General features: G+C 51.9%; 7 protein-coding genes across 26 annotated transcripts in view; 3 read left to right on the top strand and 4 right to left on the bottom strand.

Moving 5' to 3' along the window:
• Positions 1–741, bottom strand: part of Klc4 (kinesin light chain 4) — a 13922-nt gene extending 13181 nt beyond the window's left edge. The window contains exon 1 of one of the 4 annotated variants that reach the window (XM_005072347.4): positions 616–741. The gene's annotated coding sequence lies outside the window, so the exon portion shown is untranslated. Of the gene's footprint in view, positions 576–615 lie in introns of those variants that run through there. The other 3 variants (XM_040729597.1, XM_013115055.3, XM_013115056.3) reach the window with 3 other exon arrangements.
• Positions 742–842: 101 nt separating this feature from the next.
• Mrpl2 (mitochondrial ribosomal protein L2) lies at positions 843–4488 on the top strand. 2 transcript variants are annotated; one of them, XM_005072459.4, is made up of 7 exons: positions 843–1010; positions 2023–2188; positions 2761–2902; positions 3003–3118; positions 3190–3300; positions 3566–3639; positions 4236–4488. In XM_005072459.4, exons 1-7 carry the CDS (start codon positions 921–923, stop codon positions 4446–4448), a joined length of 912 nt encoding a protein of 303 aa, XP_005072516.1. In that variant the 5' UTR covers positions 843–920; the 3' UTR covers positions 4449–4488. The 2 variants fall into 2 exon arrangements, with proteins under 2 accessions (XP_005072516.1, XP_040585532.1); XM_040729598.1 differs by lacking the exon at positions 843–1010 and adding an exon at positions 1169–1307.
• A 443-nt stretch (positions 4489–4931) lies between these two features.
• Positions 4932–19103, top strand: Cul7 (cullin 7). 5 transcript variants are annotated; one of them, XR_005870177.1, is made up of 26 exons: positions 4932–5060; positions 5807–6391; positions 6873–7024; positions 7127–7624; positions 8332–8461; positions 8548–8744; positions 8980–9238; positions 10160–10397; positions 10491–10596; positions 11839–12066; positions 12294–12384; positions 12474–12645; positions 12714–12849; positions 13115–13210; positions 13661–13836; positions 14131–14273; positions 14508–14690; positions 14895–15001; positions 15082–15264; positions 16107–16267; positions 16428–16644; positions 16728–17001; positions 17866–18008; positions 18106–18228; positions 18318–18523; positions 18712–18849. XR_005870177.1 is itself a non-coding variant. In XM_040729596.1 (26 exons), the coding sequence occupies exons 2-26, from the start codon at positions 5815–5817 to the stop codon at positions 19033–19035; spliced, it is 5085 nt and encodes a 1694-aa protein (XP_040585530.1). In that variant the 5' UTR covers positions 4932–5060; positions 5807–5814; the 3' UTR covers positions 19036–19103. The 5 variants fall into 5 exon arrangements, 4 of the variants coding, with proteins under 4 accessions (XP_040585530.1, XP_040585528.1, XP_040585527.1 ...); XM_040729596.1 differs by having other exon boundaries at positions 12744–12849; positions 14131–14264; positions 18102–18228; positions 18712–19103; XM_040729594.1 differs by having other exon boundaries at positions 12744–12849; positions 18102–18228; positions 18712–19103.
• A 9142-nt stretch (positions 19104–28245) lies between these two features.
• Rrp36 (ribosomal RNA processing 36) lies at positions 28246–34336 on the bottom strand. Of its 2 annotated transcripts, none has more exons than XM_005072460.4 (7): positions 34059–34336; positions 32696–32834; positions 32527–32593; positions 32341–32445; positions 30091–30165; positions 29888–30005; positions 28246–28643 (listed from the first exon to the last, which is right to left on the bottom strand). In XM_005072460.4, exons 1-7 carry the CDS (start codon positions 34144–34146, stop codon positions 28507–28509), a joined length of 729 nt encoding a protein of 242 aa, XP_005072517.1. In that variant the 5' UTR covers positions 34147–34336; the 3' UTR covers positions 28246–28506. The 2 variants fall into 2 exon arrangements, with proteins under 2 accessions (XP_005072517.1, XP_012970585.1); XM_013115131.3 differs by having other exon boundaries at positions 32696–32831.
• A 51-nt stretch (positions 34337–34387) lies between these two features.
• Positions 34388–40229, bottom strand: Klhdc3 (kelch domain containing 3). Of its 2 annotated transcripts, none has more exons than XM_005072356.4 (11): positions 40024–40229; positions 37741–37951; positions 37391–37567; positions 37146–37261; positions 36981–37052; positions 36663–36876; positions 36503–36589; positions 36248–36356; positions 36081–36154; positions 35904–35982; positions 34388–35001 (listed from the first exon to the last, which is right to left on the bottom strand). In XM_005072356.4, exons 2-11 carry the CDS (start codon positions 37892–37894, stop codon positions 34935–34937), a joined length of 1149 nt encoding a protein of 382 aa, XP_005072413.1. In that variant the 5' UTR covers positions 37895–37951; positions 40024–40229; the 3' UTR covers positions 34388–34934. The 2 variants fall into 2 exon arrangements, with proteins under 2 accessions (XP_005072413.1, XP_021084241.1); XM_021228582.2 differs by lacking the exon at positions 40024–40229 and adding an exon at positions 38454–38591.
• Mea1 (male-enhanced antigen 1) lies at positions 37185–42240 on the top strand. Of its 9 annotated transcripts, XM_040729437.1 has the most exons (5): positions 38313–38330; positions 38542–38618; positions 40955–41235; positions 41314–41416; positions 41824–42240. In XM_040729437.1, exons 3-5 carry the CDS (start codon positions 40966–40968, stop codon positions 41973–41975), a joined length of 525 nt encoding a protein of 174 aa, XP_040585371.1. In that variant the 5' UTR covers positions 38313–38330; positions 38542–38618; positions 40955–40965; the 3' UTR covers positions 41976–42240. The 9 variants fall into 9 exon arrangements, with proteins under 9 accessions (XP_040585372.1, XP_040585373.1, XP_040585371.1 ...); XM_040729438.1 differs by lacking the exons at positions 38313–38330; positions 38542–38618 and adding an exon at positions 37185–37273; XM_040729439.1 differs by lacking the exon at positions 38542–38618 and having other exon boundaries at positions 38214–38330.
• On the bottom strand, positions 42098–65702 carry Ppp2r5d (protein phosphatase 2 regulatory subunit B'delta). Of its 2 annotated transcripts, none has more exons than XM_005072358.4 (16): positions 65545–65702; positions 60732–60809; positions 48208–48400; positions 47795–47994; positions 47600–47710; positions 47386–47478; positions 46901–47031; positions 46724–46783; positions 46512–46620; positions 45940–45993; positions 45033–45203; positions 44816–44943; positions 44209–44310; positions 44059–44131; positions 43469–43585; positions 42098–43266 (listed from the first exon to the last, which is right to left on the bottom strand). In XM_005072358.4, exons 1-16 carry the CDS (start codon positions 65569–65571, stop codon positions 43129–43131), a joined length of 1785 nt encoding a protein of 594 aa, XP_005072415.1. In that variant the 5' UTR covers positions 65572–65702; the 3' UTR covers positions 42098–43128. The 2 variants fall into 2 exon arrangements, with proteins under 2 accessions (XP_005072415.1, XP_005072416.1); XM_005072359.4 differs by having other exon boundaries at positions 60732–60812; positions 65545–65701.
• Between the last annotated feature and the right edge of the window lie 378 nt (positions 65703–66080).

Here is a 66080-nt window from a genome sequence, read left to right as displayed (position 1 = left end):
AGGAGTTACTTTCTCCCAATAAGGGAACGAAAGACTGATTTAATCTGAGACCTGCGGCCAGGGGTGTGCCTGTGACAAGCTGAGCAGGGAGGCCCGGTGAGGATTCCCACCTGATTACCGCAATTGCCTCTTTCATGGCTTTGTCTGTCGTGATCACCTAACCGGTACCTTAGGGTGCCTCTCAAGTGCCTGAAGGTTCAGGCAAGCATAGCAGGTCTGAAAGCACTGTGGGGGTCACAGGGAAGGGCGCTGGGCGCTGGCTACTCTGGCCTGGGCTGCAATTCACGGGTGTCTACGGCGGCTAACTCGCGCGGGGGAGGACAGAGTGACGCAGGCAGGGACTGAGGGGAGGAAGGTGCGAGTGAGGGCAGAGTCGCCGATCAGGACGAGCTCGAGGTCACAGGAGTCAGGCGATCCCGCAGGGGGCGGGGCAGCCGTCCTACTGTCTGTCTGGGCGCCGAGGGGCGGGGAAGCATCGCGGGGGGCGGAGTTTTGTAGTCAGTCTGGAGTTTTGTGAGGTCGGTCGGAAGAGGTCTATTCATTTGTCCCGGAGTGTGGGTGTAGGAGTTGGTGCAACCTTAACCCTCAGCCCCAGGGTCACACCCAAAGACTCACCTGCACTCAGCTGGTCCGGCTGCCGCCTTCGCGGGTACTGCCCCTTTAAATTCATCATGGCTGCCGCTCAAGGCAATTGTTTTGACGGCTCTGAGGGGCGGGGCCTGTCTCCAGTCACGAGACCTCAGCGGCCGCCGGTAATTGGCTGAGAGCTCGTTTTCCAAGGGAGGAGAGGAAGCGTGCCTCCCGTAGAGCCCCGGTGAGGGGCCCGCCTCCTACGTCATCTGCGAGCGACAGGGCCGGGAGTGAAACGTCATCCTAGAGCACCAAGCTCTGAAAAAGGAGAAGGCGTGCAGAGTCCCGAGATGTACGCACTCGCTAGTGCGCTGCGCTCTCTGAGCCTGGCACCCCCGACCATTACCGCCCGGGTTCCGACTCTGCTCCCTGCTGCCCAGGTAATCCACTTACCTGGGAGCTTGACTGTTTCTGCCTGGGCTGTCAGTGATCCGGCGAGGCTAGCCACGATCACGTGACCTGGGTAAACCCAGCCTTCACCCTCTGCTCTTTATAAATGTTGCTCTCTCTCAGAGGGCCGGATTCGTCAGAGGACTTACTGGCCTGTCAGTGCTTTTGCAGATCTCTGCTGAACAGGTCACAGTAGTCACACTATGTGCCTGCTGCAACGAAGAAACTCCTGTCAACCAAATTATTACGCACATTTTGCAGATGAGAAAGCTGGTCAGAAGTCTAAGGTCATACACTTTTGGGGGCTAGACTGGGTTCAGAGCTTGCTTTTGTTTTTGTTATGGTGCTGGGAATTAAACCTAGGTCCTTGCTCATGCTACGCACTCCTAAACTACACTCTCCGCCCCAAAGCCAGTGCTCCTAACCATTTTAATGTAAGGATGGCTTGTGGCTGAGATTAGAGAATGCAGAATTTGGAATAGCAGTGAGCAATGGTGAATCACAGAAAAGAGAAATTGCCAGTCTTGCTTCTCAGAAGTTCTCAGGCTGAGTACAGCAGAATCTAGCAGATGCATATTTGATATTCCAAACTACTCTGAAGACCCGGGACTACCGCAGGTGGAAAAGCAGTCATTTCCATTCGTATGTGGAAATTCCGGGAAGCATGCAGAGGGCAGAAGGCATTGGTCCTGAGAGTGGTGTGTGTGTCTGTGGGATTTACCAGCTCTGGAGAAGGGAACTCTGTGGGGAGATAAGCTTTCCTGACAAGAGCTTGAAACAAATTGGAAGATGATGAAAGGAAGTAATTTTTCAGACGCAAGAGGGCCAAACGATTACCACACATACACCTGGATAAACACATTGCACTGGTGTTTGTGAAAGTCGGTTGGAGGTTTGGGGGCAGTGGTCTGAGATGCTTCTGCAAGGAAGTGCCCTACATGCTAAAGTTGGTCTATGCATTCCCTCCCTTGATTGTCTGAAGAGAATGTGTCTTATCCCTAGGTACTGAGCAATGTGCTTCAACAGCCCTCTGCCATGGCGATGCCTTCTCACCGCCCAGTGCATATGTCCGTGGACCTTAATGCCAAGTTTGTGTCCTGGAAGAGTCATACCAAGTACACAGTTAAACCACTGAAGATGAGGAAGTCTGGGGGTCGAGACCACACAGGTGGGAGAAAGGATCTGAGGCATCAAGAGGAACGTGCATTAGGGTCCTAGATGTCTGTGGTAGTGCCCTGTATCTTGTAAGATGTCAGATGTACACTTACAAAGTACTCTCTGAGGTGCTTCTTAGTGAGTGGTCAACTGTTGAAACTGAAGAATAGAGCACACAGAAACAGTTACCCGGCTCTCAACACAGCAAGTGCCATGGTGTTTTTAACCTTCCCAAAATTTGTAACCATTGAAATTGACTCCAATTTACATCCCTCTCAGTAAACTTACTGAATTCAGTAATTTGAAAAGACTTTACCTGTTTCATACAGTTTTAGTAATTATATTTTATTGAGTCACGTGTTACCCCATCCCTTTCGCCAAGGATGTCATGGCCCGTGTATGCCCACACCTGGGGCCTCAGTGCTTACAAGGCAAACTCTCCCACTGAGCTACACCCCAGCCCTTTGTCATTTTTCTGCTTGTAGCATAATAGTGAGGAACACTACTGTCTAGTCTAGGCAGGGCCTGTTGATGCTGAAAGCTATTCTAACCTGAATTGTATCCCTGAACTGTGTTTGACCCTAGGCCGTATCCGAGTACATGGTATTGGTGGGGGCCACAAGCAAAAGTATAGAATGATTGACTTTCTACGGTTCCGGCCAGAGGAGGAAACCAAGCCAGAACCCTTTGAGGAGAAGGTTGTCGTAGTCCGCTATGACCCATGCAGGCAAGTTTGGGATGTGAGGGGGTGATGGTGTGGCCTGAATTGTCACTGTGTAGCTTCTCAGAAAGCGTGGGTCTTCCTGATGGCCCATCGTCCTGAGCAGGTCTGCAGACATAGCTCTGGTTGCCGGGGGCAGCCGGAAACGCTGGATCATTGCCACAGAGAACATGAAGGCGGGAGACACAATCCTGAACTCTAACCATATAGGCAGAATGGCAGGTGAGAGACGGCTGCTATATGAGGGATGGAGGTCGCGAAGGGTCTGGTGCTGATGGCGTCCTGTCTTGTAGTGGCTGCTCATGAAGGGAATGCACACCCTCTTGGGGCACTGCCTGTGGGGACCCTCATCAACAATGTGGAAAGTGAGCCTGGCCGAGGAGCCCAGTACATCCGAGCTGCAGGTATGGGAAAAGGATCCACCCGCACCCCACAACCACCCAAGGCTACCTGATATCACTGTCCTCCGAACCCTTAGGACCACACCTGTTCCACAGACAGGAAAAAACAAGGAACGAGAGGATGAATATGTTTTTAACCTAAGTCATAGTGTGTAGTCTTCTATGTTTCGTGTGCCCCTGAAGGGCTAAGGGTAGCATACGACCTCGATCCCCATGGAAACCTCCCTCTCATTTGTGGAGGGTGGCAACGCTGCTTCTCGTTCCCTAGGGACATGTGGCGTGCTGCTTCGGAAGGTGAATGGAACAGCCATTATCCAGCTGCCCTCTAAGAGGCAAATGCAGGTATATGTGGGCACAAGTGGGAGGGGTCAGCAAAGAAGGAATTTTTGGAATGTACCTGGCCAGCTCCCAAGTGTTTATGATGCCAGGGACTGCCTACAGCTTATCTGTTCCTCTCTCTGCCACCTGACTAAGCATGCCTTGTCACGTTGGCACCTTAATGGAATAAGTCAAATGCCTTCTCAGCTGGGCATGGTGGTACATGCCTGTAATCCCAGCATTCCAGACTTCGCAAAAAACGAAGCCATCTGGGCTACACGAGACCCTTTTCCGGGATCAAGGAGAAGACAGGTGTGGGTTGGACAGTCAGGTTGGAACTGGCTTATAATCTCATCCCTCAAGAGGCAAAGAGTTTTTGTTGAGTTCCAGGTCAGCCTGGTCTACATAGCAAGTGCCAGAACAGCCGGACTCCATAAAAGCCACAGAAACAAAGAAGGGTGCTCTTTTCTTTATGTATTCAGTTCATCCTGTCTACTATTTTGTGTTCTCTCTCTCCCTTCCCTCACTGAGTTTAAGAGGCCACACGAGACACAGTGCCCTCCGCAGCACTGCCATGCTGCCCCTTGTCCCCACGGTGCGCTCTCTGCTTCTCCTGTCAGGTGCTGGAAACGTGCATTGCAACTGTAGGCCGAGTTTCCAACGTTGATCATAACCAGCGAGTCATCGGCAAGGCGGGACGGAACCGCTGGCTGGGCAAGAGGCCTAACAGTGGGCTGTGGCAGCGCAAGGGAGGCTGGGCTGGCCGAAAGATCAGGCCACTGCCCCCCATGAAGAGTTACGTGAAGCTGCCCTCTGTTGCTGCCCAAAGCTGATACCCCTGTCTCTAATAAACAGACCCGTTTTTATCTGTTACTACCTGTTCTCCTTTGAAGGGCGGGGTACAGACTGGACGAGGAGTAAACAAGGATAGAGGGAAGAGAAGGAAAAGACAGGATGGGGAGGGGGTGGACATGACCTCCAAGGTCTTTTCCCGTTCTGGCTTTGGGAAACGGGAAGGCACTTCCGGCAGCAGGAAGGAGGACTAAAAGGAAGAGGAAAGGGCGGTCCGGGGCTGGAGGGCCGCGTCGTCGAGGTGGCATCCGCGGCTCCGCCCGCCGCAAGCCCCTGGCCCCCGGCTTTCCTCCGAGTCTGGCGGAAACGAGCGGTGGCGAGGTTCAGGCAGCGAAACTCCGAGCGCCCCAGCTGGGACCAAGCTCCGCCCTGCAGCAGCCGGCGAGCAGAGCGCCGGCGCCAAGGCCAAGTCCCCGCAGGCCCCGCCCTCTGTCTCCTGCAGAGGCACGCCCCCTCCTCTGCACCTCGACCCCTTCGGGGGGCCCAGGCGGGGCCCAAACATTCGCCAGCGCCGCAGCCGCCGCCATCGTGTGCCTCGCGTCCCTAGCTCTGCAAAGGACAGGCCTCGGCCAGGATCCCGGCGGACTTCTGAGGTGGCCAGAGCCCCACCGCGGCCCCTGTCCCTATTCTGGCTTCCGATCGCCCGCGGAGCCTCGCGTCCCTTTCCCCACCACGCTTTAGGACTCTCCTTCATTGGGCCTACCCCCTCCCCCAATCCTATCCTGCCGCGACCGCTCCTGACCTTATCAGGTCTTAGGTCCCGTCCACCAAGCCTCGCGCCCCTTACCCATCGGACCCCTGGTGCAGCTTTCCCCGGGCCTCGCGCCTTTCCCCAGCCCCTGTTCTGCAGCTGCTGTGGCCGTGGATGTCTCCTCTCGTACCCCTTCTCCCAGTTCATCATGCTTTGCTGATGGCCATTTCGCCGTCAGCGCTCTTGCCTTTGGGACTTAAAACACAGTGCTTCAATTTAGAGATTTCATGCCTCTCTGACACAATCCTGTGCCTTCACACACCCCTTTCCCTGGGGCACCTTTATCTGCCCCAGGGTCTTGGGCTTCATTTGTAAATCCCAAACTGCCCTATACCGCTGCCCCTCCGGTGGTCCCACTCAGGGCTGCATGCTTTGGAGACCTTTTAGCTCCGAGGCTTGTGCTTGAAGAACAATCTCCTCTGCGTTCTGCCCAGTCCCGGCCTCACCCAGCCCGAAGCAGGCCCAGCTTTACCCCACCCAGGCCGACAGCTGTTGCTGCATTTGCTCCTCCAACTCCTGGATGCCCTTGATTTTCTGACCTCCCCCCTCTCTCTAGCCTGCCTTTTCTCTCTTCCTTGTGTGTCTCAGGTGCCAGCATGGTGGGGGAACTCCGCTACAGGGAGTTCAGGGTGCCCCTGGGGCCTGGCTTGCATGCGTATCCCGACGAACTGATCCGACAGCGAGTAGGCCCCGACGGGCACCCCGAGTATCAGATCCGCTGGCTCATCCTCAGGCGTGGAGATGATGGGGAAGGGGACTCTGCCCCAGTGGACTGCAAGGCCGAGCATATCCTCCTATGGATGTCTGACGATGAGATCTATGCTAACTGCCACAAGATGCTGGGCGAGGACGGCCAAGTCATCGGACCTTCCCAGGAGCCTGCAGAGGCCGGGGCCCTCGACAAATCCGTGCTGGGGGAGATGGAAACAGACGTCAAATCCTTGATTCAGAGGGCCCTTCGTCAGCTGCAGGAGTGTGTGGGCACCGCTCCCCCCGCCCCTCTCCTTCACACTGCCCACGTACTCAGTGCCTACGCCAGCATCGAACCCCTCACCGGAGTCTTCAAAGACCCCAGAGTCCTGGACTTGCTCATGCACATGCTGAGTAGCCCTGACTATCAGATCCGATGGAGTGCAGGCCGGATGATACAAGCTCTGTCCTCCCATGATGCTGGTGAGGGCCGGTGTGGGGAGGGGCTGGGTCGGCTCGGGGATTCACAGGACACGGTGATGGGGGGCTTCTGACGTCATCAGTACCTAATGGCTCTGTTGTCACTCACTTTAAGTTGGAAGAAAAAAGTGGGGGGAGGGACTGGGCGATGTTTGTGGGGGGGAAGAGACTGAATAAGCAAGAGCTTATTAATTCATTAGCTTTTATACAAAAGAAGAGCTTAGACTGTTGCAGTGTGTGTTGTGTGTGTGTGAGAGAGAGAGAGAGAGAGAGAGAGAGAGAGAGAGAGAGAGAGAGAGAGAGAGAGAAAACTTTGGCTCTAAGAGAGAGAGAGAGAGAGAGAGAGAGAGAGAGAGAGAAAACTTTGGCTCTAAAAGCAAATCGACAAAATGTGTCATTCCCAATCTGTGCTGGCAAAGGATTGCTATTAAGTAGGAAACGGCGAGCTTAGGGGGATGTTTCTGATTGGAGGTGTGGATTCCAGGCACCCGGACCCAGATTCTTCTGTCACTGAGCCAGCAAGAGGCCATCGAGAAACACCTGGATTTTGACAGCCGCTGTGCGTTGCTGGCACTCTTTGCTCAGGCCACTCTCGCCGAACACCCCATGTCTTTTGAGGGCGTTCAGCTGCCGCAGGTATCTTGTGAGGGCATGGGGTGGGGGGAGCTGCGAACCTGTCACGGAGGAGGCGGAAAGGGGTGAGGACCCGATGGTGAGACTCAAGGGTGTGTCCCGCAGGTCCCAGGACGGCTGCTCTTCTCCCTGGTGAAACGGTACCTGCATGTCACCTTCCTCCTGGACCAGATGAGTGGCAGTGCAGGGGAGCAGGGACCCCAGAGCAGCTTTGTTCCTGAGGAGTTGAACGTAGGGAGGGACCGGCTGGAACTGGAATTCAGCATGGCCATGGGCGCTCTGATCTCCGAACTGGTGCAGGCCATGCGCTGGGACTGGGCCTCGAGCAGACCAGGGAGGCGGGCACGGGCCTCCTCTTCCATTTTCCAGCCTCAGCCAGCAGATGCCGGCTTGGCGTTCCCCCGCCCCCACGCCCAGCTCATCAGGAGGTCAAGGCGGTTTCGATCCCGCACTGAGTTTGCAAGTGGCAATTCCTATGCCTTGTATGTGCGGGACATGCTGCGGCCTGGGATGTGGGTACGGATGCTGGATAATTACGAGGAGATCACTGCTGGGGACGAGGGCCGGTTCCGACAGAGCAACGATGGTGTGCCCCCTGCACAGGTGAGGGTTGTACAGTGGTGTGACACTGAAAGATTTATTCAATGCAGGGCGTAACTTCTGTACAGGGGCTCTTATAAGCCAGTTCAGTTAAGATAAAAGAAAAGGCAAAGCCGGGCGGTGGTGGCACACGCCTTTAATCCCAGCACTCTGGAGGCAGAGGCAGGCGGATCACTGTGAGTTCGACACCAGCCTGGTCTACCGAGCGAGTTCCAGGACAGCCTCCAAAGCCACAGAGAAACCCTGTCTCGAAAAAAAAAAAAAAAAAAAAGAAAAGGCAAAGGGGTCAGCATTTGAAAGGAGGGCTATTTCGAGAGCTCGGAATATGCAGGCATAGGAGACCCCAAACAGTGGTCAGAATCAAGAAGATGTTTGGGGGCAGAGGGAAGTCGTGTGGTATGAAAGACAGAAAGGATCAGGCAGGGGAAGTACCTGCTTGTAAACCCAGTACTGGGGAAGTAGGACAGGAGGATCAGGAGTTCAAGGCCAGTCTTGGCTACTTAGCAATGTTGAGGCCAGTCTGAGCTACATGGAGACACTGTCTGAAATAAAGTCAGAATAGATGGAGAACAAAGGTAGTCTGTTGCAGAAGAGGAAGCTGAGGCTGTCTGTGTTCATATACCAGTGTTGGCTGTTTGGAGGTACTGACGTGGACAGTGAGCCCTCTTTGTGGGGCTGTAGCCCGTCAGCAGCTCCCCCCAAATCTCCAGGTGTTGTGGGAGTCAACAGGCCGCACCTATTGGGTACACTGGCACATGCTGGAGATCCTGGGCTTTGAGGAAGACATTGAGAATGTGGTTGAGTACCAGGAACCAGTGGTCAGCGGAGCACTGGGCGTAGGTGAGCTCGGGGGCGGGCCACCTCTGAGCAGGGAAGCAGTGGTTTACCTGGGTGGGCAGTGACACGGCCACGCCCCGTCTTCACAGCCCCACCCTCCAGGCGCTGGAAGCCCATAACTGAGCTCTTTGCTGTGCCTTATGTGGTGCCTGAGGAGGGAGACGCAGAAGAGAGTGAGCACCTGACCCAGGCTGAATGGTGGGAGCTCCTGTTTTTCATCAAGAAGCTAAGTGCCGCAGAGCAGCAGCAAGTTGTGCAGCTCCTTCAGGACAACCTGGACGGGGAGGTAGGCGTGGCCCGCAGGGCTCAACCACAACACTTGGAAGGCTTGGGGAGGGAATGGGGAGGTCAGACAGCACCAGGGGCCCACAGGGGAGGAGTCTGGAGTCTCAGAGATGCAAGTGGGTGGGCGGCCAGTTCTAAGAGGTTCAGAGTGGCAGATGTGTGTGGAGATCCCCTCCCTACGAAGGGCCTATCGGGGATGCTCATTCAGCTGCCTGCAGGTGACTTTCTCCCCATAGCATGTTCTGGACAATGAGATCCTTCCTGAGCTGACCGTACCCATTGAGTTGGCCCAGGACCTGCTGCTCTCTCTGCCTCAGCAACTTGATGACAGTGCTCTAAGGGACCTGTTCAACTGCTATGTCTACAGGAAGTATGGGTCTGAAGCCCTAGCAGGGCAGCTAGGCTACCCCTATCCGCTAGATGCTCAGCAAGCTGCATTCGTGCTCAAAGCTGAGGCCCGGCCTCAGGAATCAGAAGGTGTGGCGAGTGCAGAAGGTGGGTGCCCTGCGGATAGCCGCTGAGAGACCTGCCTTTGAGAAGGTGTCCTCACAGGGTGTCTCTGCCAACCGTTGTGCCATCTTGTCTGAAAGACACATCCTACCCAGAGTACCGTGTGTGTGTGTGTGTATGTGTGTGTGTGTGTGTACGCACGCGCTACAGATGTCATTCCTCAGCTACCGTTTATCCTTTTATTTACTTAAATTAACTTTATTTTAACCAGGGGGTGGTGGCCCATGCCTTTAATCCCAGCACTCAGGAGACAGAGGCAAGAAGATCTCTGAGTTTGAGGTCAGCCTGGTCTACAGAGTGAGCTACAGGGCAGCCAGGGCTACACAGAAACCCTGTCTCAAAAAATACCAAGCGAAAAACAAAACAAAAAACTTTTGTAATAAGCATATGGGTGTTTTGCCTGATGTGTACTATATACACACAGTGCGTACCACAGTGGCCAGAAGACAACATTGGATCCCCTGGGGTTGAAGTTCAACAGATGGTTGGGAGCTGCCATGTGGGTGCTGGGAACCTGGATCCTCTGGAAGAGCACCAGTGCTCTTAACCATTGGCTCATTTCCAGCACCACCGCCGCCTCATACTTCTCTTGCTGCTCTGGTTCTTACCAAATAGGCTAGCTGGCCAGCAAACCCTAAGGGTCCACCCATCTCCACCTATTCAGTCCTGGGGTCACAAGCATGAGCTGCCGTGTCCAGTTTTTGTCTCTATAAGGTTTTCCTTTAAAAAATACGTATATATGGGGTTGTATGTGTGAGTGCAGGCAACCTAGAAAAGCCAATGAGGGAGTGGGGTACTTGGAACTGGAGTCCCAGGAGGTCATGAGCTGGAGTCCCAGGAGGTCATGAGCTGCCTGCCACAGGTACTGGGAACCGGCCAATTCTTACCACACCCCTGTTCTTGTAGCCAAAGAGCCCCCACTTCAGAGTGCCAGCCCTGCCCTGCAGCGCCTGGTGGAGGGCTTGGGCCCATCTGGGAAGCTCCTTGTGGATCTAGAGCGAGCCCTCAGCTCCGAGGTTCCCCAGGAAAGTGAGGTCAAACCATGCCTGCTGCAGCTCCGGCGGCAGCCCCAGCCCTTCCTCACGCTGATGCAGAGCCTGGACACTCCAGCCACCAACAAGGCCCTGCACCTGACTGTGCTGAGGTGAGGGAGTTGTGAGGGGCAGGTTGTGCACAGAAGACTCTCAGGCCAAGTCTGTATCTCTCTCTGTCTTCCCTTTCCTGTCTCTCTGCATAGAATCCTGTCACAACTGGTGAACTTCCCTGAGGCACTGCTGCTCCCCTGGCATGAGGCCATGGACGCCTGCATGGCCTGCCTTCGGTCTCCCAATACTGACCGAGAGGTAACCCTGTCCCACTCCGGGAGATGCTGGGAGGGGGATGACAGCGGCGAGGCGGAGTGCCTGGGCAAGGCCTGGGGACAGCAGAACCTCTGTGCTCTTGGGCTAAGTTGCTTTTAGAATGAAATTTTTTTTTTTGTTTTTCGAGACAGGGTTTCTCTGTGGCTTTGGAGGCTGTCCTGGAACTCACTTTGTAGACCAGGCTGGCCTCGAACTCACAGAGATCCGCCTGCCTCTGCCTCCCGAGTGCTGGGATTAAAGGCGTGCGCCACCAATGCCCGGCTAGAATGAAATTTTATCTTTCTAAATAGATAATACATTCACAAAGCTCACAGTGACGCAAGGTATTTGTTGAGAATTCTGGCTCCTACCTAATTTCTGTTTCCTCAGTGTCCCAACCACACTCCTTAGTGGTAACCCACCCATATTAATTTATATTAATTTATATGTCTGGGGCATGCCTTTAATCCCAGCACTCAGGAGGCAGAGGCAGGTGGATCTCTGTGAGGTTTTAGCCAGGCCTTTTAGAGGAAGGGGAGGGACTTGGAGACATGACTCTGAGATTAAGAGCACTTGTTGCTCTTGCAGAGGACCCAGGTTCAGTTCCCAGCACCCACAGGGCATTTCCCACTCATCTGTAACTCTAATTCCATGGGATCAGATGCCCTCTTCTGGTCTCCATAGGTACCACACACACACAGTGTAATACACACATTCAGGCAAACACATATATATAATAAACAAACTTTAGAGAGAGGAAGGGGAATGAGGGAGGCAGAACTTCCTACAGGAGGTTCTGGGTACAGAAGGCTTAAGAACGGTCAAAGGTCATGGTGTTAGTGAGTGTCCCAAGTCACTGCCTTCAATTTCCAAGCTAGAATCACTGAGGGTCCACAACGAATTCAAGCCTTCTCCATTCCCTCCAGCCCTCTTAAGTGGCTGGGCTGGGGGCCTAGACATCTCAAATCCAATCCTGTCACTGGTTCTTGGGAACCACACCTGAATCAGAAAACCCAGGATTCTCTGTACATGTTGCACTCATACTTAGTGGGCAAGAAGTCCTGACTGGGGGTGGGAGAGGCTCTTCCCACCGGTTTGTAACTTAATTCCCTAACTCCACCTGGCGTTGGCGTTCGTGTCTCTCCTGTCACAGCTTCCTGCACAGAGTGGGCATGTGTCACCACCTCTATCCCTTTGGTCCTTGCTGGCCCCCTTAGTCACAGCCTCCCTGACATCCCCTCCCAGGTACTCCAGGAACTAATCTTCTTCCTACACCGTCTGACCTCCACGAGCCGGGACTACGCAGTGATACTGAACCAGCTGGGAGCCCGCGAGGCCATCTCCAAGGCCCTGGAAAAGCACCGGGGGAAATTGGAGCTGGGTCAGGAGCTGCGGGATGCGGTGTTCAAGTGTGAGAAGCACGCTCACCTCTACCGGAAACTCACCACCAACATCCTGGGCGGCTGCATCCAGGTCAGGAGGAAGGCCAGAGTGAAGTCGGGGTCTGATCTGCACAGGAATGTGGATCCTGAGCGATGATGGGGGGCGGGGGCGCGGTGCATACCGGAAACCTGGAATAGCAAAACGGCCTGAGTGAGCCTGCGCATGTCTGCTCCCTTACTGTTTCGTCTTTCCTCCGTCTGTGTTTGCACGAGTCTGGTGACCCTCGCACCCACTTTTCTCTGATGTTCCGGCTCCAGATGGTGCTGGGCCAGATTGAAGAGCACAGGCGAACCCACCGGCCCATCAACATCCCTTTCTTTGACGTGGTCCTCAGATATCTGTGCCAGGGTTAGTGTCTGTCCTTGAATTGTTGAACATCACCCATTCCCCCTCTAGACCTACCTGGCAGTGACCGTCACTTCTCCCCACTCCCCCAGGCTCCAGTGAGGACATGAAGAAAGACAGGTACTGGGAGAAAGTGGAGGTGTCCTCCAACCCGCACCGGATCGGCAAGCTGACGGACCGCAACCCCAAGACCTACTGGGAGTCCAGCGGCACCGCCGGCTCCCACTCCATCACCTTGCACATGCGCAAAGGTGTCCTCATCAGGTAGTGAGCTCCCACGTGCAGGGCCCCGCTCGTCCCCTGGGCTCGAGTGTGGACACGACAGCTCTCAGTTCCCATTGGTTCTTCTTCCCCACTCCCAGGAAGCTGACTCTGCTGGTGGCTGGCGAGGACTCAAGCTACATGCCGGCCTTTGTGGTGGTGTGCGGGGGTGACAGCATCAGCTCTGTTAACACAGAGCTCAATGCGGTAGGGATCCCTACGCCATCAGCCCGCCCAACTTTAAACTCCCACCCGCCGTGAGTCCTGTACAAGCCAGAGTCTAGTGTCCCTGTGCCTGTGTGATGGCCTTAGGCATGGAGCAATGGGAGTGGCACTAAGCCCCTTTGTCAGGTGCCCCATGTTCCTGGGGTGGGGGAGAGAGGGATCTGCAAGAGGGCTGGAGCTGGTAGGGTTGTTCCTAGCAATTCCACCAGCACACGTGGAGGTGACAGCCCCCTCCGCCACTCGCAAGGTGAACGTGATGCCCTCCGCCAGCCGGGTCGTCCTCCTGGAGAACCTGAGCCGCTTCTGGCCCATCATCCAGATCCGCATAAAGCGCTGCCAGCAGGTGGGGCCCGGAGGAAGCCCTGGGTCTCCTTAGTGGGTGGGGTTATCCCGCAGCTGCCAGCAGGTGGGACCCGGAGGAAGCCCTGGGTCTCCTTAGTGGGTGGGGCTATCCCGCAGCTGCCAGCAGGTGGGACCCGGAGGAAGCCCTGGGTCTCCTTAGTGGGTGGGGCTATCCCGCAGCTGCCAGCAGGTGGGACCAGGAAGCCCTGGGTCTCCTTAGTGGGTGGGGCTATCCCACAGCTACCAGCAGGTGGGACTGGGGTGTGGGGAGGGGCTCCTGGGTACAGGTCGCTGAGCCCCAGCACACGAGGATAAAGCCCAGGTGTGTATCACCAGACTGCCCCACACCAGCCCTGACACCCCTGTGTATCCTGGGTCTGGGGTAGTTCAAGGGCGAAGCTTGAAGTGTAACCCACCGCAGCCCATCTTAAGGAGGTCTTGTGTGTAACAGGGCGGCATTGACACACGCATCCGGGGACTGGAGGTCCAGGGCCCCAAGCTCGCCTTCTGGCCAGTGTTCCGAGAGCAGCTGTGCCGGCACACACGCCTCTTCTACATGGTTCGAGCACAAGCGTGGAGCCAGGACATAACAGAGGACCGCCGAAGCCTCCTGCACCTGAGTTCTAGGTACGTGAGAGCTTGTGCGTGCGTGCGTCTGAGTGGGAGGTCACGCGCAGTAGATGAATTGTGGGAAGGTCCTTGGGACGCCATGAGATAAGTCTAGTTTAGATAGGGCTTGGGGATGGTCAGTGCATCCTGAGGTGCGGGGCTGATGGGAAGAAAAGGGTTTCTCTGAGTGCTGGAGTGGAGAATCGGGGTAGTGCAGGCTCTTCTGCGGTGTTGGGCTGGGAGTTGGGCTGGTTGCCGAGTGCACACTGAGTAGTGTAAACCAGAAGGCCTTAACCTCCTACTTCTCCCCAGACTAAATGGGGCTCTGCGCCAGGAGCAGAATTTTGCTGATCGCTTCCTCCCTGATGACGAGGCCGCCCAAGCACTGGGCAAGACCTGCTGGGAGGCGCTGGTCAGCCCCCTGGTGCAGAACATCACCTCTCCCGGTAACCACGGTAACCACCCCACAGCAGAGCCTGCTCAGCAGCTCTCCCTTGCCCTAGAAACACCTGGGTTGTCCTTTGCCCTTTGGTCCTTGTGTTTGTCACCTTTGTCCCTGTCTTTCCAGCCAGGACTGCTCCTCTCCCCCACGCCATTCTGTCTGGCTGCGCTTTCTCTGTCCCTTGTTCACCTCAACACCCGCACTTCCCAGAGACAAGACGTCTTTGGTTTGTTTTCTTAACCTCCAGACGAAGACAGCAGCAGCTCTCTGGGGTGGCTGCTGGATCAGTACCTAGAGTGCAGGGACGCTGCCCACAACCCCCAGAGCCGCGCAGCAGCCTTCTCCTCACGGGTTCGCCGCCTCACCCACCTGCTGGTCCATGTGGAGCCCTGTGAGGCAGCGCCTCCAGTGGTGGCCATCCCCCAACCCAGTGAGTACTTCAGATTCCTGCGGGAGCTCCACAATTTATGGGCTCTGAAATCACCTCCCTTCACGCCTCCATACGCAGTCTGTCCGTTCTCTGTTGGCCACCCCATCGGGAACATCACTCTTCAGGGCATCCTGTTGGGAAAGGCCTTCAGGGCTTGTCCTTAGGGTCTGTCGGTCTTGACTTGGTACTTCTCTGTCTCCACAGAGGGCAGAAATAGAAGCCATGACTGGAGTTCCTTGGCCACCCGGGGCCTTCCAAGCAGCATCATGCGAAACCTGACCCGTTGCTGGCGGGCTGTGGTAGAGGAGCAGGTGGCAGCAAGGGCCTGGAGTCGAGGGTGGGGCACTGCACCGTGTCGGTGCTGCTTCATGTCCCTGCCCCTTCCTTTCAGGTGAACAAGTTTCTGACCTCATCCTGGAGAGAGGATGACTTCGTGCCGCGTTATTGTGAGCTCTTCTATAAGCTGCAGAAGTCGAGCTCTGAGCTGTTTGGGCCACGAGCTGCCTTCTTGCTAGCAATGCAGAACGGCTGTGCCGACGCCTTGCTGAGGCTCCCCTTCCTCAGAGCTACCCATGTAAGCTCCTTCCCATACTGCACCTGATCCTCTCCCTATAAACTCCCTCCTGCCTCCCCAGAGTGGAGCACCTCAGTCTCGATTCTGTGATGAGCGGCAGTTATATGTGACCACACATGGGAAACTAGGAAAAATTCATTACATATTCCATGTTAAGCTAGATAGACAGATAGATGGAAGGAAGGAAGGAAGGAAAGAAGGAAGGAAGGAAGGAAGGAGGGAAGAAAGAAGGGAGAGAGTCTCAACTTGTCATCCCAGCCTTGAACTCAGGCCTCCCTGTGCATTCCGAGTGCTGGGATTAAAGGTGTGAACTACTACACCCAAATTTTTCAAAGGTTCATATATCCCAGGCTTGCCTTAAACTCACTGTGTAGTCCAAGAACGACTTGGAACTTCTGATCCTTCTGCCTCTGTGTCCTGAATGCTGGGATTTCAGGCTTGTACCATCATGTGTGGTGCTGGGGGTTGAACCCAGGGCTCGAGCTTGCTAGGCAAGTGCTGTACTGATTGAGAGCCACACTCCCTGCCCCTCCTTAGTTCCTCATCCATCTGCCTCCACCTCTCCAGCGCTGACAGATGTGTGTGCCATCACGCTTAGCAGTTTCTGCGTTTTTAAATGATTGGATTTTTAGACACAGCGTGGGGGAACTTGACTTCAGAGTTGTTAGTGTTGCTCATTTGCACACCAGCCAGGTCAGGGATGTGTCTCTGCAGTACTGTGTGTGGCCATTCGTCCTGACTCCATCCCCAAAGGGGGCGTGGAGGCTGAGCAATGGATGCAAGTGGCGGTCGTCCATACCTGCTCTCTTAGCCCTCATGGCTTTCTTATACTCTCCACTCAGGTGACGGAGCAGTTCGCTCGGCATATCGACCAGCGGATCCAAGGCAGTCGGATGGGTGGGGCCCGGGGAATGGAGATGCTGGCACAGTTGCAGCGATGCCTGGAGTCTGTCCTGATTTTCTCTCGGCTGGAGATAGCCACCACCTTTGAGCATTACTACCAGTGAGTTCAGATCTGTTGAGTGGGGTGTGGGGAAGGCAGGCTCTCAGTTGTGGGGCAGGGCCAGCTCGCAGGGTCTGAGTCTGAGACACAGGTCGGACAGAGTGAGAACCTGGCAAACTGACACCCACGCTGAGATCTGGCCAAACTGTGTGCGCTGCAGGCATTACATGGCTGACCGTCTCCTGAGCGTGGGCTCGAGCTGGCTGGAGGGGGCTGTGATGGAGCAGATTGGCCTCTGCTTCCCCAACCGTCTCCCCCAGCAGATGCTGCAGAGCCTGCACACCTCCGAGGAGCTGCAGCGACAGTTCCACGTGTACCAGCTCCAGCAGCTCGACCAGGAGCTCCTGAAGCTGGAAGACACAAAAAAGAAGATGCAGGTGGGTTCCCGGGGTGGGGCGGGCGGGGAAGGGGCGGGCAGGGGAGGGGCGGGAGGAGGTCATCAGCGTTTGTCAACTTTCAGGTGGCCCATGGGGACAGCGGCAAGGAACACAAGAGCAAGAAGGAAGAGGCTGCCAGAGAGACAGCAGCTGTGACAACGGCGGAGGAGGACGGGGAGGAGGAGGACGGGGAGGAGGAGCTGTACTATGAAGGGACAATGCCTGAAGTGTGTGTGCTTGTCCTGTCTCCACGCTACTGGCCTGTCAAATCTGTCTGCCACATGCTCAATCCTACAGCATGCCTGCCCTCGTACCTGAAGGGGACTTTAAACCACTACTCCAACTTCTACAGCAAGAGTAAGCCCCTGGGGAAAGGCATGGGCTTTGGGGACAAGGGTAGGCTACTGGGAAAGGGACCTAGAGTTGGAGTAGGTGCTGAAATTAGAAGCCTGCATGGCTATAACCATAGCATCCCAGCATGCTCTTATGCAGGGGGTATAGGATTCATGAGGTAAGACTTCCTTAGGGGGACAGGATAGATCTGAGGGAAGATGGAGGTTCAAGTTTTACCTGGAAATGGGGTTGCTATTGGAATCCAGACCCCAGGAATCTCTCTGGGAATAGGGGGAGATAGAGGTATGTCTTCTAAGACAGGCCATAAGAAAGGGCTTTATGAGTGGGTGTGTGGCCAGGCATGGCGGGGTGCACCTTAATCCCAGAGCTCTGGAAGCAGAATCAAATGGATCTCTAAGAATTTGAGGCTAGCACTTGACTGGCATGGAAGGCAGTCTGCATAGTGAGCTGTAGCCAGCCAGAGCTACACAGAGAGACAAAAACAGAACCAAAGAGTGGGTGTGTGCTCTTCCCTCACAGTCAGACAGTCTCAGAGTGGTCGCTGAGACAGAGACTCCAGACTGGGCAACCACAGCAGCGCCCCCTCAGGAGGCCCAGACAGGCAGGAGGACAAGCCTCCCTAACTCAGGGATTTTTGTCTCTAAAACAACTGAACACAACTCAAAGGGCATGGCTGCAACCGGCTTGGCACAGACTGGCACAGACCGGCTCCTTGATACCCAGGGCTTTTTAGGCAAGCTGCGATCAGGAGCCACCATTCCAAGTCCTGCCTGGGGTTGCACGCTGCAGAGCGGCGAAGCAGAGCTTGACTGCTGGTGCATTCCTCTCCCTTCCCTGTCCCCCTCCGCCTCCCCGGCACTTCTCCAGGTCAGAGCCATGCGGTAGAGGAGGGCTCACATCGGCGACTGCAGTGGACCTGGCAGGGCCGAGCTGAGCTGCAGTTTGGGGACCAACTCCTGCATGTGTCCACAGTGCAAATGTGGCTGCTGCTGTATTTCAACGACCTAAAGGTGGCCTGTCCCTTCTTATTCCCTTTGTCCCCTTCTTCCATTCTCTTGCCTCCCCTGGGGAGGACCTGAATGCTTCATACATACTCTTCCCAGGTAGTGTCTGTCGAGAGCCTGCTCGCACTCTCAGAGCTCCCCCCGGATGTGCTCCATCATGCGATCGGGCCTCTCACCTCATCGAGAGGCCCCTTGGACCTTCAGGAGCAGAGAGATAAACCAGGAGGTATGCACTCAGGGTCAACGAGGACCGCTCTGAGCCAGGGACGGGCTTCTCAGGGCCCTCTCCAACCAAGTGACCAATGTTTATCTCAGGAGTGCTCAAGATTCGAGATGACAGTGAGGAACCCAGGCCAAGGAGGGGCAATGTGTGGCTCATCCCACCTCAGAGGTACCTGAACGCGGAGGATGAAGAGGGCCGGAACTTGGAGAAGAGAAGGAACCTTCTAAATTGCCTTGTTGTCCGCATCCTCAAGGCTCACGGGGATGAGGGCTTGCACATTGACCAGCTTGTGTGTCTGGTAGGCAGTGGTGGGTATGGTCATGGGGTGCGCCTCCAGGAGGTGGTGGGCCCAGATCTGAAGTGTCTGATTCACTGTGCAGCCTGTGTGTGATGGGTGAGACTGGGCGGTACTTGCTCTGCTAGCATGGGAGGCTGACAGCGGTAAGCTCTGTGGTTCTGACCTGTTTCCTCTGATCTTGGTGTCAGGTGCTGGAAGCTTGGGAGAATGGTCCGTGTCCTCCCAGGGGTCTGGTCAGCAGCCTGGGCAGGGGAGCTGCGTGCAGCAGCACCGACGTGCTCTCCTGCATCCTGCACCTCCTGGGCAAGGGCACACTGAGACGCCATGACGACCGGCCGCAGATGCTGTTCTATGCAGTCCCCGTAACCGTCATGGAGCCCCACACTGAGTCCCTGAACCCTGGATCCACAGGCCCCAACCCACCCCTGACCTTCCACACCCTGCAAATTCGCTCCCGGGGTGTCCCCTATGCTTCCTGCACTGGCACCCAGAGCTTCTCCACGTTCCGGTAGCCCTGGAGCTGGGGTTCAGGATAGGTGAGGCTGGGGCTTTCTACAGGAAATAAAACATGGGAGTTTGATGATCTGACTTGTTTGGTGGCTGCTAGCTAGAGATAGGCGAAGGGGCCGGAGGGGGCATCTCTAGTTGATAGGGGAGGGGGCATCTCTAGTTGATAGGGGAGGGGGCATCTCTAGTTGATAGGGGAGGGGGCATCTCTAGTTGATAGGGAAGGGGGCATCTCTAGTTGATAGGGGAGGGGGCATCTCTAGTTGATAGGGAAGGAGGCATCTCTAGTTGATAGGGGAGGGGGCATCTCTAGTTGATAGGGAAGGAGGCCTCTGGCATTCAGGAGCCTTCTGACACATCAGGAGCCTTGTGGAGGTGAGGAAGATAGATTGGAGAGTAAAGGAAGAATCAGGCATGTCCAGGCAGGGAGATCCAACAGCCAAGGGTGTGACCAGGACTTTGACCTGGCAGGCCAAACACCCAAGCCCTTGGTCACATGCTTCGTAATTTGGGCAGGTGACCAAACAGGGTTTCACTTTCCTCATTTGTAGAGCTGACAGGAGTGACGAAGGGATCTTGACAAGTAACAGGTGGAAGCGTCTAACACAGGGACGGCCCTGCCAACCAGTCCTCCTGTCTCGGCTACCACACCCAGCGCCAGCTACAGACACTGGTGCCTTCCCTGAGCAAGGGTGTCAAGGTAAAAGGCCTCTGCAAGTAATCAGAACCTTGACCACCTTCCACTATGGGCCAGAAACAGTCCTAGGAGGAACTGCAGCTTCTTCCTGCCCTCCTTACTCAGTCCTCCTTCCTCCAGGCAGGTAGAGCTGCACAGATTGCCATAGGTCCCTGCCTCCAGCTTGCCCCAAGGCAAGCCTGCTGCTTGGGTGCAGAGTGCTACCAGGATTGGCTATCCTGGCCCCACCCACACTGAACCAGGTAGAATAGTCTAGAAAACCCAGGGCCAGGGGCAGACTAGTTTTAGGATGAGTGTAGGAGAAAGCAGTCTATGGCTGTTACCTATTAACAGACAGGGAAAAAGCAAGAGGATGGGGGAGAGGGCCAGGGAAAGTCAGGTGGTAAGGGCACAAAGCCAGCTAGCAGAAACTGCATGTGGCCAGAACAGACGTGGGATGGAGGAAGGGCAAGAGAGGCCAGGGCTGGGGAGAGAAGATACTCAGAATGAGCAACAAGAAAAGGAAGGAGTGGGTGGGGCGGGGTGTGGAGCTCTAGTGGTCTGGAGGGCTATCTTGCTTTGTTGCACTGCTCCCATGGTACCTTTGGTCTGTTAGCCCGACTGTCCAGAAAGGCCAGGACATTAGCAGGCTCAGGGCACATGGGGGTTGTTGTCATTTATCACCTGGAAGGCTCCTCCTTCACAGCACAAATCATGGCCTTTTAAAAATTACGATTTATTTTTATTTTATATCCATTGATGTTTTGCCTGCATGTGTGTCTGTGTGAGGTGTCAGAAGCCATGGAACTGGAGTTGCAGACAGGTGTGAGCTGCCACGTGGGTGCTGGGAATTGAACTCAGGTCCTCTGGGACAGCAGCCCGTGCTCTTAACCACTGAGCCATCTCTCCAGCCCCAAGACCGTGGCTTTTTAATGGCCCAAGTCCTATTTTTATTATTTTGGACACGATTTTACAATGTTAGCCCAGGCTGCCTGTACCCGGGGCTGACTTGAAGCTCATCTCAGCCTCCCATGGGCCGGGATTACAATGTGTGAACACGTGCATCGGTTAGTGGACAGTACCAACGCTTTGTTCGTCTGTGGGCTCTGATGGCCAAGCCTGCACACTGCCCACAGAAGAGGCCAAGCCTGACTTTCCAGCACCGCCACTGCCCCAGGACTCTTGCATGCCCACTACACCCAGCCCCAGGGGCACAGTGCCCCCACTCACTGCTCACCAACAGTGGGCAGTCTCCATCTAGCAATGCGTATGTGATGCTGGCACTAAGACCCCGCCAGGGAGCACACCACCATTCAGCTGTGTCTCAAGTTCATTCCATGTACAAGTCCCCCAGACACATCTGCTTTGGTCTTAAAAATCCCTCCATGACCAACTGACTTCTGAATTGCTGGTCCTCCTAACCACACAGCTCACAGCTCTCCTAATCCAGAGCATCAGGTCTGACTCCAAGGACAGCCCACCCCCTGACCAGGTATGAGCCTCTTCCTCTGGATCATCCCTTCCTGGAGGGCAGATGGATGTTTTCACTTCTAATGGTGGCTCAGGGACAGAGGTTTGCTACCCTGACCTCCTGGTAAGATGGGGCCATTCTTAGAGTTATAATTCTTTATGTTCCCCACAGCTGGTTGAGGACCTTGACTTGTAAGGTCCTCAGTCCACCCCCACAGCTCCCAACACATACACACACAGAAACAAAAACATGGGGACTAGAAAGAAGGCTTAACAGGAACACTGTCTGCTCTTCCAGAAGACCCAGATTTGATTCCCAGTACCCACTGGCAGCTCACAATCGCCCATAACTCTAGCTCCAGGGGATGTGATGACCTCTTCTGGCCTCTGTGAGCTCCCAGACACATAGACATAAATGCAGGCAAAATACCCACACCCATAAAATAATTTTAAAAAATAAAAAATAAAATTCTTGGGCTGGAGAGATGACTCAGTGGTTAAGGACACTGGTTGCTCATCCAGAGGTCCCGAGTTCAATTCCTAGCAACCACACGGTGGCTCACAGCCATCTGTAATGAGATGTGGCGTCCTCTTCTAGCCTGGAGGCAGACATGCAGACAAAACACTGTATACACAATAAATAAATCTTTAAAAAAAAGAGACTCCGCTCTCACCGCTGGACAGGACCTCCAGACAGAAACTTAATAAAGAAACAAAAGAACTAATAGAAGTTATGACCCAACTGGGTTTAACAGACATCTATAGAACATTCCACCCAAACACAAAGGGATATATCTTCTTCTCGGTGCCACATGGAACCTTCTCTAAAATTGACCACATAATAGGAAACATAGCAAACCTCCACAGATAAAAAAAAAAAATCAGAATAACCCCCTGAATCTTATCAGACCACCATGCATTAAAATTAGAATTCAACAATAACACAAATCGTAGAAACCCTACAAACTCATGGAAATTGAACAATGCACAATTGCACCATTCCTGGGTAAAGGAAGAAATAAAAAAAGAAATTAAAGACTTCCTCAATTTCAATGAGAATGAAGACACAACATACCCAAACTTGTGGGACACTCTGAAAACAGTGCTGAGAGGAAAGTTCATAGCACTAAGTGCCCACATGAAGAAACTGGAGAACAGTCACACTAGAGAATTAATAGCACAGCTAAATGTTCTAGAACAAAAAGAAGCAAACTCACCCAGGAAGAGCAGACGCCAGGAAATAATCAAATTGAGGGCTGAAATCAATCAAGTAGAAACCAGGAAAACATTGAGAAGAAATAGTGAAACAAAGAGTTGGTTCTTTGAGAAAAATCATCAAAATAGGCAAACCTCTGTCCAAACTAACCAAAAGACAGAGAGCATGCTAATTAACAAAATCAGAAATGAAAAGGGGGACATAACGGACTCTGAGGAAATTCAGAGAATCATCAGGGCATACTTTGAAAATCTGTACTCCACAAAATTCTAAAATTTAAAGGAAATGGACAATTTCCTGGATAGATACCACTTGCCAAAACTAAATCAAGAACAGATAAACAATCTAAACAGACCTATAACCCTTAATGAAATAGAAGCAGTCATCAAAAGTCTCCCAACCAAAAAAAAGTCCAGGCCCAGATGGCTTCAGTGCAGAATTCTGCCAGAAATTCAAAGAAGAGCTAATTCCAATACTCCTCAAAGCATTCCACACAATAGAAGCAGGAGGCTCACTGCCAAACTCTCTCTCTCTTTTTTTTTTTTTCGAGACAGGGTTTCTCTGTGGCTTTGGAGGCTGTCCTGGAACTTGCTTGGTAGTCCAGGCTGGTCTCGAACTCACAGAGGTCCGCCTGCCTCTGCCTCCTGAGTGCTGGGATTAAAGGCGTGCGCCACGAACACCCGGCTGCCAAACTCTTTTTATGAGGCTACAATTACCTTGGTACCCAAGCCACACAAAGACACAACTGAGAACTATAGACCAATTTCCCTCATGAACATCGATGCAAAAATACTCAATAAAATACTAGCAAACTGGGTTCAAGAACACATCAGAAAAGTCATCCACCATGATCAAGTAGGCTTCATCCCAGGAATGCAGGGATGGTTCAACATTAGAAAATCTATCAATGTAATCCACCATAAACTGCGAAAGAAAAACCACATGTTCATCTCACTAGATGCTGAAAAAGCCTTTGACAAAATCCAACACCCCTTCATGATAAAGGTCCTAGAGAGATCAGGGACAACAGGAACATACCTGAACATAATAAAAGCAATATACAGTAAACCAACAGCTAACATCAAACTAAATGGAGAGAAACTCAACACAATTCCTCTAAAATCAGGAACAAGACAAGGCTGTCCAATCTCTCCATATCTCTTCAATATTGTACTTGAAGTTCTAGCTACAGCAATAAGACAACAAAAGATCAAGGGGATACAAATAGGAAAAGAAGAAGTCAAGCTTTCACTATTTGCAGATGATATGATAGTTTACATAAGTGACCCGAAAAACTCCGCAAGGGAACTCCAAGAGCTGATAAACACCTTCAGGAAAGTGGCAGGATACAAGGTTAACTCAAAAAAATCAGTGGCCCTATTATATACAGATGATGAAGTGGCTGAGAAAGAAATCAGAGAAACATCACCCTTTACAATAGCCATAAACAGCATCAAATATCTGGGGATGTTAACCAAGGAAGTGAAAGACCTGTATATCAAGAACTTTGAGTCTTTAAAGAAAGAAATCAAAGAGGATACCAGAAAATGAAAAGATCTCCCATGCTCTTGGATTGGTAGGATCAACATAATAAAAATGGCAATCTTGCCAAAATCAGTCTACAGATTCAATGCAATCCCTATTAAATTCCGGCACAATTCTTCACAGACCTTGAAAGAACAATAATCAACTTTATATGGAAAAACAAAAGGCCCAGGATAGCCAAAACAACCCTATACAATAAAGGAACTTCAGGAGGCATCACCATACCTGACTTCAAGCTATATTATAGAGCTATAGTCCTGAAAACAGCTTGGTATTGGCACAAAAATAAGCAGGTAGACCAATGGAACCAAATTGAAAACCCTGATTTTAACCCACACACCTATGAACACTTGATTTTTGACTAAGAAGCTAAAACTATACAATGGAAAAAAGAAAGCATCTTCAACAAATGGTGCTGGCATAACTGGGTATTGGTATGCAGAAGACTGCAGATAGATCCATGTCTATCGCCTTGCACAAAACTTAAGTCCAAATGGATCAAAGATCTCAACATACATCCAGCCACACTAAAATTCTTAGAAGAGAAAGTGGGAGATACTCTTCAACGAGTTGGTACAGGAGACCACTTCCTGAACATAACATCAGGGGCACAGACACTGAGATCGACAATTAACAAATGGGACCTCCTGAAACTAAAAAGCTTCTGTAAGGCAAAGGACACAGTCAACAAGACAAAAAGGCAGTTCACAGAATGGGAAAAGATATTCACTAACCCCACATCTGACAGAGGGCTAATCTCCAAAATTTATAAAGAACTCAAGAAGCAAGTCTCCAAAACACCAAAGGATCCAATTAAAAGGTGGGGTACAAAACTAAATAGAGAATTCTCAATAGAGGAGGCTAAAATGGCCAAGAGACACTTAAGAAAGTGCTCAACATCCTTAGCCATCAGGGAAATGCAAATCAAAACAACTTTGAGATACCATCTTACTCCTGTCAGAATGGCTAAAATCAAAAACACCAAAGACAATCTATGCTGGAGAGGATGTGGAGAAAGGGGAACACTCCTCCACTGCTGGTGGGAGTGCCAACTCGTACAGCCACTTTGGAAATCAGTATGGCGATTCCTCAGGAAAATGGGAATCAATCTACCACAAGACCCATCAATTCCACTCTTAGGCATATATCCAAATGAGGCAAATTCATACAACAAGGGCATCTGCTCCACTATGTTCATAGCAGCATTATTTGTAATAGCCAGAACCTGGAAGCAACCTAGATGCCCCTCAACTGAAGAGTGGATAGAGAAAATGTGGTACATTTACACAATGGAGTATTACTCAGCAGAAAAAACAATGGAATCTTGAAATTCGCAGGTAAATGGATAGCACTGGAAGAAACCATCCTGAGTGAGGTAACCCAGTCACAAAAAGACAAACATGGTATGTATTCACTCATATATGGATTTTAGACATGGATCAGGATAGCGCCAGTCTGCACTTCCACTGACAGAGAGTCTGGGAAACAGAAAGAACCTAAGAGATATGCATGGTACCCAAGAGAAGAGGAATGAAGTAAGATCCTCTGAACAGATGAAGAACACGGTGAGGGGTGGGGGGGAGTGGGAGTTGGGAAGAAGAGAGGGGGAGAAGAGAAAGAGAGAGTAGGTCATGGAGGAACAGGAAGGTTGAGTGTGGGATAGAATAGGGGGAAGAGGGAATCATAGGTTAGAAGACAGATCAGACACCAGAGTGACCTCTAGTTATCTAAAGGGATGACACCAATTGGCAAGCTAAGCAATAGTGGAGAGACCACTTCGAATGCCCATTCCTGATAATGAACTTGATGTCTATAACCATCCTGGAGCCTTCATCCAGTGACTGATGGAAGCAGAGGCAAACACCCACAGTTAAGCACTGAACTGAACCCGAGGAACCCAGTGACAGAGAGAGAGGAGCAAGGAGCAAATTGGCAAAGAATGGGCTGGCAAAACCAGCAGAGACAGCTGATTTGAACAGGGGAGAGCTCTTGGACCCTAGACCGACAGCTGGGAGGCCAGCATGGGATGGATCCAGACCCCCTGAGTGTGAGAGTCAGTGAGGATGCCTGGGCAACCTATGGCCCTGGGCAGTGGATCAGTGTTTATCCCTGGAATACAAATAGACATTGTGTGTCCATAACACAAAGAGGGATGCTCTCTCAGCCTGGACTCTTAGGGGGAGTGCCTGGACCCTGCCCTGAGTGAAATGACAGACTCTACATAGCCCTATGTAGAAGGAAATGTCGATAGGGTGGGAGGGTGGGAGGCTGGGGGGGGGGGATAGTGGAGGGTGTTGGAGGAGGGGAGGTAGAGGGAACTGGGATTGACATGTAAAACAAGCTATTTAAAAAGAAAAAAGAGAAAAGAAATTTCACCTATATACATAACAAATCCTCGATGGCTATTCTTATCTGAAAATCTCAATTGAAGAAAAACAATCTATTCTAGGCCTTAAGAGGAACATACATCGTGCTGGCTAGTTTTTATGTGGACTTGACACAGGTAGGATCTTCTGAAAAGGAACCTTAATTGAGAAAATGCTTCCACGGACTGACCTTTAGGTAAGTCTGTGGGGCATTGTCCTGACTGGTGACTGATGTTTGAGGGTCCAGCTCATTAGTGGGTGCTATCACCCCTGGGTAGATGGTCTCGGGTGGTGTAAGAAAGCAAGCTGAGGCCAGGCATGGCGTTGCATACCTTTACCCCAGCCCTGGGGAGACAGAGGCAGATGGATGTCTGTGTTGAGACCACCGTGGTTTACAGATTGAGTTCCAGGACAGCCAGGGCCACAAAGAGAAGCCGTGTCTCAGAAAGAAAAAAAAGTAAAAGAAAAAAAGAAGCCGACTGAACTGGCCATAGAGAGCGAGCCAGTGAGCAGAGTTCTCCCACAGCCTCCACTTTGGCTCCTGCTTTGGTTTTTCTCCTGACGTCCCTCACAAGCTGTAAGATGAAATAAACGCTGTCCTCCCCAAATGGCTTTTGGTTGTGTTTTTTGTTTCTGTTTTTTTAAGATTTATTGATTTATTATGTATACAGGGTTTGGTCTGCATGTTTGCCTGCACACCACAAGAGGGCATCAGATCTCATTACAGATGGTTGTGAGCTACCATGTGGTTGCTTGGAATTGAACTCAGGACCTCTGGGAGACCAGCCAGTGCTCTTAACCTCTGAGCCATCTCTCCACCCCCCGGTTGAGGGATTTTGTTTTTCAAGACAGGGCTTCTTTGTGCAGCCCTGGTTGTCCTGGAAACTAATGCTGTAGATCCACCCACCTCTGCCTCCCCGGTGCTGGGATTAAAGGTGTGCCACCACCCGGCTGGTTGTGGTGCTTTAACACAGCAGTAAAAACCACACATAGAACTACAGTGACTTTCTTTTTAATGTCCTGAGGAGGAGTGTGAGGGCACATACTGACAATCCTACCATGCAGACACACGGCTGCAGCCAATGTCTGCCTCACGAGGTATGAGCCCCAGTGCAAGGGAAGCCAATGGTCATGGACCTAAGTCTCCTCTCAGGTGTATGTGTGAAAAGCACTGGCTAATATACTACCCCCCCACACCTCACTGTGGAAAACTAGGTGACTGTAGGCTGCACACTTTAGACATCTTTGCAGGGCCGAGACTTAATATGGATTTATTTCATTTCTCACACTGTAGATCCTGACCCAGGGCCCACTAACACAGTAATTCTAGGTCTTCCATTAAAAACAAAAATGGGACTGAGTGGTGGTGCACACTGCCTTTAATCCCAGCACTCAGGAGGCAAAGGCAGGTCGATCTCTGAGTTTGAGGCCAGCCTGGTCTACAGAGTGAATTCCAGGACAGCCAGGGCTATTAGATAGAGAAATCCTGTCTCAGAAACAAAAACAAAACAAAAGGATAGGGGTGGCAGGAGAGATAACACCCCCCCCCCCCCCCCCCCGGCGGCTAAGAATACTCACTGACTGCTCTTCCAGAGGAGCCAGGTTTAATTCCCAGCATCCACATGGCAGCTCACAACTCTCTGTGGCTCTAGGATCTAACACTCTCATATAGGCAAAACACCAATAAAAAATAAATAATAATAAATATATAAAAGAGGAGGTACTGTAGAGATGGCTCAGTGATCAAATGTGTTTTGTTCTTGCAGAAGACCCATGTTTGGTACCCAGCACCCAAACTGGACAGCTCACAACCGCCTGAAACTCGAGCTCCAGGGGAAATCAATGCTTCTGCCCATCAAAGGTCCCTGCACTCATGTGCACATACCTACACACAGGTACATACACATAATTAAAACAAACCAACAGAAACAACAACACAAAATAAATGAGTAAAAAGCATGTTTCCAAAATGGCTCTTTAAAGTCCCTTTCCAGGAGTGGTGAACATACCCCATGTTGAATCACTGGCCTAAGGAAAAGGACGGAAGGAGAACACGATGAAGGAGATGGAGAAAGGAGTCTGACAGGCGAAGGCTGAGCGCCTGTTGCTGAAGAGCCCTTGCACAGTCCAAGAGCACACCAGTCTTCTGAGACAGTCTAGCGCAGGGTACTTGTGACACTTGTCTCCCTGGGACAGCTCCTTACTACTCATTGCTCAGAGGGAGATGCTTCCTGTCCTTGCCTGCGTTCCGGCGCCTCTTCCGACTCAAGAAACTCTCCAGCTTCTTGCTGCGTTTCAGCTCCTTGAACTTCTCAGCCAGGGCCAACTGGCGCTCCTCAGCTAGATAAAAAGAGAGCAAGCTGGTGAGCAAAGGGTGAAGACCTTATTTCTTGGTCTCACATCAGTGACCCCTTATGCTGTTGTTAAGAGCCGGGTTGGGCCAGTCATTGGTGGCACACGCCTTTAATCCCAGCACTAGGGAGGCAGAGGCAGGTGGATCTCTGTGAGTTCGAGGCCGGCCTGGTCTACAGAGCGAGTTCCAGGACAGGCTCCAAAGCCACAGAGAAACCCAGTCTCAAAAAACGAAAACAAAAAAAGGGTCATATTGTTAAGAGCCATGGTGTACGTGTGCTGCTGTGTTGTGTGTGCTGCTGCTGGTAATCAAACAGCTTCATGGATGCTAGACAAGGGCTCTATTAATAGCCCAGTGAGCCAGCTTTTATCCCCTAATGTTAGGAATGAATCCAGCATTTTCCTCATGCTAGCAAGTGTGTTACCACTGTACATCAAATATCACTGCCTAAGCTAACTTTTCCTTTCTGGAGACAGGGTCTTAACTTTGTACACCTTATTATGTAGACCTTATTATGCTGGCCTTGAACTCCTAAAGATCTGAGTACTCCTGCCTCTCGGGTGCTAGGATTAAAGGTATACCCTACCAGATCTGGAGAGATGGCTCAGAGGTTAAGAGCACTGGTTGCTCTTCCAGAGGTCCTGAGTTCAATTCCCAGCAACCACATAGTGGCTCACAACCATCTGTAACAAGATCTGGTGCCCTCTTCTGGCCTGCAGGCAGAACACTGTATACTTGATAATAAATAACATTTTTTTAAAAAAAAGGTATACCCTACCAAGCCTGGCCTCTAGGCTAACATTTTATGACTCACATCTTGGTCATCTGAACCAAGATGGGCATATGAGTGGGAACAAAATATGACAAGACAGAGGTAAAAGTGACAGTCACTGACTTGGTTCTTTGTTTTTTTTGGTGGCGGGGCAGGGACTCTAGTCCAAATCAGTCTCCAAATTCTACACAGCCAAGGACAACCTTTACAAGTGCTGAGACTGCAAGCATATGCACTATTCTTGTTTCATGTTGTGCTAGGGTCAAGCCTAGGGCTTAACGAATGCTAGGTGAGCAACCCTACACCTAAGCTACCCTCGGGTTCCCCACAAGCACAGATACAAGACTGAGACACAACACTTCCCTGCTCTTCCCACTTCCTCCACTCAAGGACCCTCGCCTGATACCTAGCCACAAACCCGTCCCTCTAGTAGGCTTTCCAGAGCTTGGCCCCGCTCACATTTCTTCAGGAAGTACGGCCGATGACCCTGTTGTGCCAGAGCCCGCCGCTCCTGCTTCAAGGCCAGGCGCAGCTCCTGCTGCTGCTTTCGCTCCTGCTGTGCCATTTCTTGCTGTTCCTGAGGGTCAGAGGTGAGGTGGATGGGTGTGTGAACAGGAGGGACACTGAAACTGCTCACCACCCCCTGCGGCCGGCGCCCTCACCATTCGATGGAGCAGCTGCTGCAGCCTCTCATGCTCCTTCCCTGATCGGTGCTTCTTCAACTGCTTTTTCACAAGCTCCACGGGGTAAAAAGAACAGCATAGTTAACACTCTGTGCCAAGCATAGTTAGAAAAGGTTCCCAGAAGTTAACACAGCAATAAACAATGTGTGTGGTGGGAGGTGTCTGAGGCTCTCCCACAGTACTAAGTATATAAAATTCTAGCACTGAGTTAAAACTCCCAGCCCTGGCCCTTTCTCTTAGTAAGCACTTCTTTCTCTCTCTCTTTAAAGTAACTGTGTGGCTGTGTGTGTGCGTGCCCATGCACACTCAAAGGGAGTGGGGCCCTGGGATCACAGGCGCGCAAGTGACCACACCTGGGATCACAGGCCCACAGGTGACCACACCTGGGACCACAGGCCCACAGGTGACCACACCTGGGATCACAGGCCCACAGGTAACCACACAAAGCTTGTCAATGTTTAGGGAATTTGAACTCAGTCATCCCTGCTCACATACATTTTTATCCCTTTTTACCCTTTTCAGGGTTAGAAAACTAAAGCAGCCAGGTGTGGTGCATACCTTTGATTCCAGAGCTTGGGAGGCAGAGGCAGGGGGATCCCAACCAGATCTAAATAGTGAATTCCACGACAGCCAGAGCTACATAGTGAGATCTGTCTCAAAACAAAACAAATTAAAAAAAAAACCAAAAACTCCAAAGAAACAGGCAGGCAGGCAGGCAGGCAGGCAGGCAGGCAGGGAGGCAGGCAGGGAGGGAGGGAGGGAGGGAGGGAGGGAGGGAGGGAGGAAGGAAGGAAGGAAGGAAGGAAGGAAGGAAGGAAGGAAGCAAACTAAAGGAAAGGAGGAAAAATGGTTAAATGAGTGAAGGCACTTGCCACACAAGCCTGATGGCCTGATTGGATCTCTACAACACACATAGTTGAAGGAAAGAGCTAAAATTGGCAAGTTATCATCTGACCTCCACAGTCAAAGGGTAAAACATGCAGACCTACACACAAATAAATAAATACTGAAGCAACATTATGATAAGTGTAATCAGCTACAGAGTTATCACATATTCTTTCTTGTTTTTTTTTTTTGTTTTTTGTTTTTTTTTTTTTTTGAGACCAGATCTCTCTGTATAGTCCTGACTGTCCTGGAACTTGCTTTGTAGACCAGGCCAGTCTTGAACTCAGAGATTCACCTGCCTCTGCCTCTTGAATGCGGGGAATTTTTTTTTTCTTTTGATTTTAGACACAGAGTTTCTCTGTATAGTCCTGGCTGTCCTGGAATTCACTCTGTAGACTAGGCTGACTTTGAACTCATAGAGATTTGCTTGCCTCTACCTCCTGAGTGCTGAGATTAAAGGCGTGCACCATCACTGACCCGCAAAGTCTTATATTCTTATATACAGATGCCATAGTCAATTTCCAAGAAGTACAAAACAGTGGCTATGACAGCCTACAGAGGGAGTGGGGAGGATGGGATAGGCAAAGAAGTAATTAACCAGCACAGGCATGCAGCTGAGCAGGGAGGATAATTTCTAAGGATTGACAGTACATCAGATTACTATGGTTGACAAGTAACTGAATCTATTATTTTGTTCACTCTTTCTATGGAGGGTAGGGAGATAGGTCTCACGGTCCAGGGTAGCCTCACATTCTCTATCATGCTGCCTCACATCCCAAAGTAGCTAGGATTGTAACTATGCGCTGTTAAGCCTAGCTTAACTGAGTATTTCAAAATAGACAACGAGATGATTTAGACTGTTCCCAACACGAAGAAATGATCCTATGTATATGAGAAGTGATACCTATGGCAATTACTTTGATTATTAAACACTAAATACAGACTGAGATGCCATCCTACCCCATAAATATTAATAGCATGTATCAACTTTAAATTATATCCATTTAGCCGGGCGTTGGTGGCGCACGACTTTAATCCCAGCACTAGGGAGGCAGAGGCAGGAGGATCACTGTGAGTTCGATACTAGCCTGGTCTACAGAGTGAGTTCCAGGACAACCTCCAAAGCCACAGAGAAACCCTGTCTCGAAAAACCAAAAAATAAAAAAATAAAAAATAACTGAAGCAAAGGGAACTAAGCAACTTGATTACACAGTCACAAAACTGATGAACTAACAGCAAAACAAACCTCCCTACCAATATGCTTCCCATTCCTGCTCCCAACTGCCCCACATGTACTCCAGTTCCCACCTCCAAGAGAGGAGAAACCAGTGTCATATTACATACCTCTTTCTCTTTGGCTCGGATATCGTTCAGGAATTGGTAAGTTTTGTCAAATATCTCAGGGTTATATTCCCCTGATAGATCATCAAATCGGGGGTCTCGGGCTACCTTTTGAAAGAGGAGAGAGAGTATAAAGGACTTGTTTAGACCTTTCTCTAAGGAAGGGCCTTCTCCCTGTCCTTTCCTCACCTTCTTACTGATGGGAACAACCTGGCGTAAGAATGGCACTCGAACTTTGGCTGACATTTCCAGAGGCCTAAGGAGAAATGGAAGGTCAGGATAAGTATACTCCAGTCTTAGTCACAGACATGTAGCCAAGGCCCTGGGTGTCTGCTGACTCTGAGGGCAAGTTCCTCACCGGTGCTTATCTGCAACACACACAGGCTTGGGGCTCTGCTTCTCAGGGCTCCTTCCAGCTACCACCTGCTTACAAGCCTTGGGTCCCCCGCGGCTCTGCAACTCCAACAGCTCCTCAAATGACATGTCGGATGTGTCTGCTGGAGGGAAAGGTCACACAGCCCAGGTCAGGACCTCCCAACAGCAGGAAAGCCTTCGTCAGGCTAGAGATGGTCCGGCAGGTAAAGGGACATGCTGCCACACCTGATCACTGGAGTTAGAGCCTGGAATCACCATGGTTTAGGTGGAGGAGAGACTTCTAAAGATGTCCTCTGACCTCTACATCCTCACTGTAGTACGTGCGTACGCGCGCGCATACACACATACACACATACACACACACACAGAGAGAGAAACCCCAGACACATAGCAGATTCATCCTATCCTCATCCTTTCCAATCCCAGATCCCAGAATCATCATTACTATTGCTAGACAGCACAGGCTGCAACACTAACATCCAGCTCTCCAGCTAATTTGGCTACTTGACACCTCACCTTGTTGCAGGGAGAGAGGTCAATCAACTCATAGCCCATTTTGCACACACACAAAAAAAGAAAACTGTGTCACTCCGCGAAGTAATTATCACGTCATTCCTGAACTCAAAGCTCTCCAGGGGCTTCCATTTGCTCAGCTAGCCTGGAGCTCCACAATGGAGACCAGGCCTGTTTGATGCGCACCCAAATCTGGTCACCTCAGCCTCCAGACTGCGGGAAGCAGCTCAGCGGTGTGCTAGCCTGGCCTAAACACTTTTTTTTTTCTTTTGAGACAGAGTTTCTCTGGGTAACCACCTTGATTGTCCATGAACTTGCTTTATAGACCAGGCTGGCCTTGAACTCAAAGAGATCTGCCTGCCTCTGTATCCCAATGCTGGGATTAAAGGTGTGTGCCCCCTGCCCGGCTCTAAATACCTTTTCTTAGAGGTAATTGGCTTTGCTGTTTGACTATTCTTTATCTCCAAGTGCCTGCATACAGCTTAATTAGGGCTAAATTAATTACATCCCTCTACTAAACCTTCTAGGAAGGAGCCTCATCCCACTTTTGAGGATCTGCCCAGACCCGGTCTGCAGGCTTATGCCTACAATCCTAGCACTTGGGAGGCTCAGGCGGGACTGCCAAGAGTTCGAAATTGGCCTGGGCTACACCTTGAGACACCCTCCCAGTAACCCTTTGCCATAACATTCAGGAAAACAAAAGCAAGAAAGTTCCTTGAACGTCGTAACGCCGGGAGTGCTCCCTCTCCTCCTCCACTGAACCGCGATGCTCAGGGTGGCCTTCCGATCCCGCAGCCAGACGCCTCGCACTCCCGCCAACCCCAGGCCCTCACCCTTCGGCTGGTCGCCTGCCATGCGCCTGCTCTGCTTAATAGCTCCGCGGGAACCTCGGGCCCCAGCACTAGCTCCAGCTTTGGGCATGTTTTGTGTAGTCCGGACGAAGACAGACACCGCTTCCGCTTACTAAGACGCCCAAGCCCCACCCCTTCCGGAAGCCTGAGCCAATGTGGTGAGGATTCTGGCAGGAAGAAGCGCAGCTCTGTACCAGCCAGACCTAAATTCTGGGGTGGATTCGGTACCCAGTGCCACAGGGTTTCTTCAAATGTTAGGCTGCCAAGCCAGAACCTGCCAACTCCATGGTAGTCCCCAGAAACATGACACGTTTTGAGGTTTTATATTTTATAAAACCAGAGCTGGCTGATCTTCGGGGGTACAGCGACAGCTCGAGGATGGGAGAAGCTGACTGTTGGTCGACACCCCCGGGGGCCGGGGTGGGGGGTGGGGGTTTCATGCCAACAGCTGGGGCTCCTCTCAGCTCCCAGGCAGATGCTCAAGCAGGGAGAGGGATGGTCACGAGTTGAGGGAAGCTCCTGAGGCTCCGACACTGCTGGCTTCTTCTCCCCACTTTCCAGCACAGCCTGGCTACCCAGCTGGCCTGGGTCAGAGCAAAGGCCCAGGAGCCGCGGAGGGAGGTGGATGGGAACAGAGCACCAAGGGAAGGGGCCCTCGGCCCAAGGGAGGAGGAGAGCCCTCCCCCCACAACTCCCCACTGAATTCACAGCACAGAAAACACCTCTAGTCCATCAACTCCACGTGGAGGTATACTGAGTCCAGGGTCCAAAGGGGCAGGCAGGTGACACAGGCAGGGCATGGAGACAAGAGCAGGCTCAGGAGGGGAGGCAGCGCGCACGCACGGCACGCCGTTCTTCCTATCCGTGGGACGAGACAATGGGGCGGCTGATATTGCTGTTGGTGGTCATGGCATTGAGCTCCCACCTGGAAGGGAACGAGGGGCAGGGAAGACAGAAGAGGCGGTCTCTACGGCAAGCTCAGAGTTCTTTGGACAAAGCTATGAACACAGCAGCCCCTCCAGCTCCCCACAGCCACCTCTTCCTTACAGCCCTTTGGGGTTTAACCACCAGACCCCGCCCATGACCACTAAATCCAACACCACCTACTCATCCACCTCCAAGCTCTTGTGGGTTTCCTGTTTATGTTTACAGATCCCTGAATGCCAGCCCCTGGGTAAGCATACCATGCTTGCTATTCCCATCTCCCTAAAATTTAGGGGGCCTAAAGCCTTTCCCACCCACCCCACCAAATTAAATTATGTTTTCAACAACCTATCATTCCACTAAGTCTTAGGAGACAGTCACTTATACCAAGACACTAAGCCATGTACTCAGTATTAAGGTACCTGCACCTGGGATTCACCAGGTCAGCCTATAAGCCCTGTGTCACCAAAGGACACACACACTTTAGCAAGTAAGAATTGGCTCAAGGAGTAGGGGCTGTCTCAACAGCCAGCAAGAGAAAACGATACATGGAGTGACATCTGGTGCTTGATTTGAACTTGATACTTGAATTCAGAGGCAAGGAAGCAGGGCCTTTCTCACTTCTGGAACTAAGGGGTCCAGAGTCTCTTCCCCTTGCCGTCAGCCAGACAAAACCACGAGGAAACAGGCTTTCTGAGCATGGCTATAAAACTCAAAGGGTTTTTCACAGAGATGACAGTTGTCACACGATGGCTGCACTTTTTCCTCCCTTGTTCCTCACAAAAATTTCACCTCCAGCAAATAGAAATGTCTGTCTTCTGCATGTTGAGCCTGAGCTAATGAGGTCACACCTGCGCGGCCACTCACCCCCAGCAACCCCTCCTGTGCAACTACTTGCTTTACCTGATGTCATGGGGCAAACAGGACTGGTCCAGGTTATACTGAATCACGGCCAGTTTGCACAGAGTTTTCAGACTCGGGCCTTTAACGGAGAGTTGAAGGACAGTCAGAGCAAAGGAAAGGTCCCACTCTGGTCATCACCCAGAGACACAGAACCTGACAGCAGAAATAGGTACTTACTAAAGTCCAAGATGTGTAAGTCAGAGTGATCTATGAGGTCAAACTCATCTCCCAGGCCTTCCTCGGGAGAGGGGCTGCACAGACACAAAGAGGAAGCAGTGGGTGGCAGAACTACCCACAAGACCCCACTCACACACCTCCCCCTCTTGTTACCTCCCTCTCCTAACCTGGTACCCCCAAAGAGGACAATCTTATCACCAACAATACAGCAACACTGGCGTCGGCGGGGACATGGCCCTTTCCCCTTTGGTTCAATCTTTTTCCAAGTAAAGGACCCTAAAGAGAAGTTCATAGAGGTTCAGTACCTCGCCAACCAGGACGTCTCTACACGCAGCCCACCCCGGGCCCACACTTACTGGGTTATTCCTTTCCTCCCACCTCCCTGCCCTTTACCCCCACCCCCCAAGGGTAAGGTTCCTTACCGGGGTTAAACTTCCAGAGGTCGTGGAAGTGCCGGTTCAGCCTTGCATTATACCCGCCAAAGATGTACAGCTCCCCATTGTAGCCAACTGGAAGGGCAGACACATGTCAGGAGCAAACGGGACAGCACAGGTACTTCACAACAACACAACAGACACTCACAGGCTGAATGGCTCCTGCGCCCCTCAGGCAGCACTGGAGTGTGCGGACAGTCGAGCCAGGCCTCAGTTCTGGTGTCAAAGACGCGAATTCGGTTGCAGTAAATCTCATTGTTGGAATGAAATGGGCCAAAGCGGTCAGCACGGCCCCCAAACACATACATGTGATTGCCCAGCATGGTGGCTGAATGGAAGTCCCTCCATCGTGCAGGGTTACCCTAGCCAAGATCAGAGATGGGGAAGAGCATCAGCCAGGGCTCAGGCAGGGGAAGCTTCCTAGGGCTTCAACAAAAGGCGGGGTGTGACGGAACAAAGGACAGACCTTTGTGCAAACAAGGGTCCATGTCATAGTGCTGGTGTCCAGCTTGTGGATGTCATTGGAAAAGCAGTCTGCCTGAGTGATGACAAAGAAAAAACAGGGGTGTCACTGGTTACTCTTTAATCCTCTGCTCCCTTTGACATAAACCTGTAGTTTTTCCAGACTTACCAGCTGTTCATATCCCCCAAAAATGTACATGATCTTGCCCAGGACGCAGGCTGAATGTCCATCCCGGGCCCCAGGAACTGTGCCTGACACTCGGGGTGTAGACCACTTGTGAGTATCTTTTGAAAGAGGTAAGAGAATGGCGCGGGTCAGCTGACACACCCGCCTCGTTTCTGGCCTTCCCTTCTCCAATGCTCCCCCAACCGCCCCCTTCTCAGCCCCAAGGCGCCATGTGCAGCCATACTCACTGACATCAAAGGCATAGAGTACGTTGCAGGCCCCTTCTGTGTCATTGCGCCCACCCCAAAGGAAGACTGTGTCATCGATGAGGACGGTTGAGTGGCCATACCGCATATAGGGTACAACAGGAGCCTGCCCTCGGACAGCAGGCCTCACTGGCGGCAGTTTTGTCCATCGTAAGGACACTGTGGGCACAGTTCTGCTCAGCCCTGGGACCTCCCTCCAGGCTGTCACCTTACCCTAAACCAAACGTTCTTACCCAACCCCCCCCCCGCCACAGAGACCACCACCCAATTTCATTCAGGTGCCCACTCCCTCCCTGATGTGGGAGCCCAGCAAAGGTGCCAGAGTGGCTTACCAGCATTGAAAATGTGCACGTCTATCTGACGCAGTGTCTCGTAGTCTTCACCGGAGCAGTAGCCCCCGAAGGAGTACACTCGGTGCCCGACAGCCACTGCAGCATGGTTCACCCTGCGTGGCCCGCCCTCCAGATGCACTGTCCACCGTAACATCCCCTGGACCACAGGCTACAGGAACATGCCCCCAGCACGGCCTGCTGCCTCTGCCACCTGTACAAAAGTCAGGCCGGAGGCTCCTCAGACAAGGCTTCTGCTCAGCTCAATATGGCTGCCCAGGACCAGACTCTGCCTCCAAGTGCCACCCTGGTGGCCCTCCCACACCACCCCTCTTCAGGGACACTAGTCACAGCTCAGGTGGCTGGCCCTGCCCCAGGGGAGCCGCAGAGGTCAAGACGCTAGCCCTGACCCTGTGTTCTGCCACAGTGAAGGGTGGGGCCACCTTAACCCGACTGCCAGCTCAGAATCTGGTTTCAACTCCACCCTGTCTCTGGCTTGGAACAAGCTCAAAGCCCCTTCCCATACTGGTGTGTTCTTGCTTCTGGCTCTGCTTACCGCCACCTCTCTAAGAATTTCCCTCCATCTCTTAAAGGTAGGGATCTCCAAATCCTCCCAGCTATTAATAGCCCAGCCAGCCCCAGCCAGTCCACTGAGAGCTGGCACAGGTTCTTGAAGTAGAAAGCTTTAGGCTTCTAGAGGAGAACAGTGTCCCTACCTAGGACAGGGAACTCCATGTAACCATGGTTGATTAGCCCCTCACAGAGTTCTTGTCAAGCTGATCCGTTGTCCCTGGGGTCACTCAGGGTGCCCACAGGCACGAGGACTTCCTTTGACAGCTGTAGCTCGTATGCTGCCAGGACTAGAAACTTAAGCCAGAAAGGTATGTGTGTATTCGGGTTGGGGGAGGGAAGAGGATCTCTCCCTTGCCACTTCCCAACCTTGCTATCGCTGGAGAACAAGTCACTTCCAACAGCTCTCCCCGGTCAAGTCTCTAAAGGAAGGAAAGCAAAACCGCACTGCACAGGACAAGGGTCCCCAGACATAAGACGGGCCATGGCCTCTCAGACAGCGTGCCATCCTAGTGATAACGGGTACATCTTAGGGTTCTTTCAGGCAAATCCTTTGCCAACTGGCAACGCTCTGCCAAGAGACATCTGCTGGGTTTGGGTGGATAATCTATCTGCTCGCTGGCAGAGAGGAGAGAGGAGAGCAGGCAGACCCTCAGGAGGGAGGCAAGGGAGGTCCCTTGCAGGAGACAGGCATGACTTTCAGTTGGCTTGTCACTGCTGGGCAGCCAGCCTCCCTCAGCCCTACACTGTATGCTTTAAAAAGCCATCTACCAAAACCTGAAACAGCAGCAGCCATAAATTACTCTCATCCGTGCGCGTGGGGGAAAGCTGACTGAAAGCTTTCAGAAGGGAAGCCCGAGGCAGGTGTGGCAGGGCATGCCTTTAGTCTCAGCACTGGGGAGGCTGGGATGTCTATGAGGCCAAGGCCACCAGAGCTGTACCGTGAGACCCTGTCTCCAAAAAAAGGGGGGGGGACATCAATTTCCCTCATAGCCTTCACCCTCCCCTGAAGGCAAGTTCAAAATTAAAAATGCACAGATGAGACTATCAATCCCTGAGAGTCGGACAAAGAGCCCATCATCTTCGTTCATAAGGAGAAATAACTCAAAGGCAGGGGTTAAACAGGGCCTCTGGGTTTCCCGCATTCTCCACCATTACATTTTCAACCTTCCATTCACTTGACGTTCGCTCCCGTCCCTGACAGCTTGCAATGCTTGCTCTCCACTCGCGAGCGTTCCCTTCTCGGTCTCCCGAGAGCTCTGCAGTTCCCTTGCCTTCCCTTCTCCCCTCAGACCCCTCTAGCTCGTCCACCTCCAGAAGGGAAGAAAACGCTCATTGCCCCTCCAGCCGTGGACGTTCCTCTCCGAGTATGACTCGACTCCTGTTTATTCCACCTTTCTCGGCCGCCCCTCCCCCACAGCGCCAGACACTGTCCCCTCCCCCTGCCATTATGCTCAGCTTCCTGATTCTCTTCAGAACACACTCGTCCAGTTTCTTTCTGCGCCTCCTCCAGCCACCAGGTCTCTCCCACCCGCTTCCAGACCATTTTCCCCAACCCTTTCGCTGTCCATTAACTCTCCTCTTTCCCAGCATCCCCCTAGCTCCCTCCCCACCGCCATCTCATCCTTCTCAGCCCCTCCCCCGCGACGCCAGGACCAGCCTTGGGCGTCGCCAGACCCTCCAACCTTTCTCATCCCTCACCCCATCCCAGACTACCTGCCAGGCCGGGCCGGGGTGGGGCCGCGGGTCCTCGCGCTGCTGGCAGCCTAGAGCCCGTTGCGCGCCAACCGACTCCTCGGTCCCCAACGAGATAAACACTGCCAGGCTCGTCCTTCCGGCGGGCAGCAGGACGCGCACGTGCAGTGAGAACCCTGGGCCCGACGCCTTCGGGAACTTGTAGTCTCAGGGACTTGTAGTCCGCAAGTTACCTCAGGACGGGCAGACGGGGGATGGAGGGGAGGGCCGGGAGGAGGTGCGCCTGCGCAGAATACGGCGCGCTCCCGAGGGCCATTGGGTAATGTAGTTCTTTGTGGTCCGGGCAGGGGATGGCGGAGGCGGACTTCTCGTCCTCGCTTGCGTCAGTCTTGGGCACGGGGCGGGGCTGGAGGACTAAGAGCCATAGCGCGTCCTGCCCCGCCGGAAGTGAAGGTGCGGGTCCGGCTGTGGGCTCTGAGAGGGTGAGGCGCGAGGAAACACCAACGCCAGGAGTCAGTGGGGGCGGGTAGGGGACTCTGCAGCTGGGGCCATTGTAGGGGCGCCCATGGGCTTGAAGGGCTTTTTATCAGGCGATACTGCGGTGTCCCGGAGAGACGGGATGAGGGGCGGGGACGCGCCATCGTGGGTAGTTTGGCGACCTGCAGTGACCGAGCCGGGGAGGGGCGTGCCGGGAGGGGGCGAGGGTGTCTTCGGAAGCGGTGAAGCCCTCGGGTTGTCTGTTTATTCAGGAATCGGGAGAGTTAAAGACTGGTGGGCTCGAGCTCAATATGAGAACCCAGACTTAAGGCGGGGAGGCACAAGGGATGGGAGAAGGTAGGAAGATGCCCGCGAGAGGGAAGCGGGTTTTATGCATGTAAAAGGACACTGCAGATCGCGGTACGAAAGCGGACTTGGTGTCACCCATCCCTACCCTGCCTTTCTGTCCTTGCAGCCCCTGCCCGGATGGCAGCAGTAGTTCTAGGGGGAGACACCATGGGCCCTGAACGTATCTTCCCCAATCAAACTGAGGACTTAGGGCCACATCAGGGTCCGACAGAAGGAACTGGGGATTGGAGCAGTGAAGAACCTGAGGAAGAGCAGGAGGAGACCGGAGCAGGCCCAGCAGGCTACTCCTACCAGCCCCTCAATCAAGACCCTGAACAAGAGGAGGTGGAGCTGGCCCCGGTGGGTGAGGGAGAGGATGGAGCTGCTGATATCCAAGACCGCATCCAGGTATGGTGGAGGAATTGTCCCAAAGAGGGTGGGACAGGACGCACCACAAGCTGGGTGCAAATGGCGTTGTTTCTGCAGGCCCTGGGACTTCATTTGCCAGACCCACCGTTAGAGAGTGAGGATGAGGAAGAGGAGGGGGCTGCAGCACTGAGCAGCCACAGCTCTATCCCCATGGACCCAGGTAAAAAGGCTCCTCCTCTCATTTGCGAATACCCATGAAGGAAACACATCGGTTTAGACCAGTAAGAAAAGTCTCAGCGCACCACCTTACTTTTTTTCGAAACAGGGTTTCTCTGTATTGTTTTGGAGGCTGTCCTGGAACTCACTCTGTAGACCAGGCTGGCCTCGAACTCACAGAGATCCGCCTGCCTCTGCCTCCCGAGTGCTGGGATTAAAGGCGTGCGCCACCAACGCCCGGCTTACCACCTTACTCTTAGAAGGAAGTTTGTTAGCAGATTTTCAGAATCTAGGTGGGATGCTTAGCTAGACTTGACAATAATGTGGAGTTGGTAATTCCCTGATTCAGGAAATAGGGAGAGGAACTGGTCCACCGTCCATTCCCTAATCAGCCTGTGGCTATGCTTTCAGAACACGTGGAGCTGGTGAAAAGGACGATGGCTGGAGTGAGCCTGCCTGCACCAGGCGTCCCTGCCTGGGCTCGGGAGATATCGGATGCTCAGTGGGAAGATGTAGTACAGAAAGCCCTCCAAGCCCGGCAGGCGTCCCCTGCCTGGAAGTAACCACACAGAGAGCTGCCCGTCTCCTCCCTACATTGCAAACCAGGACCAGCACAGGACCAACACAACTCTGGTTTTAACATCCACCTTCCCATGTCCCATTCCACATCAAGGCAAATCAGACCTCTCAGAGACCCACTTTATTCTGTTCTGTACATATGGGGACACCGGCCCAAGCCCAACCCACCTTAGCACGTATCACTCTGTGGAGAATAAAGCACCCTATGTACACAGCCAGAAGCTGCACTGCCTGTGTACCTGAAACCTGGCCCAGCCCTCCCGGTCCTTGCTTTTCTGAGTGCCCAAAGGGTACAGGTGACGGCCTGCCCAGCATCCGCATAAACAGGAAATAAATAGGTGCTGCAGGAGCCATGCTGGGGCACTGCTCCTGCTTCCTTCTCTGTAGCTATGGGAACCACCAGCACAGGAAAGCAGTCAGCCACAGGGTGGTCCCTTCCATGTTTGTGATCCCAGGACTGCTGCATGCCATTGAGGGCCAGGTAGATGGTCCATTCTCCCCACCTTGGTCCACTGGCCATATTCATCTAGTGTCCATAACATACTTTTTTGACCTCTGTGTTGTCCTGGCTAGGTTGAGGATGAAAGGAATACACCACCAGCCCTTGCCTGCATAATGCTGGGGCCTATTTGTGCTACTGGGGGCTGGTTCTCCAGCTCTTCACTCCAGGGGCCAATGGAACTTGATGTAACAATCTCCTGCTTTACCCTGCAGGGGAGAGGACAGACACCTCAAGTTTGGATGAGGATGAAGGGGAGGGAGGGGCATGTGACCCCTGTGTGTGTGTTTCTCACAACAGTTTCAGGTAGCTGGGAGGGCAGGGGGACAGGCACCCCCAGGTTGTCTAAGCACTGAGCACTCAGTGCTCAGCCTGTCTGTACTAGCCACAGGGAGGCATGAACACATTTAGGGGAGAAGAGGGAGCGCCCTGGGCATCCCTGCTTCAGTGCCTGCATCCTCTAGAGTAGCCAGAGAGGTGCTGTTTTGCCCCAGGTCAGCCAGTAAGGAGCAGAGGGTGAGGGCGGGCTGCGTCCCAGGGCTGGGTGGGCTGTCGCCCTGGGGAAGGGAAGGGCTGGGTGGGCTGTCACCCTGTGGAAGGGAGGGGCTGGGTGGGCTGTCACCCTGGGGAGGGAGGGGTCAGAGAGCCTCCTGGCTGGCAGTTAGGAACTCTTCTGCCCGCTTGTGCGCCTCTAGTGCCTTGATGGTGTACACATCCTGTGGCAGCTCGGACTTCCTCCGAAGCAGCACTTTCTCCTTCTTGATGTCCTTCAGCATCTGTGTGTGGACAGGGAGAAGGCCAGAAACGGTGACCAGTTCCCAAGAAATTCAGTTTTCTCTCTGTGGCTCTGCTAGCCTGTCTGCTCTCTCCCAGAGCTGTTGTTCCCTCCCAGCCTGCCCCTGCCCCTCCCAGCCTGCCCCTGCTCCTCCCAGCCTGCCCCTGCTCCTCCCAGCCTGCCCCTGCCCCTGGTGCTCTCACCTGCACTGCCTCTGTCTCCACTGTCCTCTTCAGAAGCTGGATGTCCTCTGCTGTGGGGGTCTCTGTCTCCATGGAGTACACAGGGGGCAGCGGCGGAGGAGCTCGAAACATAGGGTACTGAGAGCAGGGTATGGACACGGTGAGCACTTCAGGGTACTGAGAGCAGGGTATGGACACGGTGAGCACTTCAGGGTACTGAGAGCAGGGTATGCACACGGTGAGCACTTCAGGGTACTGAGAGCAGGGTATGCACACGGTGAGCACTTCAGGGTACTGAGAGCAGGGTATGCACACGGTGAGCACTTCAGGGTACTGAGAGCAGGGTATGGACATGGTGAGCATTTCAGGGTACTGAGAGCAGGGTACGGACACGGTGAGCACTTCAAACATAGATACTGAGAGGCAGGGTATGGACACGGTGAGCATTTCAAACACAGGTACTGAGAGCAGGGTACGGACACGGTGAACATTTCAAACATAGATACTGAGAGCAGGGTATGGACACGGTGAGCACTTCCAAGCCTATTTGCCTTGTTCTTCTGGAACCTCTCTCTACTGTAAAAGGACAGGCAGGGGCATAAGAGCCTCACCTGGGGATTGAGCCGAGCCAGCTCCTCGATCTTCTGCCACATCTCCTCTCTTTCCTTCACTCGGAACCGGCCCCTGGGGGAGGAACAGCAGGTTGGGGTTGGGGACACCGAGCTGGAGCTGTAGGTCCCCATCCTGCAGGAGAGACTCACTTCTGCTTCTCTGCCTTGTACTGTTGTGTGCAGTCATCAAACAGCTTCTGGTTCATCTCCATGAAGAGCTTCAGGGCATTATAGATGAGTCCATGGATTGTCCTACCGCCCAGAGAGAGACATGTGCAGGAGGCCAGAGTGCCGTTAGTGCCACAGCCCCAATTTGCTCAAGTGTCTGCCAAAAGCTTTTCCACTTCCTGTTCCTTTCCAAAGCTCTACACTGTAGAAGCAGCTAACTCTTTACTAAATCATGTGCCCGAGAGCATCTGATGGGCCTTACTAATCCTGGCTCCGTGGCTTCCCAGTAAAGACTGTCAGCACCACACTACGCTTGCCTTCTGCAGGAAAGCCTGTCTGCAAAAGCATGTCACGTAGGTCCCTCCAGCCTAGGTCTCCCAGGCTGTGGTATGAAACAGGTCAGCTATCTGGTACTGCAGGCTGTCTCGTTAGCATCTTTTCTTGCAGCCATCTCGAGGACCTACTTAGTGATACCTGGTGAGCACCAGCTCTGGCTGCAGAGTGGCCAGTGAAATCCCCGTCTCGAGTTCTACACCCTCTGAGTTTTGAATGCCCAGATCCCACCACCAGCCCAAGGTCGGTGCCCTACTTGTTCCAGTGGCTTTTGGAGTTCCTATAGAGTGCAGGAAACATGATAGGGAGGACTCGGGCAGCATTGTCACTGATCAGGCTCATGATGTACTCATTATTCCAGTAGTAGAGCGCACGCTCCGCCACCTAGCAAGGAGAAGTGACACGCAGTGGGCACTCCCTGCAGTCCTCAAGACCTGCTCTGCCGAGTCTGGGAGATATGGTTCTGGTCTTACCTGGAAATGGGGGCTGGAGACACACTTGGCAAGCTGGCGGAAGAGGGGTTCCATCACTTTGCTGAACTCCGAGGGTTCAATGACATCCAGAATCTCCTCTAGCTCATTCAGAAACATCACTTCCTTGGGGCTGTGGGTCTTAGGCCAAAATTTGAGAAGTCCCACAATCACCTGTGAAGAGGATGTGAGGATAAAACTCCTAACACTGCTCACTCAGTTCTCTGGAAAGCTCTTCTATTGTGGTTATCGTCTACCACAGCTAACCACACGGCTTCTCGGACTTGGGTTAGTCTCCTGAGTATATAGATAGGTTTTTTTATTATTATTATTTTAATTTTAAATAGCTTGTTTTACATGTCAATCCCAGTTCCCACTCCCTGCCCTCCTCACGCGCCCTCCCACCATCCCCCCCCCAGCCTCCCACCCTATCGCCATTTCCTTCCACATAGGGGATATCTAGAGTCTGTCATTTCTTTTTTTTTTTTTTTTTTTTTTTTTTTTTTTGGTTTTTCGAGACAGGGTTTCTCTGTGGCTTTGGAGGCTGTCCTGGAACTCGCTTGGTAGTTCAGGCTGGTCTCGAACTCACAGAGATCCGCCTGCCTCTGCCTCCCGAGTGCTGGGATTAAAGGCGTGCGCCACCAACGCCCGGCTGAGTCTGTCATTTCTATAGACAGGTTTTGATTCCCTTGAAAGGAAGCCACATTCTCAGTCCTCCTGAGCGGCCACTTACAGTGTTATACAGTAGTTACACACTGGAGCTAGGGTTTCTTGCTCAGTCATAAAGTTCTTGCCTGATAATGTACAAGGCCCTAGATTTGACGGCCAGTACCACAAATGACAGAAACAAAATCAACAGGTATAGATGGGCAAGCATCGCTGATGCCTGGGGTCCCAGAAAGGAAATTACCGGCTCAGTGAGACTGCTCTCCTTCTCCAGGAACTGTACCACACAGTATGCCAACTGTAAAAGGTTGGAAATGGGAGTGAAAATGCAGTTCTTAGAAGGCCTCAGCACTCAGTGGCAGATGAGAGCCCAGAATGGAAGGGGAGGTGTAGAGGGTTCACCGCCACCCTCTGTCGGCAGGGGAGGTGTAGAGGGTTCACCATCACCCCTGTGTCAGGGAAGGTGTAGAGGGTTCACCACCCCTGTGTCAGCAGGGGAGGTGTAGAGGGCACACCACCACCCTCTGTCAGGGGAGGTGTAGAGGCTTCACCATCACCCTCTGTCAGGTGAGGTGTAGAGGGTTCACCACCACCCTCTATGTCAGCAAGGGAGGTGTAGAGGGTTCACCACCACCCTCTATGTCAGCAAGGGAGGTGTAGAGGGTTCACCATCACCCTCTATGTCAGCAAGGGAGGTGTAGAGGGTTCACCACCACCCTCTGTCAGGGGAGGTGTAGAGGGTTCACCATCACCCTCTGTCAGGGGAGGTGTAGAGGGTTCACCACCACCCTTTGTCAGCAGGGAGCCCTTCCTCACCTGAGGGTGGTACACACTCAGGGACTTGACCTTGTGGAGTGGAAGCAGGACACGGATGAGAAACATCTTGTGCTCTTCCTTAAGGGGCAAGGCGAAGCCATTGATGATGCTGGAAGCCAAGGGATGCTTTTAGGACCAAAGGCTTATATTCAAGCTCAGTGCGCCCATCCCCAGTGTTCCATGGCGGTTCCAGTGCACCCCCATGCACTGACCTGCCAAGGATCTCCAGGAGCTCGGCAATCCCATTGTGATGTTCAGTCTCATAAATGAACCTAAGGAAAGACAACCCTCTTGGCACTACTCCAACGCTCTGTAGTCTTCCCTGCCTTCCTGTTCCCATCCCACCATGATGGACATCTGTGCTCCCAAGCCTGGGCTCATTGCCTCACCTGTAGAAGATGTGGTTGATCTGCCTACGAATATATGCCCGGAGCCCCAAAAACTTGCCATAGATGCGATGTAAAATGGTCTTAAGAAAATCCCGCTCTCTGGGGTCCTCACTATCAAATAGGTCCAGGAGCTAGGAGCAAAAGGTTAGGAAAGGCAGAGAATGAGGCAGCCGCCAGGGAAGGCAATGGGCTGGGGTCACAAGGTTCTAGGCAGGAGAAATCTGGGGTCGGGTCTCTGAAAAGCAGAGTGAATTTATTATACAACTCATTCAATGTGCTACCTGGGTATGCATGCTCATACCCACTGAGTGGAGAGAGGCACCTCGTTCCTTTTCTTCCCCAATTACACCGGAAGTGTCTTTGGGAGCCTTGTACTGGACACAGCAGAACTCCCAGTGTATGAAAATGAGGGGAAGGAGCAGGCAGGGCACAGGTAAAGGCGTGTGGGGCTACAGCTCATGGGACGGCAGGGAGTTCAGACTTACAGCAAGTACAAACTTCTGGTCGATGTACTTCTTGGCTATGTTTGGCTGGAAATCTGGAGACTCCAAGAAACGTAAGAAAAACTCATAAACGAGCTGTGGAGGAAAAGAAGCTTCATTGAGACCTGACCCAAGGACTGGAGGATGCCCCCTTACTGCAGTCCTGAATGACCCTGTGCCCTATAGCCAGACCCATCCTGTCCCTTTGCCCTGGTACCTGGAGATGTGGCCAGGCAGCTTCCAAGGTAGGCTCATCTTCCTCAGGGTCAAACTCGGCTCCTGTGGGATTCGATGAAGGTGGCAGCGTCCGGAAGAGATTCACTGAAAACTGAGGGTGAGCCCAACTTAGAGCACTGCCTGGGCTTCCCAGGGGCTCTCCTCTCCCCCTCTCCTACCCTTCCCCTGTGCCCACCATGGTGACAGCCTCGGGGTAGATGGCCTCAGTGACAACGTCACGGCTGTGGGTGATATACTCCACCATCTCATTGAGTCCTGCCCGCTTCACCTCTTTGAACTTGAGGTCACTGAGTGGGTCTGACACAAAGTCGAAGAGGACGCAGCACTGGCGTAGCTTCTGTATGAAGAGTTCCTCACGCTCCTGGGTTGGCGAGTCTGCGGAAGCTCAGCTGTCAGGTGTGCCCCGCCAATCTTCATACACATCCCATTGCTATTGCGGGTTTCCCTTCCCCCTGCCACCGCTCTGCCCCCTGGTGCCTTGTCACAGCGAACCCCGTGTCTATAGAACACCCTTCCCCCAAAGACAGACTCCTAAACCAATCTTCACGGCCCCCAAGCCCAGCCCATCCCCCCGTCTTCTGTGAGTACCCTTCAAGGCAGGAAGCTTTTGTAGCTCCCTGTTCTTGCTGAGGTTGAAGCGGGAGGAGCTTTGCCGTCGCTCTTTCTTGACAATCTGGGGTCCCCCTGAGTACTTGATTTTGCTGAGCTGGGTTGGGGGTGGTGTGCTGTTGCTGGGACGCTTGTTGGATGATGGTGGTTGAGTCTGAGGCTGGGGCGGGGCCTAGACACAAAAGTAATCTGTTGAAGCCATCTCCAAGAGATGCTCCCAACGCGGCCTTGACATCCATCCCTAGCCTCTTCACATTTGTGGAGTGGTAGTAAGCTGTCCCTGACAGATAGGCCAGGGACAGACAGAGATAACTGTGGTGTAGCTCCAAAAAGTCCTACTGTCCTACCTGTGTATCCACAGCCTTCAAAGTGTTCACATCGTAAGGAGGCAAAAGTGACTGGATGGATGGTGACAGAAATAAGAAAGTAGAGACAAGTAGTTATTGGGGCCAAAGATCTAGCTTAGTGGAAGAGCACCTGCCTACTATGTGCAAGGCTGAATTCAGTCGCGGGAGGGGGAGCGGATTCTAGCCCTAGTTTCAAGAGTCGACTGAGAGGCAACATGAGGCTCCTTCTGGACAATGGGAACACTATGTCTTGAGGACATCTGGGAAGTAGCACAGTGTGCAACATACAATTCATTGAGTACATTTAGATGACTGAATATTCTATATCCTTCAATTACAAAGGAAAAGAAATTCATTCTTAAGTCTTAGCAGCTTACCAGAAACTTAGTTTAATAAAAATCCTAGCTTGGCAGTGGTGGCACACACCTCTAATCCCAGCACTTGGGAGGCAGACGCATGTGGACCTCTGAGTTCAAAGTCAGCCTGGCCTACATACCAAGTTCCAGGCCAGTGAGACTTGCTTAGTGAGACCTTGTCTCAAGCAAACAAAAGGAGAGTGGCTACTGGAGAGATGGAAGAGCAGTTAAGAGCACTGGCTGTACTTCCAGAGAACCCCAGCACCCATGTAGCAGCCTACAAATGCCTGCAACTCCAGTTCCAGATCTAATGCCCTCTTCTGACTCCAAGGACACCAAAAATACCTATGGTACACATACATACAGGAAGGCAAACACCCATAAAAGTAATAAATCTTTTTTTGTTTATTTGGCTTTTGCAGACAGGGTTTACCTCCTTGTGTATCCTCCCTAAAAATAAGAAATCTTAAAACAAAACTGGGTATTATGCACACCGGTAATTCCTGAATTTGGATGGTGGCAATGAGGGTAGAGAGTTCCAGGACAGCCTGAACTGCATAGTAAGACCCTGTCAAACAACAACAGACCCCACTAAACTGAGTGACCTTGGTGGCATGCACCTGTGATCCAGCTACTCTGAGGCTAAGAGGAGGAGGCCTGAGCAACTGAGGGAGACTGACTCAAGTTAAAGGTACAGGCACAGAGCTGCACAGCAGAGCACTTGCCCAGCCCTGGGTTCAATCCCCAGTATAGCAAATAAATTAATTAATTAATTAATCCTGTGAAGCCTGTGTTCTCTCTGGACACAAGAGAATGAAAGGCGACAGAGTCTGGCTCAAGCTGATCGGTGGGTTCTTTACCACTCTGGTCATCTGGCTCTCTGCTTCAAACAACCCTCGAGAACTGGTTTGGCTAAGGTAAAACAGGAAGGGGGACAGAGGAGGTACTATACATCTCCTATTGTGGCCAGCAACGAGCTAGCGTCATTCCAGACAATGTAAGGTGTGCAGGACTCTGGGACCTCCCTTTCTACATTGGGGGGGAGGGGAGAAGAGGCCGGGAGGTCAGTAGTTGGTGAACATGTGGACCCTCCACACCACTTGTATCTTGCTTCCCTGCCTGACAATAACCAATCCCTCATCTGTGAAGCTTAACGTTCAAGAACACACTAAAAGCCTGATGTGGTGGCTACGTCTTTAATCCCAGCACTCAGGAGGCAGAGGCAGGTAGATCTCTTGAGTTCAAGGTCAGTCTGGTCTACAGATCGAGTTCCAGGACAGCCAGGGCTGTTACACAGAGAAACCCGGTCTTGGAAACAAACAGAACACATTAAGCCTAGCATGTTGGCTTATAGCTGTAGTAATCCTAGTATTTAGGAGGCTGAGGTAGGAGGATGGCCATGAGTTCCAAGCCAGCCCAGGCTAAGAGTGAGATCCTGTTTCCAAAGCAACAACAAAACTACTGGGGTGGCAGAGATGGCTCAGTGGTTAAGAGTACTTACTGCTCTTTTTTTCTTAATTTATTTTTATTTTATGTACATTTGTGCTTTGCCTGGATAAGGGTATGGATCCCCTGGAACAGGAGTTACAGACTGTTGTGAGCTGCCATGTATATGTATGCTGGGAATTGAACCTGGTCCTCTGGAAGCACCCTTAAGTGCTGAGCCATCTCTCCAGCCCCCAAAGAGTACTTACTGTTCTTAACCTCTGATACAGAGCACTGGAGTTTAGAACACAGCACCAACATCAGGCAGCTCACAAATGCCTATTTATCTAGCTCTCCTTCTAGCCTCCTTGGGAACCTACACACACAATGTATACAAACGTGAGCACACGCGCGTGCACACACACTAAACCTTAAAAAAAAAAAAAAAGGTCAATCACCAAATAAACTCCCTGGTCCGGACTATCTAGACTCAGCCCCTGGCTCTGGAACTTCCTAGCTGAGTTCACAGCTTCCTTGGATCTCAGTGTCCTCGTCTTTAAAATCAGGTTGGCGACACTGCCCAGCTTCGAGGGCTGCAGTCAGAATGGAAACACGGAGTGTCTGGCACACACAAGTGCTCTGCAAGTGTCTGCGGTCCTTGCTGTCCTGTAATCATTTTTATTTCTATACCTGGGTCCTGGAAATGCCTCCCCAGGCCAACCCGCCCAAATGTTCCTTTGAGTCCACTGTGCCCTTTGAAAAAGCAGAGAGCAGGAAGTCACTGGATCTTTCAGGGAATCACACCTCTTCCAAAAAGTTGAATCAGCTCACTATGGCCCTTGGGGCTCACCTCAGCCTCCTTTAACTATCTGTCTGTTCCATTGCCTCCCTAGGGATAACTCTTCCTTAGTCTTTTTTTTTTTTTCTTTTTTTTTTTTTTTTTTTTTTGGTTTTTCGAGACAGGGTTTCTCTGTGGCTTTGGAGGCTGTCCTGGAACTAGCTCTTGTAGACCAGGCTGGCCTCGAACTCACAGAGATCCGCCTGCCTCTGCCTCCCGAGTGCTGGGATTAAAGGCGTGCGCCACCAACGCCCGGCCTTCCTTAGTCTTTTTATGTGTCATTTCCTTCTACTAGATCAGCAGTTCTCAGCCTTCCTAATGCTGAGACCCTTTAATACAGTTCCTCATGTTGTGGTCACCCCCAAACATGAAATTATTTTCACTGCAGTTTCATAACTATATTTTTGCTACTGCTACTGTTATGAATCATAATGTAAATATCTGCAGGATATCTGATATGTGACACCTGCAAAAGGGTTGTTCTAAGTCCCCAGAGGGTTGAGATTCACATGTTGAGAACCAGTGGACTAGACAATGAATTTCTGGTTTTTTTGTTTTTTTTTGTTTTTTAATTTAGTTTTTTGAGACAGAGTGACTTTCTCTGTGGCTTTGGAGGCTGTCCTGGAACTAGCTCTTTGTAGACCAGGGTGATCTCGAACTCACAGAGATCCGCCTGCCTCTACCTACCAAGTGCTAGGATTAAAGGCATGCGCCACCAATGCCCAGTGACAATGAATCTCTTGAAAACCAGGGCCCTGGTTTGTATCCCTCTGGGTACTCCCTAAAGTAGTCTCTATCATCGTGGATATTTGGCTGAACCAAACCTCCTCGTGTAGGCCTCTCCCTGCAGGCTTCTCCTGCAGGCCTCTCTCTGCAGGTCCCTTATCTCCAAAGAAGTCCTTAGAGCAGTGGTTAGGGGTCACCACAACATGAGGAACTTTTTATAGTAGAGAGTCACAACATCTGTAATCCAAGTCGAAGGTTGAGAATCACTGTCTTAGAGCATGCTCTGCATAGCAGCAGCAGAGTAGGAGACAGGAAGGGAGGTTAGCTACATCAGCCAGTCGTGGTGGCACACACCATTAGTTCCAGCACTCAGGGCAGGAGGATGTCTGTGAGTTTGAGGTCAGCCTGGTCTACATAGCAAGTCCCATCTAGAGCTACACAGGGAGACCCTATCTCATAGAAAAGATAAAAAAAGCTAGCTAGATCAGTAATTTTCCAACCTCTGTCCAAGTAAGGTTTCAAGAGAACACAGAGTTGCATGGATTAAAAATAAAATGTACAGGGCTAGAAAAATGACTCGTGGTTAAGAGCACTCGCTGGTCTTCAAGAGGACCTGGATTCAGTTCCCAGAACCCACGTGGCAGCTCACACCTGTCTGTAACTCCATTTTCAGGGGACCTGACTCTTCACACAGACATACATGCAGGCAAAACACCAATGTACAGAGATAAATAGATAAATCACTAAAAAAATAAAATAAAATGTCATGGTGTCACTCTGAGTTTAAGGCCAGCCTGATCTACAGAGGAAGTTCCAGGACAGCCAGGAACACAGAATACACAGAGAAACCCTGTCTTGAAAAACAAAAAACAAGACCATTTGATGCCGAGCGGCCCTTCGACAGTGAGACTGCACTGCCGAATGCTGGCGTGACTGGAAAGCAGCCGGGAAGTCAGCTTCATCTCACCCAGGACTGCGGGTTTTGTTAGTGTTTGTGTACGTATATGTGTGACACGTGGGTACATGTTCATGTGTGTGAGTACTTGTGGTCACTGTGCATGTGGATGTCAGATGCTGTCGCCATCCGTCTTGTGTGAGGCAGGGGCTCTTCTTCACTGGTGCATAAGCCAGGCGAGACGGCCTGTGAGCGGCCGAGAACTCTGGCCCCTCCTCCTGGTTGGCCGTACGTTCACTGGCATCACCAGTGTGTGCACTCATCCACCTTTACATGGTTCTAAGGCTGGAGCTCTGTGCTTGTGTGCAAGTGCTTACCTACTGAACCAGTTCTACTTTGGAAGGACCACTGGTAGGCCCCCCAAATTCAGGAAGCATCTGAGACAGTCAGCCCATCTAGTAAAGTCCCTGATGGCCAGGGCCCAGGGAGCCATCTCCTGTTGGTCTAGCCTTCACATGCTTGTCAGAAAGCAAATGTGTGGGTGTCTCTCCACTGTCCTTGGGTAGGTACAAGGCAAGCAAGCCCCTCTGGAACTGCAGCCACCGGGAGGGCAGTTGACAAAGGCAAGCCAGTCATCATTCTGCCCCCCCCCCGGCTGTTCTGTGTCCTGTCCAGTCCTTCTGAGACTCCATGGAGACCCGAAAGACTCTCTAAGCACCATCTACACCCATCCAGGAAGCCTGCCCTGGCCTCCTGCCTCCACCTCCCAAGAGCAAACTCCGCCTCAGCCTTTATGTGCCACTGGACACAGACCCCAGGGCTTTGTGCAAGGCAAGCACTCTCCAAGCTGACCTACATCCCTAGCCCTCACTACTGGATTTTAGTATTGTAGCCGGATGGTGGTGGTGCACACCTTTAGTCCCGGCATTTGGGAGGCAGAGGCAGGCAGATCTCTGTGAGTTCAAGGCCAGCCTGGTCTTCAAAGTAAGTTCCACGATAGGCATGGGTGTTACACAGAGAAACCCTGTCTTGAAAAAACAAAACAAAAAACAAACAACAAAAAGTATTCTGACAGAAAGATGGGACATAAAGTTAGCAGAAAAAGAAGCTGGACAAAGTGGTGTATAGCTCTACTCTTAGCTATGCAGGAGGCTAAGACAGAAAGATCCAGAGTTTGAGATCAGTCTGGATTACATAGCAAGGCCTTATCTTAAAATTAACTGCAAAATGCATAGATAGAACCAAGCACGGTGGTTCACACCCATAACTCCAGCACTCAAGAAACAAAATCGAAACTATCACTGCAGGTTGAATCAAAGCTGAACTGCACAGCAAAATTGGTGCGAAACACGATTAACAAGTGACATGGCTAAGGCACCTGTCCCCAAGACTGACACCGGAGGTCAATCCCCAGCACCCAAATGCTACAAGGACAGAATCCACTCCCACCAAGCTGTCCCATGACAGCTGTGCAGACACACAATAAATACACAAATAAGTGTATACAAAAAAAGCAGGCCAGCCGGGCGTTGGTGGCTCACGCCTTTAATCCCAGCACTCGGGAGGCAGAGGCAGGCGGATCTCTGTGAGTTCGAGACCAGCCTGGACTACCAAGCGAGTTCCAGGACAGCCTCCAAAGCCACAGGGAAACCCTGTCTCGAGAAACCAAAAAAAAAAAAAAAAAAAAAAAAAAGCAGGCCAGGCAGTGGTGGCACACACTTTTAATCACAGCACTCACGAGGCAGAGGTAGGTGGATCTCTGTGAGTTTGAGGCCAGTGTGGTCTATAGATCGAGTTCCAGGACAGAGAAACCCTGTCTCAAAAAAAAAAAAAAGAAAAAGAAAAAAAAAAAAACCAGAAACAAAACAAACACACACACACACACACACACAAAAAGCAAACAAAAGCCCAAGGGCTGCAAAGGCACCCTGTCCCACAGTCACATCCGGGGCTCCATCTAGTCCTGTTCAATTCTCCCATCCTCCCTTTCTTCTCTAGACACCCTGCCAAGCATTAAAGAGGAAAAGGTGACTAGGACACGGCCCCGGCCTTCAATGAGCTCAGAGACTGGTAGGTGGGGCAGCCACAGAAGCAGCTGATAGTACAAGGGAAATGCCAGAGGAGACCACAAAGGCTGTGGAAACACGGAGGAGTGGGTTACCGTTGCCTGCAGGAATTATGGAAGACATCTCTCAAGAGACGACTTAAAAAAAAGATTGATTTTTAAATTATGGGATGTATTTATGTGCAGCTGGAGACGCCCCACATAGGTGCTAAGATTCTAACTCTGGTCCTCTGCAGGATCTGCAGGGCTCCTAACCACTGATCCATCTCTTCAGTCCCCCAACGGGTGCGTCTAATGCAGCTCTTAAAGGATAGATGTGAGTTAGTAGAAAAAGAGAGAGGAGACCACAGCAAGTCCAGAGCAGTGCAGCTGCACGCAGGAGGCCACATTACAGGGGAGCCCGCTGTTTTAGACGATGACTTCCACAGGGACAGTAACCAGGGCAGACGCTAGAACCAAGTGAGGCCAGCTCAGAATCGCTATGGATGTTGGATTTTAACTGTGGGAGATTCCAAAATTAATTTTATGTTGTTTGCAAACAGCGTCTCTCATATTATAGCCCAAGCTGTCCTGGACCTTTAGTGTGTAGACCAGGTTAGCCCTGAATTCACAGCAATCATCCTGCCTCAACCTTCCAAGTGCTAGGATACGGGCATGAATGAGCACACCTGGCTCAAAGTAGACTTTGGTGAGGTTTTGGTTTTCTTGTTTTTTTTTTTTCTTTTTGGTTTTTCGAGACAGGGTTTCTCTGTGGCTTTGGAGGCTGTCCTGGAACTCACTTTGTAGACCAGGCTGGCCTCGAACTCACAGAGATCCGCCTGCCTCTGCCCCCTGAGTAAACTTTTTTTTTAAAAGATTTACTTATTTATTATGTATACAGTATTCTATCTGCATGTATGGCCACAAGCCAGAAGAGGGCACCAGACCTCATTACAGATGGTTGTGAGCCACCATGTGGTTGCTGGGAATTGAACTCAGGGCCTCTGGAAGAGCAGTCAGTGCTCTTAACCTCTGAGCCATCTCTCCAGCCCCTTTCTTGTTTTTTTTTTTTTGTTTTTTTGTTTTTTTGTTTTAAGACATGTAGGAGTGAAGCCCACAAAGCTATCCACCCATGAGGGCGGAGACATTATAAAGACAGGGTTTCTCTGTGTAGCTTTGAAGGCTGTCCTGGAACTCGCTCTGTAGACCAGGCTGACCTTGAGCTCACAGAGATCCAACTGCCTCTGCTTCCCAAGTGCTGGGATTAAAGGTGTGCGGTCACCACTACCTAGCCTGGTGGGATGTTTTTATTTTGTTTTGTTTTGGGACAGAATCTCTCTGTGTAGCCCTGGCTGGCCTGGAACCAACAATGTAGACCATGCTAGCCTTGAACTCACAGAGATCGGCCTGCTTCTTCGTCTGGAGTGCTTGGATTATTGTTGTGGGTCACCACACCCAACTCAAATTGGTTTTGAAGTAGAGCTTGGCTGAGGGTACAGCTCAATGGTAAACACATACTTTGCTTAAGCGACACCCTGGTTCAGTCCCCAGTACTGGAAAGAGGAAAGAAGAAGATTATAAAACCAGGGCTGTGTCTTCCTGCACCCCTGCATCCCTGCACCCAGAACAAGCCAGCTCAAGAATCCATCTTTTCCAATTCAGACGGAAAAGAGCCTTAAATGCAGAGGCAGGACACCGAGAGCCTCACCTGGCCTCTCAAAGCCCCTTCCACCCTGGGATCCTCTTTTAGACTCTCAGAGACGGTGCTTTATTTAGCCTATGAATCCCAGCTCTGCCATTTGTTCATCTGTAAAATAGAGGTGATTCTAGGGGAACGCAGTGACAGTTAAATGTGCAAGCAAAGCATTAGTGTCTGGTACAGCATGCCAGTTGAGCAGTGTCCCCCCAAACCTGTGTCTACCCTAAATCTTTGACTTTACTAACAGGGTCTTTACAGATACACATAAGCAAGTGGAAACGAGCGTTACTGGGTGGGATAGGACATCCCTAAGGATCTGTGTCCTCCTAGGAGGACACGGGGAGAATGCTGTGTGAGGGTAAGGGGAGGACCTGAGGTGACGCAAGGGCGGTCGTAAGCCAGCAGAGGCACAGAACAAACCTTTCCTGAGCCTTAGGACAGGGCTGGCGCAATGGTGCTCACACAGCATCGTGCTCGCTGTGTAATTGTGGTGGATGGTTTGCGATTCCCCAGAGCACACCTGCAATCCCCAGGAACCAGAAGCACAGACAGAAGCCCTAGACCAGTGGTTCTCAACCCTTCTAATGCTGCAACCCTTTAACACAGCTCCTTATGTTGTGGTGACCTCCAACAACAAAATTATTTCGTTGCTACTTCGTAACTGTGATTTTGTTACAGTTAAGAATCCTAATGCCCCTGTCTCGTAAAACCAAAAAAAAAAAAAAAAAAGAATCCTAATGCAGCCTGGCCCACGCCTTTAATCCTAGCACTCCAGAGGCAGACGCAGGCGAATCTCTATGAGTTTGAGGTCAGCCTGGTTTACAAGAGCAAGTTCCAGGACAGCCTCCAAAGCCACAGAGAAACCCTGTCTCGAAAAACCAAAAAAAAAAAAAAAAAAAAAATCCTCATGTAAATATCTGACATGCTGGATATGCGGTTTGAGATCCTGTGAAAGGGTCATTTGACCCCAAAGGGGTTGAGACCCCCAGGTAAAGAACCACTGCCCTAGGCTAGCTGGCTAGTCTGACTCAAAGTATCGGGGTCACGGAGATTGAATAAGACAGCACAACAGAGATGAGGAGCAAATGAAGGCCGTCTGACGTCAGCCTCAGACATCTACTCGCATGTGCACACACCACACACACACAGATACACAAAAATGAAAGTAAACTGAAAACATTTTAAATTTAAATAAGACACCGATGAGGTGGTTCAGCGAGTAAAGGGCACCTGCCACTGCGCCTGATGACCCCGGTTCAATCCCTGGGTCTACATGGTGGACAGAGAACCATGCTCTGGCCTCCACTGGTATATCTTGGCACACTCACACATACACTAAACAAAACCAAACAAACAAATGTAGACCAGGCTAGTCTTGAACTCACAGAGATCTGCCCCTGCCTTCCAATCACTGGGTTAAAGGGAGTACAACCATCCTGTCCCAAATTTTTAAATTCTAAATAAGAGAACCTCAGAGGCTGGGAAGATGTCTCAAAGGCTCTCGCAGAGGAACCAGAGTTCAGTTCCCAGCACCTACAACAGTAGTTCACAGCAGCTTAGAACTCCAGCTATGGGGATGCTACAGGGACCTAACACTTCCTTCTGGACTCTGCAAGTACCTATACACATGTGCACATAGACACACACAGAAATTTAAAATAACTTAAAAAAAAAGATCTCAGGTCGTGTCTTTTATGCTACCCTGACTTCAGACTTCTAGCCTCCATAACTGTAGGGAAATTAACTTCTGCTGTCCAAGGCCACCTATATATGGTAATCAGTTCGGCTGCTTTGGAAAACTACTACAAAATAATTGCTCAATAAAGAAAATGTTAGCTGCTACAATTATTAGGATTAAGTGAAAAATACTTTCTGGCAAATGTTTAACATAGTTAAGAGTTTGGTCAGAAAAGCTCAAAATTCTACACTAGAAAAAAGGGCAAGGGAGAGATGGGAATGGTATTTTAAAACCGCGGTCTCGGGGCTAAGAGATGGCGATCCAGCAGTTCAGAGCACTGGCAGCTGTTCAGAGGACCCAGGTTTGATGCCCAGCACCCACAGAGCTGCTCACAACCACCTCCAACTCCTGTTGGGGGACCTGATGCCCCTCTCCTGGCTTCCACAGATACTAGACATGTCCCTTGTACACAGACATAAATGTATGCAAAATATCCATACACATAAAAATAAAAAATATATAAAGAGAAAAAAAGAAAAAAGAAGACCATGGCCTCCCAACCTGGTCCCCAACTTTCTCGGCATCTGTCTGCCATCCATACAAGAGCATCTTCTAAAAGTCATGAAGAAAAACTCCTGTGGCTATCTCATTAGATAAGCCCGGAAGGCTTTTCATAAAATAGAGCCCAGGGTGACTGTGACACCCTCCAATTCCAGAGGTACCGAGACACGCCATGTCCCTGAGCAGAGCCTCCTAACGACCTGGAGAAACCACAGCCGCCGCCTTAGCCGTCCTGACTTCATTCCCATTCTGTGAGCGACGTCTCACTCACTCTCTAGACCACTCTTCACTCGCACGTGGGTGTCCACACCGGGCCAGGCAAGCAAGACCCTCCAGAAGCCTCCTTACCAATACGCAGTGAGCTCACCAGAAAAAGTGCAGCCAAGGGACTGAAGGCCAAGCAGCAACTCACCGGGCCCTAGTCATGCCCTGGGGACGGAGGTCAGTGGTCGAGGCAGGCCTCTCTAGGCAGATAATGACCAGGGCGCCTAATAACTAGAAGAGTGTTAGTGAGATAGAGGGAGGGGAGGGCCTCTAAGTGTTCTTCCTGTCCCTTTAAGGCCTGGCTCTGAGTCTCTGGCAGTTTTAATACTGATCACTAACTCTCAACTGTTTTCCCAGTGGGTCCCATCAAGATCTAGAGGGTGTGTCCCCGACACACCTGCTAGGACCCACAGTGAGAGGACAGGTATGAGGTGGGTGACACACGACACCACACAGCTCTTCCCCTCAGTTCACAGCCAGGTGGGAACAAATGGTTACGATGTCTGGGGACAAGGACCAGTGCAGAGAGTGCAGATTACTGTGCAAACGTAGGGAAGGGGTCACTACTCTGTTGTGGTCTGCAAATCGGGCAAGAAACCTAGCCTATTTCTCCTGATTACTTTGCAAGTCCTAAAACAATGGTCACCAATGCAAGCATTCATCAGATCTCTTTAGAGGGGACAGGAACAGCAAGGAGCCTGGAAAATCTAAATCCATAGTTAACCACAAACACTTGTCAATCTCCTTTCTCAGGGAAGACCCAAGACCAACCAGTAACTAAGACTTCTGCTTCCTGGACAGTTTAGAGCAGCGAAGAGCAGGAAGGAAAAGGCAGAGAGACTGACAGCAGTTCCCACATTCACTGTTCAGCAAACAAGGCAGCCACTGGCTGTCCCCAGATGTTCAAGGACACCCCTGAACTTCCCCAAGCCCCTCTACTCTCTGGCTATCTTGCTCGCCTGTTTATTGCTTTATAGCCCTAGACTGCTGAGCTGTGCTCACCTCTGTTCATGACTGTCCTTTGGTCACACTGAGACCAACAGCAGTGGACCCAGCCCTGCCCAACTCGGGGACACCAGCTACTCCCCAGTCCTGCCCCACCCAGATCCATACCAAAGTAACGTGTCATTCCATGAAGCATTTGTGGACTTTTCCCCTTTTCTCCAGGACCACAAATCTCCCGCCCCCCCCTCCCAGCCCCTTTTTGAGTCAGGGTCTTATTATGTCTCGCAGTCTAGCTCCAAACTTGGGGTCATCAACTTCCCAAATGATGAGTTTACAGACATGCCTAAATGGACCTCACTACTTTCCCTGGTTTTTACTTTAAGAAAGACATCCTCACAGCATACACTTGAGCATACTGGAAATTAAACCCAAGGCCTTAAGCATACTAATCATGCGCCATACCCCCAGTCACTGAGAAAGGAGTTAGCAACACTAAAAAGTACAGGCAGGAAACAACTTCCATGAGAATCTAAGGAATTTGAAAGAATTAGAGTACTTATTTGTTCCATACCAGCCAATTCCTGCCCAAAATCAGTTGAGATTTGCTGCCCCGTGTAGGCTGTAGAAGCCTCTGCCTGTGTAACTATCCCCTCAGACCCCAGCCCCGAGCTATCAAGGAGCTGTAGCACTTATACTGAAACCAGGGCTATGCCTAAATCTTTTACCTCATCTGTGTTCTCTCCTCCACCATCTTTGCTCGAGCTGCTGGGCTTGGCTGTGCCTTTGGCAAGCTTGGGAGGTTCCTGCTGGAAGAAGATGGAATTACAGTTAGCAGAGACCAAGAGAAAGGAGAGGCCTTGCCTGAACTCTAAAATCTTGGTATTTTATTTTTTAGTACTGGGGATCAAACCTCGTCTACGTTAGCAAACACTCTACCACTGAGATGTATCTCTGAGCAGGTCTTTGTTCTAACTGTGCACTACCCAACTGATTCAGTTAAATCCTACTGTGTCAGCCCGGCATGGCGGTGCACGCCTTTCTTCCCAGAACTCAGGAGGCAGAGGCAGGTAGATATCTGAGTTCAAGGTCAGCCTGGTCTACAAAGCAAGTTCCTGGGCAGCTAGAGCTACACAGAGAAACCCTGTCTTGAAAAACCAAAAATAAATTTTCAAAATCCTACTATGTTGACCCGGGACACACAAAGGAGACCCAGCTCCTCTAAGGTTTAGACTCTGGTTAGGACGCCAGCCTCACTGTAATGATTGAGCGTGACAGCAGTCTCCATCTGTCTCCTCACCAGGCTGGTGAATGAACACGGTAGGGTTAGGAAGCCCTCAGTCAGGAAGAACTAAGGTGAGATGCTTACTGGAATAGCATCAATGAAAAACGAGCTGGGGCCAGGCGTTAGTGGCGCACGCCTTTAATCCCAGCACTCGGGAGGCAGAGGCAGGCGGATCTCTGTGAGTTCGAGGCCAGCCTGGTCTACAGAGCGAGTTCCAGGACAGCCTCCAAAGCCACAGAGAAACCCTGTCTCAAAAAACCAAAAAAAAAAAAAAAAAAAAAAAAAAAAAAGAGCTGGGCAGCCTGGTCAGACCTGCCAAAGGCTTCCATGTTAGAACAGAAATCAGCTCTCTCCCCTCAGGGCCATCCAGAAAGACCCAGAGGCTTTTGTTTAGATGTCATGGGCAGCACTCAAAAGAGGGTGCTGTAGGTATTTAACAGGGTGCTAACCTTCTGAAGGGCTCCGCCCAGGAGCGGCTCAGGCAACAAGCAGTGGGGCTAGAGATGGAGGTGAGGTCCTGAATTGTTAACAAACTGTGAGCACCAATCTAAAGGTTCCCTTGGGAACCTGGCAACTGGCTCAGAGCCCTGGCCTGTCCAGCATCTCTTCCCATGCTCTGGGCCAAAACAAAAGCAACCACACAGGGACAGGATGGGGAGAACGTGAAAGACTTGAGGATGTAGCTCTGACTGCAGGCTCAACACAAATCAATGCGGTGGCGGCCACGGCAGGTCTTGGGAACTTCCACTCACTTCACAGACCTATGTGGAGTACTTGGCCCCCACAGAACCCAGCTCGTGGGTCTGGTCTAGTCATGAGCATGAGCCTGTGGAAGGGGCAATAAGAAATCCTGACTTGCAAAGGGAAAAGCAGCCCATTCCAGCAGTGTATTCTAAAGCTCAGCCTGAAGTGCAACAGCTGCAGGAACCAGGGTAGTTAACAATGGAAGGGAATAGAAGGAGAAGGGTGGGGGAGCCAGACGAAGCTTAACCAGCAGAGGAAGGGCTGCCACGTGGACTAAAGACACAACGTGTCCTCCAGGGCCCAGAGGAACAAGAGAAATGGGCTGACACCGACCGAGGACAGACTGGGGCCAACAAGGGTGGATTTTCTCACAGTGTCGTATGGAAACGGATTGCCCAGTGAAGCTGAAAGGTGAGCGTTTGAGCAGAGGCTGGATGACCTCCTCTAAGACGTGCTGCACAAGGAATCAAGTCTTAGATGAGAGCTGGGTTGGAGGACCTTGGAAATCACTTCCAGCTCTGAGAGTCTGCAATTCAACAGCAGCCAAGCCCCTCAGTAACAAGTGCTAAATCAAATGATTGTGACTATGGGGGCAAACGGATCTCAGGGAGAAGAGAGTTCTGTGTGGGCTGGAACAGGGGGAAGGCTTTCTGGGGGTGGAGAGGGAAAACCATTCTCGGATGGGGAACAGCTTGGGGCTCTGTGCAAGGGGAAGGGGCTTCCTTGGGTAGCACTCTCCCAGTGCCTACTCACAGGGCTGGCCACACTGACTCTTGCCAATTGCTCAAGGCAAGTAGTAGAGGAAAAGAAAAAAAAAAGATGCAGCCATGACACCACGGCAAAGTGACGGACAGCACACACAGACACGAGCCCTCCACCAAAGCTGACCTGTCTTCACTCAAATCTGCTCTCTCTACTTGATTGCCCGCTGCTGATTTTTCTTGTCCACACCACCCACCCTATGGCACTCAGCACGATGTCTGAGAAACATCTCAGGGAATGTGCCTGATTTCAGCTGCCTTGGCGTGTGGGCGTGAGTGGGTGTAGGGGACAGGGCCACAAGCCCGCTGAGGAACAGGTGAATCGCACACACTGTGGCCCGGCCCAGCTGTCGCGTGATGTGAGGCACTGGGGTTTAGAGCCAGCTGTGTTGGAGCTCAACTCTTACCAGTTATGTGAGAGTGGGGAGGTAACTAGCCTCTGGGCCTCACTATACTCACAACAATAGAGCCACTTCCCTTAGCCCAGTGCCTGGCACATAAACTCCCAATGTTGATTAAGTCTATTATCATGAATAAGTTAGCAGGAGGGAGCAGGATACTTCATGCAAGAGAATAAAAGACCTAAATCCAACCTCAGAAGAAAATGGTGCAAATCTCCACAAAGACTGAGTCAGCACACCTACTGTGTGCAGGGAGATGCCAAGCCTCAACAGTTCAGTTATTACCTCAAGGAGGAAGACAAGACTTGTCTACAATTCATTCGCAGACAGGGCTGAACACAGAAAGTCTGTAAGTGAAGGCTCAGGACAGTGTCGCAGAGGAAGCAGTGGAGGACAGCTAGGACAGGGAGAATGGGGACAGGGGATGGAGGAGCAGTGAGGAGCCTCCACCCCCTGCCTCCACCCTGGTACACCTCAGTCACACTGTCGTCTCTCTCCCCCTCAGAACTTTAAGAAAGCCAGTGTAGGAGATTAAATCTCATAAAGGCTTCCATGCATCCCAGTCACGCATGGCCTACGGGAGCCTAACAATGTCTGCTCTATTTCTCAATCCTCCGGTAGGCAAAGGCTTTCTACAGATGGGACAGGACCTGATCCACAGTCGGAAAAACTACAGACGGACAAGAACCCGACTGCTCCCTCAACTCCACACCCGTCAGTTTCCAGCTTAGCTGTCTTGAATGTACAGTTTCTACAAGCGAATGACCCAAACCGTCTTGGCAAACCCACTCCCAAGGACAGGACTGGGTAGGACGCACCACCTCGGAGGTTCAGCACCTAGGGTGCCATCAGCAGCTCTATTCTCTAAATCTCAGGATCTGAGACGTTACGGGGACAACCCATAATCAGAGCGATCTGGCAAATCCACAGCAGCCCCAGGGTAAAGCGTTTGATTGACACGGTGAGGTGGCAGGGGGACGATGAATGCAATCGACCTCTGGGGTGGGTCTTCAGGAGGATGGACCAGTGACACTACCAGGCCAGAGCCGGCCCCAAGAGAAGGGAAGCTGGGGGAGGCTGGAGCTGGTATCCTAGCATCCCTGGGTAAGTCTGTACCTCAGAGAAACCAACCTCTGAGTCAGATCTCAGCAACAGCAGGAAACAAAGGGTAGGAAACGGCAGGGATGAGGAGCAGATGAAGGCATTATGCAGACCGAAGAAGGCAGCATCAACCAATGGCCTGCGGGGCTGGGAGTGTAGCTCAGTGGTACTGCAGCTCAGTGGTACTGCACATGCTCAGCAATGTGCACGACCCTAGGTTTGATCTCTGTGCAAATAAAGAAATGGCCTGTGTCAGGGCATTATTGACAAAGTATGAATGTCCAGGGGTGGCTGGGCTGCACAGTAAGAAAACTAAACAGATCCGGGCAGATTCCTGCTTTAATGGAAATCAAGAAGGGGAGAAATTCAGCACTGGTGCAAAACAAGGAAATGCAAAGGTTATCCTAAGGGATAAGGGGAGGAGCCTGTTGGTTTAGGGTGAACATGGAAGCCAGAGGATGCCCGTTAGGCATTTGCACAGAAGAACCCTCCAAGTCGGGAGAGCTGCTGTTGCAGCTGGGCCTCCAGCAGGATGTGTGACCTTGGACAAGTCCCTTCCCTGGACTCGGCCTCAGTCTCCTCATCTGTACCACTAGGGACTATAACGCATGGGCTCAAAAAGCTCCCTTCCAGCACGGACGTTCTGGGGTTCCATCAACAGAAGGGCTCAGTCCTGCTTACAAGTTTGTGTGTAAAGGAAGACTCGAGGGAGGGGCCTAGGCCAGATTTGGGCGGAGGAGAGAGAAAGCAGAGCGGTTCTAGGTCAGGGGCTTGTCGTGGAGGGAGAAGGGACTGTTCAGAACTGTGGAGAGGCCGGCTATAGGCTAGTGAGGAGAGGAGGGAAGGGGCTGTACAGGGCGGGGGTGGGGTAGCACTGGAGGAAGATGCAGTCTTAGACGAGGACTGTCCCAAACCCGTGGGGTTTCGGGGACACAGGAAGGCGGGGAGAAAAAGCAAGGGAGTGAGCTGGGAGTGGAGCAGATCCGGAGGGGGCCAGGGGTAGCAGCAAAGAGGAAGGGAAGAGGGATAGGTGGGGGGAATCTGTCCGGGGCGAAGAAGGAGAGCTGTCCCGGCTGCTGCACGGGCTGGGGGTGCTGCCAGCCGCGCGGCCCAGGGGCCGGCCCCGGGAGTGCTGCGGGGGGGCCGGACCGGAGGGTCAGTCTGAGGCTGTCCCGGGCCTGCCTCGGGCCCCTCCCAGAGCTCCGCGCAGGCCCCGCGGCGGAGGCGCAAGGGCAAAGGCCACGCTCACCTTATCCTTCTTCAGTTTATAGGGCATCTCGGCCGGTCCACACCCGGCCCGGCTCCTGCGGCCCCGCTCCGGCTCCGGCTCTGCTCGGCCGCACTCGGCCCGCTCGGCGTCTCTTCGCCACCGCCTGCGCGCTGCGCCCGGGCCGAGCGGTGGCTGCGCCTCCAATTGGCCCTAACTCTTACAAACCTGCCTGACAACCAGGCGCCGCCTCCTCGGATTGGTCATTGGAGCCAAGCTGCTTCCTTTTTTTCTCATTGGAAAGAAAGAGTACAAACCGCCAGGGTTCGGCTCCCAGAATTGGCTGGAGGGGAAGGTCCCGCCCTAGAGGGGGTCGGGCTTCGCGAAGGAGGCGGGGCCATAGGGAAACCCGAGCTTGGCTGGCAAAGCTGCTCTCCAGCGTCGCCTGTGCGTCGTCCTCTGCTATTCTTCATTCCTTGGAGCTCTGCTCCTTCCCTCCAGAAGTGGCTCTCACGTTTTCCCCTGCTCTGCTACCTGCCCTGCCTCGTCCGAACTCGAGGAAAGAGGCCCTAACACGA

This window comes from Mesocricetus auratus, unplaced genomic scaffold, assembly GCF_017639785.1.
Source record: "Mesocricetus auratus isolate SY011 unplaced genomic scaffold, BCM_Maur_2.0 Super-Scaffold_100021, whole genome shotgun sequence".
Taxonomy (NCBI): Eukaryota; Metazoa; Chordata; class Mammalia; order Rodentia; family Cricetidae; genus Mesocricetus; species Mesocricetus auratus.
This window is presented reverse-complemented; position numbering and strand designations above follow the sequence as displayed.

Bases quoted from the DNA above. Each gene is read 5' to 3' on its own strand.
- Klhdc3 (XM_005072356.4), bottom strand. From the start codon at position 37,894: ATGTTACGGTGGACAGTGCATCTGGAGGGCGGGCCACGCAGGGTGAAC. The intron at 37,262-37,390 runs GTGAGTATGGCT...CTCTTTCAAAAG, and splicing joins ACTCTATGCCTTTGATGTCA to ATACTCACAAGTGGTCTACA. The intron at 36,357-36,502 runs GTAAGGAACCTT...ACTTCTCTTTAG, and splicing joins CCTCTGGAAGTTTAACCCCG to GGTCCTTTACTTGGAAAAAG.
- Rrp36 (XM_005072460.4), bottom strand. From the start codon at position 34,146: ATGCCCAAAGCTGGAGCTAGTGCTGGGGCCCGAGGTTCCCGCGGAGCT. The intron at 32,594-32,695 runs GTGAGGAACTTG...ATTTCTCCTTAG, and splicing joins TGTGTTGCAGATAAGCACCG to GCCTCTGGAAATGTCAGCCA. The intron at 32,446-32,526 runs GTGAGGAAAGGA...CTCTTTCAAAAG, and splicing joins TTGTTCCCATCAGTAAGAAG to GTAGCCCGAGACCCCCGATT.
- Mrpl2 (XM_005072459.4), top strand. From the start codon at position 921: ATGTACGCACTCGCTAGTGCGCTGCGCTCTCTGAGCCTGGCACCCCCG. The intron at 1,011-2,022 runs GTAATCCACTTA...TCTTATCCCTAG, and splicing joins CTCTGCTCCCTGCTGCCCAG to GTACTGAGCAATGTGCTTCA. The intron at 2,189-2,760 runs GTGGGAGAAAGG...GTTTGACCCTAG, and splicing joins TGGGGGTCGAGACCACACAG to GCCGTATCCGAGTACATGGT.
- Cul7 (XM_040729592.1), top strand. From the start codon at position 5,815: ATGGTGGGGGAACTCCGCTACAGGGAGTTCAGGGTGCCCCTGGGGCCT. The intron at 7,025-7,126 runs GTATCTTGTGAG...TGTGTCCCGCAG, and splicing joins AGGGCGTTCAGCTGCCGCAG to GTCCCAGGACGGCTGCTCTT. The intron at 15,265-16,106 runs GTAAGCTCCTTC...CTCTCCACTCAG, and splicing joins CCTTCCTCAGAGCTACCCAT to GTGACGGAGCAGTTCGCTCG.
- Ppp2r5d (XM_005072359.4), bottom strand. From the start codon at position 65,571: ATGCCCTATAAACTGAAGAAGGATAAG. The intron at 47,711-47,794 runs GTGGGCACAGGG...GCTCACCCTCAG, and splicing joins ACCCCGAGGCTGTCACCATG to TTTTCAGTGAATCTCTTCCG. The intron at 44,311-44,815 runs GTAGGGCACCGA...TCTGGGCGGTAG, and splicing joins TCCAAAAGCCACTGGAACAA to GACAATCCATGGACTCATCT.
- Mea1 (XM_005072350.3), top strand. From the start codon at position 40,353: ATGGCGGAGGCGGACTTCTCGTCCTCGCTTGCGTCAGTCTTGGGCACG. The intron at 41,236-41,313 runs GTATGGTGGAGG...TTGTTTCTGCAG, and splicing joins ATATCCAAGACCGCATCCAG to GCCCTGGGACTTCATTTGCC. The intron at 41,417-41,823 runs GTAAAAAGGCTC...CTATGCTTTCAG, and splicing joins CTCTATCCCCATGGACCCAG to AACACGTGGAGCTGGTGAAA.